The sequence below is a fragment of the Oryza brachyantha genome, chromosome 3 (genome assembly GCF_000231095.2).
Source record: "Oryza brachyantha chromosome 3, ObraRS2, whole genome shotgun sequence".
Lineage (NCBI taxonomy): Eukaryota > Viridiplantae > Streptophyta > Magnoliopsida > Poales > Poaceae > Oryza > Oryza brachyantha.
The window spans coordinates 17,008,115-17,079,539 of NC_023165.2; the positions used below are offsets into that span (position 1 = coordinate 17,008,115).

Here is a 71,425-nt window from a genome sequence, read left to right on the forward strand (position 1 = left end):
GCCCCTGCCAGACCGTCGCCCAGCTCCGCCGTTGTCACGCTGTCCTCGCGCCACCCGCGCCTTCCCGCATGGCCGCTTCCCGCGCCCGCCCGCCGTCGCCGTGCCGCTGTGCCGTCGTCGCCGTGCCGCTGTGCCGACGTCGCCGTGCGCCGCGCTCAGTCGCGCGCCACGCGCTGTCGTCGAACGCCGGTCATCGTCGTCGCGCCGTCGTCGTCGTCGCGCCGTCGTCGCCGTCGCCGCCCGCTTGTCGCCGCCCGACGCCGTCGCCGACGCCGTCGTTGCTGCTCCGCCGCCGCTCAGCCGCCCTCTCCCTCCTCCGCTCTGCTCCGGCGCCGCTCTGAGCCGTGCCACCCCGCCGCGGTCTCTGCCTCCTCCTCGCCGACGCCGTCGTCGCCCTTTGGTCGCCGGTCGATGTCGCCGACGTCGACGCCCTCGCGCCGCCGGTCATCGCCATCGCCACCTCCCCTTTCTCCTCGGCCCTCGCCGTCTCCGCCGCTCCCGCCGCCGCTGCTCGCACCGCCGATGTTCCCGCTTCCCGGCTGCCGTCGCCGTTTGCCGCTACCCGCCGGTCCGCGCCGCCGTCTGCCGGTCGCCGCCCGTCGCGCCGTCGCACCGCGAGCCGCGAGCCGCGTGCTCTGCTCCCTTCCTCTCTGTTCCTCTCTCGCTGACGAGCGGGACCCACTCGTCAGTCGCCACCCCGCCAGCCCCTTCCTCTCTCTCCTCCCCGGGCCCGCGTGTCAGTCTCTCCCTCTCCCTCTCTCTCACCGACAGGTGGTCCCCACCTGTCAGCCGTCAGTTTCCTCTCTCCTCGCTGACGTCAGCAGCCCCATTAATTGCGCAATAATTGATTTAGGACTTTTCTGTTTAGCTAAAAAACCCAGAAAACTTCTAAAATTCATAAGTAATTCATCTAGTCTCCGTTTAGGTCCAGTCAAGTTTCATTAAATCCAGAAAAATACCAAGAATCCATTAAAAATAGTTTCTTTCTCTGTTTCAGTAGTTTTTTTTAGCCTGTTTTGTTTGTTTTGCCTTGTTTGTCGTAGGTTTTGACCCCGTCGCAGCGCCGTTCGTTCTCGTAGTCGTCGCCGAAGTTCCTCGTGGGTCTAAGCAAGGCAAGTGGCACCCTTCTTTGATCATATTGAACCTATGATTATAAAATCCCCCGCTTTTACATTCAAACATGCATTGTTTTATGCAAATCTAATTATTGTATTTATCTATTGGGTATTTACCAATATATCCGTTGATCCCCATTTATTATTGTCACCCCAGGGTTAATTTGACTAGATTTAGGGTTAGTCGATGCTTAGCCATGCTTAGTTCAACTAGCTCAACAATTCTTATTTATTGATTAAACTTTAATAGACCTTTAATGGGTGTTATCATTATTCATTTCCCGATATGGATTAATACAACTAAAATATTGCTTATGGTGGGCTGTGGGTGCATGGTTTTGAGAGTCGTGCCCATGGCAATTAAGGACCGGTTCTCAGGAAACCCTGAAGGTCTTACACGTACTAACCACAAGCCAGAATGGGCAACGGTGAGACTCGTAATCTAGCTTGTCCCTATTCGACGTACCCAGGCAAGGGTAGGCGTGATGGAGTATGGACGGGCAATCGTGGTGTAACGAAAGCTTCTCCTGCTTCCGGATCTACCAAGGCACAAGAGGGGACTGCCCGACTTGGTGTAAAGGAGGGGGTGAAACCTGAAGTGTGGTGCGATTGTCTAGGGAGGGTTAGGCGAAAGGTCTTATCATGGTTTCCGTACTGAGGTATCGTGGTGATACGTTGGGGCATGGTAACATGCTTGGGAGCCATGTCTTGTGGGTAAAGTTGTACACCTCTGCAGAGTAAAACTATTCGAATAGCCGTGCCCGCGGTTATTGGGCGAACTGACAGACTCACTGGGATTAGATGAACCTCTTTAATAATTTTATTAATCTTGGAATTGGTTTGACCCTGCGCAATGTGGTGTAACGTTGGCAGTGGTTTGGGTCTGTCGCAACGTGGTTTAACGTTGGGCAGAGGGTTGACCCTGTCGCTACGTGGTGTAACGTTCGACAGCGGTTTGGGCCTGTTGCAACGTGGTGTAATGTTGGACAGTGGATGTTCATTTTAATTGTTACTTTACTTTTATTTCTGTTTATTTTATCTACTGTTTTGCTAAATTACTGCAGCTTTGTGCAATTTAACCTTAGCCTATCCTTGATACCCTGTTGCATTCATTATTCTCCCTCTCTTGGGTGTTTCTTGTTGAGTACGGTGGTTTGTACTCAGCCTTGCTTGCTTTTTCCCCCACCAGAGCAAGTGCCAGAGCCTGAGTCAGAAGGTTGTTCCGAAGGTTGAAGTGAGGTTCAGTCCGCCGTCGAGAGTGCCTGTGGTGTGGAGCCGTCTTCGCTAGCTGAAGCTGAAGATTAGATGGTTTAGTTTGTTTTCCTTTTCCGCTGCATTTCGATAGATAATTGTTTTTATTTGTTTTTAAGTCGTGGAACTGTGTATTAATTTGTCATAGTGTGTACTCGGGCTGATGCCTAGACCGAGATTTAATACATGCTATTGTTCAAAAATTTGGTGTAAATTTCTGGGCGTGACATTTTGTGTACCCTGGCTGGTCCTGGACAGAGATTTAATACACAATTAAGTTCAGAAATTCGTGTGACGAATTTCTGGGCGTGACAGGGCGGTAGCTCACGGCGGGAGCGGTGGTCGAGCGGCGTCGGTTGGCCCCCGACGAGAGGCAGCGCGGCGCGAAAGCCTCCTGGCACGTGGCGGCGAGGCGGCGATGGGTCGTGCGCGTGGTGCGAGCAGCAGCGGTGGCGTGTGGGGCAGTGGCGACGTGTGGTGTCACGCCCAGAAATTCCTCACACGAATTTCTGTACTTAATTGTGTATTAAAATCTCTGTCCAGGACCAGCCAGGGTACACAAAAAGACAATGTTGATTACATAACCATCGTTCTTAGAAACAACTGAAAATAACACTTATTCTAACGAAAATGCAGCGGAAAGAAAGGTAGACTAGCTCCACCGGGTGCGGCTCCAGTCCACAGGCAAAGCTTCGATGGTAGACCAGCTCACTCCTGAGAGTCTTCTCCACTAGACTCAACTTGTAGCTCTGAAGGGGGAAATTAAGTAAGGCTGAGTACAAACCACCGTACTCAACAAGTAACACGGAAAAGGGGCAATAAATGATGCATAGGGATTATCAAGGAAAGGCTAGGGCTAGTTGCAATAAAGCAGCGGTTAAACAAATAACAGAGATTAAAATGAATAAAGCTAATTGAATACAGCAAAGGATAAGTAAATAACAGTTGTAAAATACCACAACACTGTCCAACGTTACACCACGTTGCGACAGGCCCCAACCACTACTCAACGTTACACCACGTTGCAGTAGTCCCGAGTAAAAACCAGTTTACTCAAGTTATTAAAGGTTCACTAATCACAGTGAAGCTGGGAGTTCGCCCGTAACCGTGGGCACGGCTATTCGAATAGGTTATACTCTGATCAGAGGTGTACTACTGTACCCACAAGACACGACTACACTACACTTGAACGTGCGCCGACATACCACCATGGTATACCGGAAAGGAGACCGTGATAGGACCCGTCACATAACCCTCCCTATTCAATCGCACCGCACTTCAGGTTTCACCCCCTCCTTTACACCAAGTCGGGCAGTCCCCTCTTGTGCCTTGGTAGATTCGGAAGCAGCAGAGGCTTTTGTTACACCACGATTGCCCGTCCATACTCCATCACGCCTATCCTTGCCTTGGTACGTCAAATAGTTCGAAGCCATGCTTTAAATCCCACCTTACCCATTTCGGCATGTGGTTAGCACTTAATTACTTCCAGCGTTTCCCGTGAACCGGTCCTTAACTGCCATGGGTGTGACTCTCAAAACCATGCACCCACAGCCCACCATTATCAATATTTTAGTTGACATTAACCCGAACGGGTAATGAATCATTATTACAGCTATTCAGAACTAAGGTTAACTGTGATCCCATGAGCTACTTGTTCTAAGCACGGCTAAGCATTAACCTAGGCCTAACTCCAATCAAGTTACCCCTGGTCTAGTAATGGATAAAGTTGGACAATCAACGGCATAATAATAAGGTTTACCCGAAAAATAAATACAGTAAATACTTTAGTTAAAACAATACATATTTGAGTAAACAAAGCACGGAATTTGCAATAATGGGTTCAATATGATCAAAGATGAGTGCCACTTGCCTTGCTCTGGCCCCTGGGGAACTTCGGCGACGATCTCGAAGTAAACCGGCTCTTCGGCGGGGTCCGAATCTAAGCGACAAAGCACAAAAATAAATAAAACAGGCACAGACTCTACTGAAACAGCAAAAGAAAGTATTTTCAATGGATTCTTGACAATTTTATGAATTTAATGAAATTTGAATGGACCTAAACGAAGACTAGATGAATTACTTATGAATTTTAGAAGTTTTGTGGGTTTTTTAACAAAACAGAAAAGTCCTAAATCAATTATTGCACAATTAATGGGGCTGCTGACGTCAGCGAGGAGAGAGGAGGCGCTGACGGGTGGGGTCCAGCTGTTGGTGGGAGAGAGGGAAGAGGAGAGGTTGACAGGTCGGTCCCACGGGAGGAGAGAGGGAGGAGGGGCGCGGTGGCGGCTGACGACGCGGGCCCGCCTGGCAGTGAGAGGGGGAGAGGGGAAAGGAGGAGGAGGGGTGGCCGATAGGTGGGGCCCGTCAGTCAGAGGGAGAGAGAACAGGGGAGCGGGGAGATTAGCTCGGTCGACGGCGGCAGCTGGCGGGCGGCGACAGCGGCGGCGCACGGCGACGGCGCACGGCATGGCGGCGACGGCGCGACGGCGACGACCAGCGTCCGGCGACGGCGCGCGGCGCACGACCGAGACGGCGGCGCACGCGGCGTAGCCGGGCAAAGCGGCAACAACGGACTGACGCGGTGACGATGACCGGGCGACGAGCGCGGGTGCGCACGGGCGCAGGTGGTGGCGGCTGGACGACGGCGTCACGAAGGCGACGACGACGACGATGGGCGGCGACGATGACGAGCACCGCACACGTCCGGCGACGGCGTGCGGCTCGGTGGTGGTCGGCCGGGAAGGAAAAGAGAGAGGGGAGGAGGAAGGAGACGCTCACCGGCGGCGGCGACGGTGCGGGTGAGTCGGCGAGGTCGAGGCGGAGGTGATGACACGGGTAGGCGCGGTCGGTCGGCGATGACGGCGGAGATCGATCGGCGGCGGTGAGGAGGTTGGGCGCGGCGGCGACCGGGTGGCGAGAGGATGCGCGGCGCTGGAGATGCTCACCGGCGATGACAGGGGCAGCAATCAGTCGACAACGGCGAGGCGGAGGTGGTGACAGCGCTCCGCGCTGATGACCGGCGGCGAGACGCGAGATCGATCGGCGGCAGAGGACGGGGCAGCACGGCGGCTCAGGCAGAGAGGAAAAAGTGGGCGACGGCGCGGCGGCGGTGGGGATTTATAGCGCGGGGAGACCGGCTAGGGCGGGGCGGTGGTTGGAGACCGAGTCGGGCCAATTTGAGAAGGAAGGGAAAAAGAAAGGAAAAAGGAGGGAAAAAGAAAAACCCCACTTTTGCCGAGTTTTAAATTAATTTGTTTGGCCAAATTTTATACTTCTGCAATTTGAGTTTAAATCCAGTTAATTGATTTGCGAACCTCGATTTAATTAAATTAGGTTCTTTTAGAGGGATTTTTCCTGAGTTGATTAAGCCAATTGTTATTTACGGATTTCTTTTTACGATTTTAGGCTTAGCACAAAACTCCGGGTGTGACATGTGGGCAGCGATGACGGGACGCGACGGCGTCGGCGACAGGGCTAGCGCGGCGAGCGGTGGTGCGGTGGCGTGGTGAGCGGCGGCCGGGGTTGGTGCAGTGGCGTGCGGGAGCGGCGACGACGGGACATGATGAGCAGCTCGCGCGGTGCGGCCGACAGGGGGTGGGAGGCAACTGTGGCGGCGAGGCTGCGTGGTGGATTGGCCCTGCCCCTCGTCGGCGGCAGGAGAGAGAGGGAGAGAGAGAGTTAGGAGGTGAAAAGGAATTTGGAAATGGAAGTTTGAAATTGAATTTGAAAACTGGAGACTTGCAACTAAAATTCCAATTTTCGAAATTGAATTCCGAATTTAGGGATTTTTGGGTGAATGATTTCTGGGCAACCTAATTGGAATTTAATTAGGCTAAAAACGGAATGTTTCAAATCTACCCCCTTAACAGGAATCTCGTCCGCGAGATTTGAATCAAGGATGGGGTAGTAGGAGATAGGGATGAGTTGCGCCGTTGTTCCGGAATTTTGCGATGGATACGTTCGACTAGCTAGACCATGGTGGCAGGGCCTTCCTTTTGTAAACTGTCACGCCCGGAGTTTTATCCCAAGCCTAAATCGTAAAACGAAATTCGTAAATAACAATTGGCTTAATTAACTCAGGAGAAATCTCTTTAAAAGAACCTAATTCAATTAAATCGAGGCCTGCAAATCAATTAACTGGATTTAAATTCAAATTTCAGAAGTATAAAATTTGGCCAAACAAATTAATTTAAAACTTGGCAAAAGTAGGGTTTTCCTTTTTCCCTCCTTTTTCCTTTCTTTTTCCCTTCCTTCTCAAATTGGGCCGAAGTCCAATTTTCCTCCCTTTTCTTTTTTTTTCCTTTTTTCTTTTTCCTCTCCTCTTTCCCGGGCCGGCCCAGCCGAGCCGGCCTACCGCTTCCTCCTCGGCCGGCCCAGCCGAGCCAGCCCCCTCCGCCCGCCAGCGCGCGCCCCGCCTGGGCCGCCGCTCGGCCCATCTCCCGCGCTGCGCCCGCGCCCGCGAGTCTGCGCCGCCTCCCTCCTCTCTCTCGCGCCACTGATAGGTGGGGTCCACCTGTCAGTGACTGTTTCGCCGCCTCCGCGCCGCGCCGCGCCACGTCCGAGCCGGACTCCGCGCCGCCGCCGCAACCACCGCCGCCGAGACCGCGTCGTCCCCGACCCGGTCTCCAACCTCCGCCCCGCCCTAGCCGGCGCCGCCACCTATAAAATCCTCGCGCCGCCGCCCCTACCTCGCTGATCTCCCGCCGGCCTCCGTCGCTGCCGGTGTGCACCTGAGCGTCGTCGCCGCCCCCCTCGTCCCTCCCGCCGCCGTGCCCGTCGTCTCGACGCCGTCGGTCGATCTCGTCGCTAGCTGCCGGTCGCCGCCGCTTTGTTGCGTCACCACCTCCGTCCCGCTGTCGCCGACCGGCTGCCACCCTCGTCGTCGCCGGGGAGCGTCCCCGCGCTGCGCATTCCTCCGTCGTGCCGTCGCCGTCGCGCCCGGTCGCCTCACCACCGCCAATCGATCTCCGCCGCCGTTGCCGATCTCCCGCTCCAACCCGCGTCGCCACCTCCGCCTCGACCTCGCCGACCCGTCCGCGCTCTCGCCGCCGCCGGTGAGCATCCCCATCCTCCTCCCCTCTCTCTCCCCCTTTCCGGCCGACCGCCGCCGAGTCGCGCGCCGTCGCTGGACGAGTGCGAAGCTCGCCCCTCCCGCCGGCCGCTACGGTCGTCGTCGCCTTCGCGTCGCCGACGTCTAGCCGCCGTCGCTTGCGTCCGCGCGTGCCGCGCTCGCCGCTCGCCAGTCGCCGCCATGCCAGCCGTCGCCGTTGCTCTGCCGGGTTGCGCCCGTGCATCGCCGCCTCGGCCGTCGTCGCCGTCGTGCCGTCGCCGGACGCCGGTCGTCGTCGTCGCGCCGTCGCCGTCGCCGTGCGCCGCCGCCGCCGCGTCACCCGCACCTCCCGCCGGTTCGCGCCGCCGTCCGCCGGTCGCCGCCCGCCACGCCGTCGCGCCGCGAGCCGCGTGCTCTGCTCCCTCCTCTCTGTTCCCCTCTCGCTGACGAGTGGGTCCCACCCGTCAGTCGTCCCCGCGCCCGCCTCCTCTCTCTCCTCCCCGGGCCCGCGTGTCAGTCTCTCCCTTCCCCTCTCTCTCACCGACAGGTGGTCCCCACCTGTCAGCCGTCAGCTTCCTCTCTCCTCGCTGACGTCAGCAGCCCCATTAATTGCGCAATAATTGATTTAGGACTTTTCTGTTTAGTTAAAAAACCCAGAAAACTTCTAAAATTCATAAGTAATTCATCTAGTCTTCGTTTAGGTCCATTCAAGTTTCATTAAATCCAGAAAAATACCAAGAACCCATTAAAAATAGTTTCTTTCCCTGTTTCAGTAGTTTTATAGCCTGTTTTGTTGGTTTTGCCTTGTTTGTCGTAGGTTTTGACCCCGTCGCAGCGCCGTTCGTTCTCGAAGTCGTCGCCGAAGTTCCTCCTGGGTCTAAGCAAGGCAAGTGACACCCTTCTTTGATCATATTGAACCTATGTTTATAAAATCCCCCGCTTTTACATTCAAACATGCATTGTTTTATGCAAATCTATTTATTGTATTTATCTATTGGGAATTTACCAATATATCCGTTGATTCCCATTTATTATTGTCATCCCACGGTTAATTTGACTAGAATTAGGGTTAGTCAATGCTTAGCCATGCTTAGTTCAACTAGCTCACCAATTATTATTTAATTATCGTTGCACTTTGGTACACCTTCAATGGTTGTTATCATTTTTATTTTCCCGCTGTGGATTAATACAACTAAAATATTGCTTATGGTGGGCTGTGGGTGCATGGTTTTGAGAGTCGCACCCATGGCAATTAAGGACCGGTTCTCAGGAAACCCTGAAGGTCTTACACGTACTAACCACAGGCCAGAATGGGCAACGGTGAGACTCGTAATCTAGCTTGTCCCTATTCGACGTACCCAGACAAGGGTAGGCGTGATGGAGTATGGACGGACAATCGTGGTGTAACGAAAGCTTCTCCTGCTTCCGGATCTACCAAGGCACAAGAGGGGACTGCCCGACTTGGTGTAAAGGAGGGGGTGAAACCTGAAGTGTGGTGCGATTGTCTAGGGAGGGCTAGGTGAAAGGTCTTATCATGGTTTCCGTACTGAGGTATCGTGGTGATACGTTGGGGCATGGTAACATGCTTGGCAGCCATGTCTTGTGGGTAAAGTTGTACACCTCTGCAGAGTAAAACTATTCGAATAGCCGTGCCCGCGATTATTGGGCGAACTGACAGACTCACTGGGATTAGTTGAACCCCTTTAATAATTTTCTTAATCTTGGAATTGGTTTGACCCTGCGCAATGTGGTGTAACGTTGGCAGAGGTTTGGGTCTGTCGCAACGTGGTTTAACGTTGGGCAGAGGGTTGACCCTGTCTCTACGTGGTGTAACGTTCGACAGTGGTTTGGGCCTGTTGCAACGTGGTGTAACGTTGGACAGTGGATGATTATTTTAAATGTTACTTTACTTTTATTTCGGTTTTTTTTATCTACTGTTTTGCTAAATGACTGCAGCTTTGTGCAATTTAACCTTAGCCTATCCCTTGATACCCTATTGCATTCATTTTTCTTCCTCTCTTGGGTGTTACTTGTTGAGTACGGTGGTTTGTACTCAGCCTTGCTTATTTTTTTTCCCCCACCAGAGCAAGTGCCAGAGCCTGTGTCAGAAGAAGGTTGTTCCGAAGGTTGAAGTAAGGTTCAGTCCGCCGTCGAGAGTGCCTGTGGTGTGGAGCCGTCTTCGCCAGCTGAAGTTGAAGATTAGATGGTTTAGCTTGTTTTCCTTTTCCGCTGCATTTCGATAGATAATTGTTTTTATTTGTTTTTAAGTCGTGGAACTGTGTATTAATTTGTCATAGTGTGTACTCGGGCTGATGCCTGGACCGAGATTTAATACATGCTATTGTTCAGAAATTTGGTGTAAATTTCTGAGCGTGACATAAACCATGGTTTGGTGACAGTGGCAGGGCCGATTTAGGGAGGGTGTGGGTCAGTCTTCGTGTGGCTTTTGCTCTAGGGATCTTTCCGTCTCTCATGGAATCGGGGCTTCTGACTCTCTCCTTCATTGTTACCTTATTCTGGTGGTACTCCTTGCATTTCCGTTAACAGGTGGGGATGCTCCTGCTGCAGTTAATCCTCCCGTTCCCAGGTCGTCTCATCTGCGGTGTGATTTTGCCATTGCACCTTATGCATACGAATTGCCTTGGAGCGGGTTCTTCTTTCTGCCGTTTCCAATATTCTGGCAGGTTGCTCTGTGTAAGTCAGATCGCTTCTCAATTGAATCCCTTCAATGGGTGCCCGTTCCTCGGGTACCCTCAAATATTTCTTCAATTGGGATACGTGGAAGACAGGGTGCACATCCGAGAGGTGTTCGGGGAGTTCGAGTCAATAAGCCACCTCTCCACTTCTCGCGGTAATAGGGAAGGGTCCCACATACCTTGGGCTTAGCTTCCCTTTGACTTTAAAACGCCGAGTGCCACGGAGTGGTGACACCTTTAAATAGACAAAATCTCCCACGTTAAATTCCAAGTCACGCCGACAATTGTCTGCATAACTCTTTTGTCGTGATTGGGCTATTTTCAATCTGTCCCTGATCAGTCTTACTTTTTCTTCGGCATCATTGATAATATCTGGGCCAAAAATTGCCCGTTCACCCGTTTCAGCCCACATTAAAGGTGTACGGCAACGGCGTCTGTATAAGGCCTCGTTTGGTGACATTTTTAGACTAGCCTGATAGTTGTTGTTGTAAGAAAATTATGTGTATGGTAGGCATTTCTCCCAATTCATCGTGAAGTCTAAAGTGCATGCTCTCAGCATATCTTCGAGAATTTGATTGGTCCTTTCGGTCTGCCCCTTCTGTTTGTGGATGGTAAGCTGTGCTGAAGGCGAGATGAGTCCCTAAGGCCTCATGTACCTTGTTCTAAAAGTGTGATGTGAACTAGGTCCCTCGGTCTGAGATGATCCTCTTGGGAACTCCGTGCAAACATACGATTCTTGCCAGGTAGAGTTAGCCCCTCCATAAGTGGTTTTTACCGGAATAAACCGGGCGGTTTTCATTAGTCGGTCTACTATCACCTAGATGGAATCATATCCTGAGGTGGTTCGGGGTAGCCCTGTGATGAAATCCATTCCCACTTCATCCCACTTCCACTCGGGAATTTTCAGAGGGTGTAACAATCCAGCTAGTCGTTGATGCTCTACTTTTGCTCTCTGGCACAGGTCGCATAGAGCCACGTATTCCATGACATCTCTTTTCATGTTACTGCACCAATAATCCCTTTTTAAATCTTGGTACATTTTTGTACTTCCAGGGTGCAAGGAGTAGGCTGAATCATGAGCTTCTTTCAAAATTAACTGCCTTAGTTCATTGCGATATGGGATGAATATTCTTCGTTTGTACCATAATGTCCCGTTCTCATCAACTCGGAAGTCTGTTGCCTTTCCCGCCCTCATCTTTTCCTTAATTTGTATTACTTCAGAATCCGTTCCTTGGGCTAACTTGATCTGGTCACTCAACAACGGTTGAACCTCTAAGGTCTGCACCATTCCTTGAGCTACTACTGCTAAATTGAGATGACGTAAGTCAGTCTAGAGCTCCTGGGGTATCTTAGGTTGTCCGGTTCGCTTGCCTTGCATCTTCCTACTTAGTGCGTCTGCCACTATATTGGCCTTTCCGGGGTGGTAATGTATTCCCAGGTCATAATCCTTGATTAACTCCAGCCAACGGCGCTGTCGCAGGTTTAGGTCGGGTTGGGTGAAGATATACTTCAGACTTTTGTGATCAGTATATATGTCGCAGTGGTTTCCGATAAGGTAGTGCCTCCATATTTTTAGTGCATGAACCACAACAGCAAGCTCCAAATCATGGGTAGGGTAGTTCTCCTCGTGGGGTCGGAGCTGACGTGAGGCATAAGCTACTACCTTACCATCTTGTGTCAAAACGCCTCCCAAGCCATTGCGAGAAGCGTCGCAGTAGCTCACAAAATCCTTGTGGTTATCTGGCAGTACCAAAATTGGTGTGGTGGTAAGCTTGTCCTTCAACTTCTCGAAACTACGTTCGCATTGCTCTGTCCAGTCAAACTTCTTTTCTTTCTTTAGCAATTGCATCAGGGGCCGAGCTATCTTCGAGAATCCTTCTATGAATCTCCGGTAATAACCAGCCAAGCCAAGGAAACTCCTTACTTCTGTGACTGACTTCGGGGTCTCCCATGCCGTTATAGCGTCGATCTTTTCTGGGTCCACTGACACTCCTCCTTCTGAGATAATGTCCCGGAAACACGACTTCCTTAAGCCAGAATTCACACTTGCTGAACTTGGTGTAATGCTTTTCTCCCCGCAGTCTTTCCAGTACTAATTGGAGATGTTCCAGGTGTTCTTCGGGGGTTCGGGATTATATGAGGATATTATCGATGAAGACCACCACAAACTTGTCGAGGTACTCCATGAAGACTTTGTTCATCAAGTTCATAAAATAGGCAGGGGCATTTGTTAAGCCAAAAGACATAACAGTGAACTCGTACAACCCATATCGTGTGGAGAATGCTGTCTTTTGTATGTCCTCTTCTCGTATTTTCAATTGGTGATAGCCTGAGCGCAGGTCAATTTTAGAGAACACTGTTGCCCCCTCTAGCTGATCAAACAAATCATTGATCCGAGGCAAAGGGTAACGATTCTTGATTCTCACCTCGTTCAACGAGTGATAATCCACACACATCTGCATACTTCCATCCTTCTTCTTCACAAAAAGAACAGGGGCTCCCCAGGGGGATGAACTAGGCCTCACGAATCCTTTCTCTTGCAACTCGCGGATCTGATTCTTTAGTCCTTCCAACTCATTTGCAGGCATGCGGTAAGGCCTCTTTGATATAGGTGCTGTGCCTGGCATGAGCTCGACTATGAACTCGATATCCCTATCCGGATGCATTCCTGGCAGTTCTTCGGAAAATACATCAGGGTAATCCTGTACCACCGGCATTTCTTCCAGCGCAAGCATGGTGAACGCCTTCGCATGGGATCGCTCATGTAATCTTGGGTCCTGGTCCATGGGGACCTTTAGTTCACTTCCCTGCTGGTCTGTCACCGTTACTTCCCGTCGTGAGCAATCGATTATACCCTTGTGCTAATTTAGCCAATCCATGCCTAAGATGACGTCCAACGTTTGGGGTGGCAGTACTAAAAGATTTGAAAGGAACTTGCTCTGCTTAAGTCGGATGGGTACTCCGATATAGGCGGTCTGTACTAATATGTCACCTCTAGGGGAGCGTACGACCAAAGGCTTTCTTAATTCTCGGCTTGTCAGTTTGTGTCGCCTATTGGCTTTTAGAGAGATGAAAGAATGCGATGCACCGGAATCAAATAAAACAGTAGTGGGAAGGGTGTTAATAAAGAACATACCCATAAGTACGTCTGGAGCTTCTCGGGCCTCTTCTGCTTGCACATGGTTCACTTGTGCCCTCGGATATCCTGGAGTTGGCTTGGGGTTAAGGGGAGTCCTGAATAGACCATGACCTAGGTTTATGGTGCCGTTATCCTTGATGGTGACGGCATTAGCCCCAGTGTGCACAAGGGTGCTACACGCCTTTGGGCAACTGCTTGCGTAGTGGCCCAATTCCCCACAGTTGAAGCAGTTCAGGTTTCTCTTAACGCCCGGGGCGAAAGGAGTAGCTATAGGTGTCGAGGACTTGATAGGCGCTGCCTTGGGTGTAGCAGGGTGGTATGGTGCTATTGCTCCCGTGTTGTTCGGGAAAGGCTTCCATGCTGGTGCCGGGGTGAACTTGGGGCGTTGTACATTGGTCTGCACTGGGCGGCTCATGGCCATCCTTCGCTTACGGTTGTTCTCCACTGTCTTCTGGTCATTTTCTAAGCGGACAACCTTGTTAATCAGACTCTGGAAACTGACGTGGTCTTGTCCGATCATAGCTCCACGCAGCCTATCATTCATTCCTTCAACAAATTTCTCAATTTTCTCCTGTTCATCAGTGAGGTCCTTTGGGGCATACCTAGCCAACTGAGTAAACTTATTTAGGTATTCTTGTAAGCCCATGTTCCCTTGACGGAACCTCCTGAAGTCGTTCTTCTTCATTCTTATGACCGCAGCTGGCACAAAATTTTCACGAAATGCTGTCACAAACTCCTCCTAGTCTGGTTCGAATGTGTCATTGGTACGAGCTGCCTTGTTGGTGTCCCACCAGTCACTTGTGGTTCCTTCCAATTGGTTGGTGGCAAAGGTTACCTTGTCCCCATTATGAGCCCAGACCAAAGCGAGCTTCTTTTCAATGATTCGCAGCCAATCTTCCACGTCCATTGGTTCCTCAGATCCTGCGAAAGTTGGTGGCTTGGCCTGCATGAACTCACCATATGCTGAGTTGTTCCGTCCTCCTTGATTGTTGGCGAGCATCTGTAGTAACTGGGTTTGCTGTGACATGACTTCTCTTAAGGTGATCATTCCCGGAGGTGGGGGTGCGTCCTGGTTGCATTGTAATCCTTGACGCGGTGGGCCATCTGCTAGCAAAGATGATAAGCGCCAAGTACAGATCTGCTTTACAATGTCCCAATACTGACATGAAGACAGATACAAGACTGCAACATTCCATTAATTAAACAAGGAGAAGAGGTCACATAGGGATACAGGATTCCAACACAGGATAGGGTTACAACTGATAGATACTAGGGTAAGGCCTGGTACAGGGTACAACTGCTATAGTCTAACACTAAGGATGGAAAAGGCCTCCCTCTTTACCCTAAGATACAGAAGCCTACTCCTCAAGCCATCGTGCGGTACCGGGTGGGAGTAAGGCGATGAGCCTTGTAGGGAAGAACTCCAGCTATCCTGTCGAACTAGTGGGGGTAGCTGCCGGTAATCCACACAGGCAGATCGGTGCAGTCTCGCTACTCCCGGGCTAGGTGACGTCAATGTACATAGGCGCGGCCTCTGTAGAGCCTTCGACCTCCGTCTTTGGTAATAACAGAGGTGGGGCTGCCGTGGTGGGGTGAGGGTCGGAGCCTTGCGGTGCAGGAGTCGGTGGAGGGAGAAGGCGAGTCATCCTTAGCAGGGCTGTCACCTGGTCCTCCAGCTGCTGGATTCGGTGTTGATCCCGGCCTAATTGATCATCGCACGCCTTTAGTTGAACCTTGAGATCCGCAATCACAGTCTTCTGTGTATGGCGCTGACTTTCTAGCTCCTAGTAGCTGTGTGTGAGGTCGATAAGGTCAACCTCCTGTCTCCGGATGCGTCCCAAATGTTCCTTGATTTCTAGGAGAGCCTTCTCGTAGCGGTCGTCTTCCACTTCCGCCCAACACGCAAATCACTGTGCTATCGCATTGTAGCAACAGGGGGGGTGCCCTGGACGGTGCAGAAGGTATCCCTGGCGGGGCGGTACGGATGGTGGGTGAACTCCATACGGCTCACCTCCACATGGTGCAGGTCATGGAGTTGTAGGAAGGCTTCCCGGGCAACATCCTAAATGGCCGCTGACTCGTGGTCACGATGGTGGCGACTGGCGAACTGGTGGGTACCCTCGGGGCTGGTTCGAGGGGTGATGGTGATCCGAGCTTCCCACTCTTCACGGTCGTAGACCTTGAACACTCGTGTTTGGTACGTGGGAGAGTTGGGATAGCGCAGACACCTCATGAGCTTGCTTAGCAGCTCATCAAAGCCTCCTGAGTGGTCAACTTGAACGTCCTCCTAGCCTGCAGTCCATCCAAGTTCGGCCATCTACAAAAAGGGAGAACAAACTCTTAGAAGGTTCATTGGTTGGATGTTCTAAAGGAAGAAGGATCAGGTCTTTCCTATAGCTTTTCCTAACAGGTGAGAGGTAGCTTAGTGGTCGTTGCCTGCAATTGCATGGCTCTGATACCAACTCTTGTGGCACCCCGATCTCGAGTATCGGGATTACCTCATGCTTAATTATACCATTCCCTGGATCGAGTAGATGGTACACACGATATCGAGCCGTAGCATCAGTAGTTCATACAATAGTGCCTTACAGGGCTTATTACAACCAGGCACCTTGCCAGATAAAGAGTCTGAACTTTAAGGGACAGTACTAAACCAGGATAGTAAAGATAGCAGCGTCTAGGTGGTGGTACACACACAGGCAACAACTGGAGGGCAAGGCTCCACTAAGCGTCTTCTTCTGCAGGGAAGTCCTCGAAACACTCGTAGGGATCTGCAACTAGCTCGTCCTCGTACACTGATGTTGGTTGAAGCAAGGGTGAGTACAAAGTTACTCAACCAGTCACCACAGAAATATGCACATGCAAGGTTATAACAAGGAAGCCATAGGGTTCTTTTGCATAAAAGCAACATTCACAAATAGTTTTCACAAGACCTATTTTCTAGCAGCAATTTCTATACCATGAGTGTAATTAAATAGCCATGAAGGTTCTGTCAGCCATCTACTGATGGTTTCCCTTCCTGGCATCCATGCCATCTTCTAGATAATTCATCCCCTTGTCTCTCAAGGAGTGAATCATCTAGACACACATGCAACACTCTCATTCTCATCGTATACTCAGTGGTTGGGTTTTATGAGTCTAGCCAAGTGTATGCCATGTCCCGGTGCTCATATCCGAGAGCGCGGCTATTAGAATAGATTTAACACACTGTAGTGGTTGTATACTTTTCCCGTGCTCCACGACTACTCAACACATGAGCTTTGTCCCAACACATGAGACGGTCATGGCAAAGCCTTTCGATAACCTTACTATGGCAGTACCCGCTCCATGAACTTTAGTCCCCATTGTACTCTAGACGTCATTTACTAGCAGTGAGGGGAGTTCTGGCGTTCCCAAGGGATGAGTAAACCAACAAACACATACACAACACTTCACAACTCACTGGGACTTACCTACCCGGTCATCCCTTATGCAATAGGCTTTCTGCCTACTTGCATACTCATAAGAACCACCACGGCTTGGGCACCGCCTCCACTCGTCTATTTACTAAGCTAGGTCTATACCCATTCGAGAATTACAACAAATTTGGGCTTCTGTGACGATTACCTGATGACAGAACACATATATGTCATAAAGAGAGATTATTTATGACGACCGTGCACAGGATAGTAACTGTTTATGACCAAATTGTGTCTTTGTCATAACCATCGTCACAGTATACTCTGCACGGACTCTGTGGCGATAGCACGATGACAATAGTGATCGTCATAAAATATAGAACTATTATAATTTTTTAAAACAAAAAAAATCTTGTTATACTACATACTCTTCTTGTCTACATCAATTCTAATCTCTAATGTTATGATTGAAGTCATCTCTAGATTCATTTTATGATTGAATTTAAAAAATCAGAAATATGGCGTTTCATTTTATGATTGAATGAAAAAACTTTTTTAAAAAAACTAAAGCAGCTATAAGTTGGTTTGGACCTGCATTACATGGGCCTTACCTTTGACTGTGCTGCACCTGGATTATAAAGGAAAAAAAGGGAAAAAAACATCAAAATGATGCGAGCTCTGGATTCGAACCCACAACCTCCTTCCTAAGTCCTAGGATGACTCTGATAACCAGTTGAGACAAACAGTGTTATATCGTTTTATACTATTGTATGCATCCAGACAAAAACGAGATTGCAAATTGGCGTCGCCTCTGCCCGTGGCCGCACACCACACCATAGCCGCCAGCAGCAAAGCAGTGTCGAGGCGCTGGAGCGCCGCCCTTCGCCACCTTCCAGCCCATGGTCTCCGCCAGCTGCTAGCCCTCCGCTCACTGCTCGTTGGTCTGCGCTATGCTGCGGCCACGCTTCCGGCCGCCGCCCATAGGGCAGATCCAGGAGGGGGAACTGCGGTGACCACCGGAGCCAGAGGTTCGAGCCGCCGCCGAGGGTGCGGGCCGCGAGAGGCGCTTGGCTGTGGGCCTGAACGGCCAGCAGCGGCGAGGCCTGTGCGGGTGGGCGGCGGTGCGGCCTAGCGTGGTGCGGCCTAGCGTGGCGCGGGAGTCGGGAGGTGGGCGGGCTGCGGACTTGCGGCGCAGCGACGACCAACGGAGCAGGAGGTCCGAGCCGCCGACGGCATGGGCGGCGCATGGCTGCAGGGCCAGCCGGACTAGCCGTGGCAACTACTCGGCTGCGGGGCGGCGCGGCGGTTGCTGAGGGCGCCGGCGGAGAATAACCAGTGACCAGCCAGTTGCTGGGTTGCATTTGATTTCATTTTACTGTATTTGATTGCGTTTTCCAGCGTTGCAACTTGCAAAATTTATTGCATAGATAGTTTTTAGAATGTAGATGGAAAATGAGATGATGCTCTTTTACAATCATGATATGCCGTTGATTTCAACAATGTCTGCATCTTAAACTCTTAATTTTTTTATTTGTGTGATACAAGTATGAACTGTCGATTATGGAATTTTGTGCATGGTTAATGTCTTAATTTTTGATATAGGAGTATGATCCATCGTTATATTTTCAGATCTGAAAATAAAGAGGAAGAAAAGACATGTGGTTGATCTTAAGGGTTATATTTGAAAAGAGCTGGTTGAAAGAACACAACTTAAAATAATAATCAAGGTGAAACGCCAAGGTGAGGCTAATCTCACTAACAATCCTTTACATGTTTCATATGATCTTATGCTCAATTCTGTGTTTTATATATATATATATATATATATATATATATATATATATATATATGATCTTATGCTCAATTCTGTGTTTTATATATATATATATATATATATATATATATATATATATATATATATATATATATATATATATATATATATATATATCATAAAATCGCTAAAAGAGCTGGATGTTTTAGAAGTCAATTTTGTGTTATATATGATATATGAGTTAATATTGAGATTTGGGGTATAATTTTTTTTAGTCCTTTGCTATGTTTTGTAGCGAGTCATGGTCAGTGATAGAAAGTTAGAAGAAATAGCAGTCTGTTATGGTGTATGGTCATTTCTTGATTCCTTGATTATTGCCTTATTTCAGTGTGTCACTGATGAACAGAAGTTGGGTGAATACTAGGTTATTTAGCAAGGAACATCTAGATGGGGTCACTGAGTTCTTGAATTGTCATACCAAGATGAGGAGCAAGAAAATACTAGTTTTCAGGTTGCAGATCTTGAGAGAGCTTCAAACAACGAACAACCGAGCAACAATGAAGGTGGTATTTGTGTTCAGGCTTCCCTAGTTGATCAAACCCGGAGGGAAAGGGAATTGGAAGTTGAAGATAATGGCTTTGAAGATGATGCTGACGAAACTCTAAGACAATATGACAGCGAAAATGAAGGGCCAATCCATGATGATGGTGAATATAGTGATTTTGAGTAAATTATTTGTGTATGGCTATTCCTACCATGACCTGTTGTTATAATATGGCGTTCATGACAGGTAAATTTCATTCGCATCTGTATCAAGACTATCATATTGTTTCATTGGTGGCTCAATTTTTGTTCATGGTGTGTGTATCAAAATTGCCTATTACTCTACCTATTTCAATTTACTTGGTGGATTGTTTAAAACTGTTGTTACTATGAAATTAGACATTGTTTGGTTGTTACTAGAAAAGAGCCAACTGAAAACATGCACTTTTTGATGACAGGAATGACGTGGCTGAGCTTCGAATTTGATGGCTGGTGTTAGTGTAGTTGAACTTTGAGGCTTGAAGGTGTATGTGGCTGCTAGAACTTGGTGCTAGCTGCTGGTTGCTTGCAGTTTGGCGCTTTTGGTGGCTGGAGTTTTTTTTTTTTTTTTTTTTTTTTTTTTTTTTTTTTTGCGTTGGTTGCTGGGACCTAGGATTTTTTGGCACTAGTTGCTGGCAGGATGCATACCCCAAGTGCAGTGGTTGCTCGATGGAATTCTTTTTGTTAGGTGCTGGCAAGATGCACGCTGAAACTTAGTAGTGGTTGCTTGCTGAATTTTTTTGGTGCAGGAACTTGGCAGTACCTGTAAGAACTTTGTAGTCGGCTAGGACTCGTTGTAGTTGGATGGTGGATAGATCATTTTTAATTTTTATTCATGTTTTGTGGCATTGAATGGAAAGACGTTGGAAACTGTATTCTAGAACTTGCTTTTGTATGTGCTGGGAAATTAATTATGTATGGAATGTGATTATTCTATAATTATGCAAATGGTTTTTCGTTTATATTCTATGATTGCTTTTTAATAAAAATGAAGTATAATATAAATCTCATATTGTCACTATGGTTGTCGATGTGGCCTCCCGGCAAGCACACGGACACGGACGAACCGAAACATTCCAAAAAATTTGGCAAATTCAAATTCAAAATTTAGAGCGTATTTACAAATAAGTCAAATTTTTTTTGGAGTTATTTCCTTTTCCCTCGCTCTTTTTCCTTTCTCTTCTTTCTTTTTCTTTCTCTCTCTCTTCCGCCCGGCACGGGTGCTAGCCCGTTGCCAGCTCGTCGCTGGCGTAGCTGCAATTGTCGCGTCCCCCTCTTCCCGTGCTGTCGGTGATTTGTCGCATCGCCGGTCGTGCCGCACGCCACCCCGACCTGTCGCATCGCTGGTCGCGCCTCACGCCACCCAACACTTCGCCTATTGTTTCAAAGTAAATAAGCAAATTTAATTGATCCGGAATATATACTTGCTCTTTTTATTTATTCAAAAATATTTATTTATCTCTAAACATAAATGCTTCTCAGTACTTGTTCAAAAATATTTATCTCTAATTAAATACTTGTACTAATAACATGCTTGCCCTATATTTTAAATTGGGTACCTTCTCAAATAATTATATATCTATAGTTATACTACTTCTAAATAATTTGATGCATTTCTTTATTCTGAGCAATAATATAGTTTCTAAATATTGGTTACTAAAAATACTTGCTTAATAAAAATACGCAGTCGTTTATCAAAAAGAATCCTTTCTTTCTATTTAAATGTCTCCCGGATCCTGTTATCTCTTTTCAGATATGCGTGGACAAACTCTGGATGTCGGTGTGGCCGTTCGGCGTGGACGAGATCCCAGCGTTCCTCCCTTCACATACATATTTTATTCTATTGCTTTTAAAAAATAGACAATATGAATATACTTAATTATTCTATAATCTGTTTAGTTGTAATTTAGCCAAAGCACGAGATTATGTTTTAATATGTCCTGCAAGGTCTCCATCTTATATGTACTAACCTTATTTAAGTAGGTCGATCTATGTGATATTAAGTTAATGTACATGATATTAACTTGGCAATTCATAGGTAGGAAGGAGTGCAAACGGGGTGGATATTTCATGACTGCCTGCTTGACCCAAGGCTTACGGGAGAAATATGAGAGAGAAAATGGGATACTTGATATTATCCGTGTTCTAAACCCGAATTCGCAAAAAGTATGGATTAGGATATGAGAAGAGTTGTATCCACCATTATTTCTCATATTATACGGAATGAGTGATATGTTATACGACACTACCCATACTAGATTTTAAATTTAAAGGGAATTATGAGTTAGTATATGGGAATATTGTGACGCTGCTGTACTCGTCCTGTTTTCATCCCTAGTTGTAGTTAAGGATCTAGGCCGTGTTTTGTAGTACTACTACTAACCTAGATATCTCGATTTTTTTGTCTACTAAATGGTATGTTTTTTGTAAAAAAATTTTATAGGAAAGTTGTTTTAAAAGATCATATTAATCTTTTATATTTTTTATAACTAATAATTAATTAATCATGTAGTAATCTATCGCTATGTTTTTCGCATGATTATCTAACCGTGTGCCAAACGCAACCTTAGTCATATGCTCTATAGTCATAAGTGAGTGTGTAGCAGTAGTTAAAGATTTCGGATTAATAAGCGACTAAAACAAAAGTGGTAGATCTCAAAAATTTATGCAAAATTATATTCAACAATTTTACTAGCTGCAGCCACAGGGCTGCAACTGAAGAGGCCAAAATTTGACATCCCGCGTGTGCCTCCGTTACCGCGAAAACAAAATGCCTACCCCGCCACTCTTTTGAGGCTAAAAGTCATGTATGCCCATACCAGCTATTGAACTGGCATATCCCAAATGGGGTCAATTTAGCACTTTTACTCACTCGAGAATGACACATATAAGTGAAGCTAACCCTAGAATCATTCCCACTCCCTCCATTTGCACAGCCGCCAGGCAAGAAGAGCCTTCTTCCAGATCTTGCTCCAGCCACCCCTTTGCTCCCCTCCCAGGAGCAAGACGATGGCACCTGGGAGGAAGATGCTCGACGGCAAGAACAAGCCTGCCCGCCCTCCTTCTGTCCTTCCAGATCCTGCAGCAAGCCCTTGCCTCACTCCCAGGAGCAAGACGATGGCGCAAGGGCAGAAGGCGCTCGGCTGCAAGAACACACATTCCCACCCTCCTTCGGTCCTTCCAGATGACGCAGCTGCCATGGAGATGCCAGGTACTTCTCAGCTCATCATCCTTAGTGTTTTGAGGCTTGGATTGGGCGGCCCTAGATTGGGAGGTGGAGCAGAGGGGCTCCCAGGGCCAGGGTAGGGCTGGGCTATGAGTCTGTGCGTGGGGTGATTTTTGGTTTATCGATTTACAACTTACAGGTTTCCAAAGTGTTGATCTGGTGGTGTAGGGGACTATAAGTTTCTAATTAATTTCATACCCACTGAATATAATTGCAATGTATGTGCAGAAGAGGAAGACATGGACTTAAGCACGTTGAGGGCTCGGAATATCATGAGAAACAACCGATTTGCTAATCAGCTGGGTATCCGTAAACTAGCACAAATATTCCAGAGTTCAATTGCAAAGAAGAAAGCTGTTGGAAATATGATTGGCAAAAAGTCTAAGGTACCAACTCAAGTACTAAACTCTTCTACTAATTAATATCTCTAGTTGGCTGAGCTATGCTTGTTTAGTTGAGATTCAGTACATGTATGATGTAGTTTAGGTGTCACTTATATTCTGCATATGAATTCTTTGATCTACTTGGTTAAACATGCTAGTTCATAGCACTGAATTAATTCAAACTTAATGGTTGGTCATAGAGTACAAAAAATATGATTAATATAGGGAGAGAGTACCCTATCCCTTACGTATATAGTCGATACAAATATATTGTTAGTTGATCCCTGCCTTAGATGGACCCCATCATAGTTATGCAATTTTTTTTTGGAAAGATCAGGTCTTAGATTTGTTGAGTTTGCATTCTGAAATTTACTTTTGCATTGATGTTTTGCGTGACATATTTATTCCCAGTGGATATTTAAGGAAGTTTTTCTTGACTTTGTTTCTGCAACTTATTTTGACATGTCTTTGTTTGCTTTGGGAGGCTATGTTACTAGGGGAAGATGTGGCCAACACTGGTGATTGTGTCACAACTGGAACAGGAAGAACGTCTAAGAGAGTGCTAGCACCTGAAAATCTAGAAGAAACAATGAGATGCACTAGGCAAAGGGCTATGAAACAAGTGTCCACCACTAGCCTAATTGAAGCCACAGAGGTTGGACTTGAACCTGATTTGTCTACAAACCATAATCAGGGTGACACCAGCAATACTGAACAAGGCAAGTGGCCACCACTACTGTTTTTTGTTGTCAATATGTGTGGTATGTTGCACTCGTATTAAGTGCAGGGATCTTTTTTTTAACACATGTTAGAAAATGTATTTTGCTAGGCAACCTCACTTTAAGTACAGAACTGGAGCCAATGGGATTGAGCACTACTGAACAAGCCAAGTAACTTGGATTCCTGTTCTTATTGTCCTTATATGTGCTATGCTTCATTCATATCAAGTACATGATCTTTTTATTGACACTTGTAAATGTTTTATGTTAGGCACCCTAACTGGCAGTAGACAAGTAGAGCCAAGGGGCAACAGCATGGGCAAAGAGATTGATTCCATAAGCAGAGGTTTAGGGACCATGATACCAATCATTGTCAAGAAAGGGAAAAGAAGGCCAGAGGCTCCTATGCAAGCTGCAAAGTTGGCCTTAGAGAGTGGGATCATAATCAGGCAGCATATACCAATATATCCAAGTTGGACAGACTACAAGAAGGATAGTAGTCAACTTGATAACTTAAAGGGCAAACTCAAGGTAAGGCTCTGTTCCACTTATTGAATCAATGCTACTGTATGTGCTGCTAGCGTTATATAAGTAAAAATAGATGCACATTTAAATAAAAGTACATGCCATGGTGCAACTAGCTGCACCTTTAAGCAATAATACATTAGCCATATCGACCATTACATATAATTATTATACTTCCTTTCTACTTTCTACTTTTGTCAAAGCTTAATGTTATGCTATTTGATGAATAGGGAAAATTTTCCATTGATATCCACAACGACCCTGTAATAGCTGCAGTGGAAGACATCCTAAGGTGTGGAACACGCCAGATGAGGTATAGGTTCAAAAAGAAGTACTTCGATGGGGTACGTGCTAATCAAGTGAGGACTACATCGCCCTTGAAGTGTATGACCGATGAACAATGGACAAAATTGGTAGATATGTGGTCCAGCCCAGAGCACAAGGTAATGTTTAGCAGATTTCATTTTGTGTGAGCTCATTACTTGGATTTGAGCACAAATTCATGTTTGGCTGGGTATATACATATTGGATATGAGGTACATTTGAGATCTTTTGAATCTGTCAGTAGGAAGAACATGCCAGCAACATCTGAGAATTATAGATTTCTTATAGCAGTTTTCAGATTGACTATAAGATAATTCATGTAATCTTCCTGAGTTTTTTAACAACATAGCTTCCTAACATACATCAACAAAAATTTGATAGTCTCTCAGGTGGTAAGATAATTATTCCCTAGTCCAGTTTATAGCTCTGTTTGGATCAGCTCTATTTGCATTTTTAATGTAATAGTGACCTGTGAAAACAAATGAAAATAATGTTTCATGGAAATGATAGATGCATAGTAGTTCTATTACTTATTCTATGTAATTGTGTCATGTGCAGGGCAAATGCGCCAAAAACCAACTGAATCATGAAACAGTTCAGTTTCAGCAGCGTACCGGATCTCGGTCTTACATTGCACATGCCTATGTTGTGGTAAGAAAAAATGATGATGCATGTCATCTTGGTAGCGGTAGTTTTTGTGTTTTGTGATGGAGGTGTGCAGATTGATAGTGGCTTTGCATAATGCTATATGATTTAAAGCTTTAGTAGGCTCTCTCTTCATGTTAGATTACCTACAGCCCTCCCTACATGTTTTTATGCAGCACCAGGGGTTGGCCTCTATTCAGCTTTTGTTGCTCTTGTTTTCCATGGTAGAGGTATGGCAATATGCCATTCCTGTAGTGGCATACCTCTACAGTGCAAAACAATGATAGCAAGAGGTAACCAAAGCTCTAACCCCTGCTACAACAAAACATAGTGGGGGAGTAACAGATTATCTCACACTTCGAACATGTAAAAAATATGCTCATGTTTTATCAATAAATTTGTATCAGTTTGGTTTGATTGCTCGTCATGCTTATGCTTGTTTCGGGTGACATCAATTAAGTTTATACATAGAAACCACAGTTAATGTTTAACAAACATAATCAATGTCAACTAGAGTGCTTGTTCTGGAGGACATGTTTTTGTGTTATCTGTGTATTAACATAATCATTACTCATTCCATCATGTTACTCTCAACATTGCAGAAGCAAGAAAAATACAAAGACAGTGAGCCCACAGCAATTGATCTCTTTGAAGAGTTGCATTGCAGCAAAACTAAAGGTTTTAGTGAACCTGTGAAGAAAGCTATAGTAAGTACTAAACTATTACCTCTTCTTTCCTTCTTTTATTAAGTACCTTATGCAATGAATCGTTATTTATATAATAATGAAAAACTGAAATCTTGCTTTGATTGCTAGGATGATATGCATGCCCGGGAAGCCCTCACTTCACCATCAGTAGAAGATGGGCAGCAAGCTAAGACTTCTATTGACTTCTATCAACTACACTAAGACCATCCATCAAATTCCAAGCTCAGCCACCTCATTCCTGCCATCAAAAAGTGCATGTTTTCAGTTGCTAGTGAATAAAAAGTCCATTTTGTTCCTGATATGTTATGACGAATTTGTCTCATCATTCATCAATGATAGAACTATATTCATCAATGATAGAACTATCGTCGCTTTATCAATGACGATGTCCTCTAGTGGTCCTCTAGTGGTCACAGAACATGGGTAGTGACCCACTTTATGTGATGACAGCCATTTTGTCACTACAAGCAGACAATGACACGAAACAGCAGACAATGACACGAAACAGCAGACAATGACACGAAACAGACTGTTATCGTTATAATGTAATCGTCAACATGGTTGTACGGTGGTTGTTTCATATATAGCTGTATGGCTTGGTTCTTAACTGATCAGGGCGGCTAACCTTTCTTCACCCATATTCTCACCATTCCGTCCTGATAAAAACAATTTTTATTATAACAACTTATTCTCAACATGGCTGGATGGTGCTCATGTCTCCATCTACCGTCATGCATTTACTCCCACTGAGTAATGGTCCCACTGAGTAATGGTTCAACACTATCATAATCAACTCAAAAGTATAGTGTTGAATAAAATACACCTAATAGCAGGACTAAGCAATGTCATAAGTTGACTAGATTATAGTTGAGTAGATTATAGTTGAGTAATGAGGTTACAAGGTTTTAGAATAATTAAGCATTAAACATAGGCTCAACATAATCAAAAGTGTGGTGACGTCTCGGGGTGGTCAAGAAAGTAGCAGGAAGGTGCCGTCTAGCCGAAGTATTTCGTAAGTCCGGAATTAATGTGGCCGACGAACTGGCTTGGGTTCGGGAGGCGAGCCGGGGAAACAGAGCAGGAGAGGGGGGGCTTCGACCGTCGGCGGCGACGGCTCACGGTGCGGCCGGCCCAGCGGCGGTCGGTGGCTCCCGGAGTTCGGCGGCGGCGTGGCGGAGCGAGGCGGGAGGAGGGGCAGAGGTGGGAGGGTGCGGCGTCGGGAGGCTGATGTTCTCCCCCGCTTTATAGGCGCGCGCGCGGCTCGACGCCGGTTAGCCCCGCGACGCGACGGCGACCGGACGGCGGCTGCGGTGGCGTGGTTGCAGGGTGGTGGAGTGCGGGACGGTGGCGACACGCGTGCGTGAGGCGCGGATGTGGTTCTGCGCGTGGCGGCGTGGCGGCGAGTGGCAAGACGCGTGGCGGCGAGCGGCGCGACGCGTGGAGGTGCGCCCGGGGAAGCTGGTGGTGGCGTGCGGGGCGGTGGCATTTGGGTGGTGCGGCGACGAGACGCGACGGTGCCGGTGGGGCTAGCCCGACAGTCAGCGGCAGTGGCGGTGGCGTGCGGTGGTTGTGTGGCGTGCGGGGACGGGCGGCGTCGACGGGACGCGGCGAGCGGCGGGCCAGCGGTGCGACAGGATGCGACGGTCGGGGCGGTAGCTCGCGGCAGGGAGCGGCGGTCGAGCGGCGTCGGTTGGCCCCCGACGCGTGGCGGCGAGGCAGCGCGGCGCGACGGCCTCCTGACACGTGGCGGCGAGGCGGCGACGGGTCGCGCGCGTGGTGCGAGCAGCAGCGGTGGCGTGTGGGGCAATGGCGGCGTGTGGGCAGCGATGACAGGACGCGACGGCGTCGGCGACAGGGCTAGGGCGGCGGGCGGTGGTGCGGTGGCGTGGCGAGCGGCGGCCGGGGTTGGTGCGGTGGCGTGCGGGAGCGGCGACGATGGGACGCGACGAGCAGCTCGCGCGGTGCGGGCGACAGGGGATGGGAGGCAACGGCGGTGGCGAGGCTGGGTGGTGGATTGGCCCTGCCCCTCGCCGGCGGCAAGAGAGAGAGAGGGAGAGAGAGTTAGGAGATGAAAAAGAATTTGGAAATGGAATTTTGAAATTGAATTTGAAAATTGGAGACTTCCAAATAAAATTCCAATTTTCGAAATTGAATTCCGAATTTAGGGATTTTTGGGTGAATGATTTCTGGGCAACCTAATTGGAATTTAATTAGGCTACAAACGGAATGTTACAAGAAGCCAAACCATCGGCTGTTCGTTGGCGACGTCGTCGCCGACGCTACCCGCGGAGAGCATCACGCGGTCGAACACCTCAGCTGTCCACTCCTCCCGGATGACGGACGTCACCCACCGCGCCAGCTCGGCGCCGTCCGTAGTGGCCTTCCCGGTGAGCAGCTCCAGCAGCAGCACGCCGTACGCGCGCACGTCCGCGCAATGGGCAGCGGCGTCAGACGGCCCGGACGACTGCGACGGCGGCCGCGCCACAGACGACGCCCCTTCAGTCGCACAGGTCTGGCCCGCCGGCCGCCGACGCCCCGCGCGCACGCGTCGCCCTGCCGGCCGCCACTGCCTCTGCTCGCGTCCTGCACCTCCGGCCGCCGCCGCCTTCTCTTGGCCTCTGTGTATTTTCGCGTGAGCGAGAGTGAGAGAGATAGCAGCTACGGTTTTGGAGGGGGTATTTTGGTCTTTTAGCGTGTCTTTTCTTTTTCTTTTAATTTTTTTCACCACCAACCGACGGTATGCTAACTCTAGGGTTAAACGGCGTCTTCATTTTTAAAAAACGGGGTCAAATCTGTAAGTGGAAAAAATGAGATCAAATACGTAGTTGGCTCCTAAAATGGGGTCAGTTATGCAATAGCCTCAAATTTTAATGGGCTTAAACAGAGTTTGGATTCAAAAGTTATAAATTTTAGAAGTTACGTTGTTTACTTGCTTAACCTACAGAAAAACAGGTTAACGACTTTTTAACAACAACTTGGACGACTCGGGAAAGCGTGAACAAAATACACACTCGCAAAACAGAACTAAAATGTGCACGAATCAAAGATTCGCACGATGAATCAGACCCGAAACGCGAACATGTGAACTATGAGCAGACCAACGACAGGATTTAATGACTCGTTAAACTGAAATTTAACGACTCGCTAACAAGGGAACTTAATGACTTTAATGTAAAATCAATCTACACATACGAAATTGAATTCTGCACAATAAATCGATCTCACGATAGCTACTAGATTAGAAACCTAAACAATTAAACGGTAGATCAAAGTAAATTGATTCGCAAGCAGAAACACCATGCGACCTTAAATTTGGTGGAGAGATTGGTGACGAATTGCTGCTGATGCTTACTATTCGGCAAGGGCAGAACAGACGCACGGGCAGCAGGGGATGGGCAGCACGGGTGATCGGCCAGGCAGGGCATGGCAGAGGGGAACCTAGGCTCGGTGACGATCAGGACCGGTGGCGGCTCGCTGTGCAGCTGCTTGGGCAGTAGGGATGCACGGCTAGTGCTGCGACTAGGCAGGAACAGAGGCGGTGCGGCAAAGCGGCAAAGGCGACGAGCTTGGCCGCAGGAGACAAAAACTTGAGGGGAAAACGGGGCTATGGGTGGTAGTTATAGGGATAAAATCTAGAGATAAACTAGGATTTCATCCCCTATAAAAAAGAAATAGAAAAAGTTTCACAGGAATAAGAAAAAGAGTCCTAATAGATTAAGAATTTATTTTGCCTTGAGGGGAGAGAGTTGGGGGCGCACACGATCAAGGACAGGGGAGGGGGTGTGATCTGGAGAGACAAGGGAGTGCGGCAGGGGAGGGAGTCCGGGGGGGAGGGTTGGGCACACTGGGAGAGGAGGGGTGGGGAGGCAGTGCGAAGGGGATTGAGGGTGCAGGTAGAGGAGAGGAGGAGATGGGTCTGCGGCTTTCTGGGCCCAAAACACGAGCGGAAACTCTGATTTGGCCCAAACAAAAACCTACAGCTAAAGAGAGGAAAAACAACCGAACGAGCTGCCGTTAAAAGCTTTGTTTGATTTTTTTCATGAATTTTTAATGAAATTCTTCTGAAATTCAACTATAAGTCCCAGAGTTTGACCCAACGAAAAACGAAAAAACGTTTTCGTGGCCTTTAGGTGATTTGTTAAATAATTTCTTTTGGACTACTTTCTCCTAGTTAAACCAACACGTTTTCTTTCAATTCAATTTAGTGTTTTGACTTTTACGCTAGGAGAAAACTCAGGGCACGACAGGCACACCCTATGACAAATCAGTATAGTTCCATTGTCTAATAGAATAACAAGTTTTAAACCACATAACTGAAAAAGAAAAACGCTAATATAGCTAAGTAGTGGGTAACATTCGATAGGCAGCTCTTGAGTGCAGTAGCGACTCGTCTAATCTTCTGAAAGATCCTTGTCAGACCTAGCTCTGGCTTCTGAGGAAAAAGAGGAAAATTGCAAGGCTTAATATAACCACCGTACTCAACAAGCTACATCGGACAAATGCAATAAATAATGTATTAGGGTGTACAAAGGAATAAATGGCTCAAGAGATAACTTTTGCATGAATAGAATTTTGAAAAGAATTTAATTTACCAAAAGCAAAAATACCAATAAGTATTAATCAAAATTAAAACAAACACTGGCCAGTGTTAAGCCACACTAAACCAAGCTCAATTAACACTAATATTGTGCTAAATCACAAAATACCAATGTCACTAATACCGTGCTAAACAACACAGTATTAGCTTAGCATATCAATCTTAACAAATTATTAACCATGTTCATTTAATTATGAAAATAGTGAAACTAATATCATGCTCAGAAATTACACAAATTTTCAAACAATACCATGTATTAAATCTCGGTCCAGGATCAACCTAAGTACACACTATGACAATTTAGTACAGATCCATCGTCTTAATTAAACAAATAAAATAATATAGTCTTAACAATGTAGTGGAGAAAGAAAATCTAATTCAACTTTCTTAGAGAAGCGACAACATCGTCACAACCTCACAGGTAGCACTTGAGCATAGCTGCTCGCCTAATTTTCGAATAACTCCTCGTCGAACACAACTTCAACTTCTAGGGAAAGGGGGAAAAGCAAGTTGAGTGCAACCACCGTACTCAACAAGCCACCAACAAATACAATAGAATAGATGCATAAGGATATACAAAGGAAAAGGCTAAGGCTCACTTTGCACAAAACAACAGTTATAAAGCAATTAATTTAGCAAAAAGAGGTAAAATAATTGAGCAATTAAGTAACAGTATTAAGCAAACCACCGGTCAGTGCTAAACCACACCGCACGAGGCCCACCAACGCTAATACTGTGCAAAACCACATAATACCATTCCACTAATATCGTACTAAACCACGTAATGCCAACTCTACTAATAATCATGCTAAACCACACAACACGAGCTTTACCCATATATCTTGACAAAATTTTACCAAATTCATTAAATTATGAAAACAATGAAACTAATCACTCGAGTCTAAGGTAACTGGCGGGTGGAGCAGGAGCACCACGGCTGCCTGCAGCGCGCCTTCCGGTGAACCAAATTCCAAGCGTCGACGTTTTTCACCATGGCGCCGCCCGCCCGCTCGCACACTCGGGCGGGGCCTGCAGTTGGCTGTGTTGGGGGCAATGCCGTGGGCTACTGCACGACCCTCAGCTGCCGCGGAATCACGGGGTGGTGTTGGAGGAGATCTATAGGTACGAGTCCGGCAGTGCCGGTGAACTTGGGCTATGGCCGCCCTCGTTCGTCGGGTCATCCTCGTCCACCACATCCTCCACCAGAACGTCCTCCATCGCCTCGCGGGGAGACATCCGAGTACGCAGCACTGGCTCTTTCGCCATCACTAGCTGGCGAGGAAACCAAGATTTTCCCGAAGAGCGGGAAGCAGTGGCTTCAAACCTTAACAAGCGCACCCCCTACCTAGCGCGCCAGCTGTTGGAGCGTGAGCTCATCGAGTGGGGGACCGTGGGACCCCCTTTGTGTGTGCGGATTAGAGCCTGAAAGCCTATAAAAAGAACGGATGAAAAGGAGAGAGATTGGGGGTCAGGCTTCTGATGGACGCAAAAGAGTTATACATGTTCAAGAAGCTGTGAGGTGTAATACCCTACTCCTGTCGCTTAGCAACTATGAGAGCAAAGTTGCAAGCTTGTGCGAGAATGTTCTACTTGTCTTCTGTTGTTTCTTCCTGTTGGCCAGGGTCTCTTTTTATACTTCAAGGGAACACCACGAGGGTCATGGTTTTTCCCACCTGCTGCGTGCATGGGTTCATTCTCCTCGGGACTACCATAGAGGGTGCAATTAGTCAACATGCTTCCTCATGTCGCCATGCTGTCACCTCTCGGGCCTACCAACCAGTGGGTAGAGGAGGGGGCAACCTCTTGGACCTAGCAGTCTGAACGGGGGGCACTCCCTCTCACACCGTCTCCCTACGCATTTAATGCGACAAGGACCGTGACTAAGAAAGGCCATCCCTACGGTAAGAGTCGTCACCGCACAGTCAGCAAGGGCTTGTCATCCCCCTGCTTTTTCTGGAGAGGGGCATGGACAGGAGGCATGCGCTTGTAGCCACATTAAATGCAGCATGGTGTGTGCCAGACACCTTCTCATCGCCATAAATGTGGTGATTGGGCGCCAGGGACGCGCTGTGACCGCATGCGTGGTGGGACCCGCGTGCACTACCCTAGGACGCGGGGGTCGGGGGCGGCCCAACCCCTCCAGCGCTCAGCCGTCAGGTAGCCTTCCGGGTCCAATCCCCTAGGAGGCATGTGGATTCCTAGGACCTGACCCCTTTTTCAAGGGTTCGAACACATGGGTCGACGGAGCCATGCGCCACACAAGGGATACCCCCGGGCCCATATCTCCGACAGGGTCACATGCTTAATGGACTGAAATACACGAATTGGATGATGATCTAATACATGATCAGTTCGGATAGCGATCTGATTAGTACCCCAATGGGCCTTCGAGGCACAGTTTCAGCTTTTATATATACAATGAGGAGAAGGCTAGTTCGTTGCATGTGAAAAACCCTAGGCGTCCTCCTCCTGAGACAAAAACCCTAGCTATACTCATACGCTAGCACATTCCCGTATAGCATTCCTTCCCTAGACATGTGGATGCCAATAGAGGCACGGCTAGATTACATTGTTGATCGGTAAACTTGCATATTGAGCTATATGAGTGTGGAGGAGAAGGATGGTCTATAACGATCGACTACTTCCTCTACATCAACGCGCGCTAGATCTCCGATACTACTTCAGTTTTTAGCACCTTTTTCTACTGCACAGCACGTCGTGTGTAATAATTTATCATCTTCTACTTGCATGGTTCATGATTTAAATGGTAGAAAATTTTGTTTTTATGCTATTGTAGCCAACACGTATCCATACAGATGGATGCACGAACGGGTCCAAGAGGCAATGGAGCTACATGCCATCATAGCACCCTTTTGTGACTCGTGATTGAGCAATGAAACGAACTTGTGGAGGGGTGATAGAGAGACAGTTATGCGGATCAAAAGATGGCATCGATTAGCAACGATTAAGCATATGAGCAGAGAGACATGCACCTCTGCATGACATTTGTAGCCTTGTAGGTGAAATTAATCCTGACATTCCTACCACTTTGGTAATGGTACTGTTAGTTTATTCATAAGCTGCCTTAGAAGTCTTATTATAATTGAAATTTTATTGTGATATTTTTGTCCTTTAGTTATTCAAGGACATTCTGTTTTTATCTCTAATCAATAATTTATCTAGTAATATAAACGACGAAGGATAACGAAGCTTCCGACATTGGTGTCGAGTCGTTTCTTCAGTTCGGTGAAACACTCCACCTAGGCGGAAGACACGGGCTAGATGGATATATATTAGCGATACTATAGATTGTATAGAAAGTATAGCTGTTTGTATTTGTTTTTATGTTTATCTCCTCTAATTGAGGATCATGTAACCTCCTGTACACGGCTATATATATATCAATCCGCCCCCCTGTTCAGGTGTGAGGCGTTCGTATCTATTCCTTCTACATGGTATCAGGAGTCTAGGTTTTCTTCCGCTGCCTCCTGCGCCGCTTGTTCTCAGCCACGCACGTCTCGACGCTGCCGTTTCTCGACCGCGCTCGCCTCGTCTCCGCGCTGTTGGTTCTCGGCTGCGCTCGCCTCACCTCCCCGCACTGCCGGATCGCCCGCGCTTGCCTCCCCTCACCGCCCGCGCTCCCGCGTGCTCGTCGTGCCGGCTGCGCTCGTGCTCCAACGCGCTTGCCGCGTCGGCCGCGCCTTCCGTCGCGCGCCCTCCCTGCTCGGCGCCGCCATGTCAACCGCGTCCATGTTGTCGTCTACTTCCGCCGGCACCATGTCATCGACTTCATCTGCTACTTCCAGCGAGTCCGCCGGCATCTTCGTCAGCCCCTTTGCCACCATCTCTGTTCGGACTCACGTGCATGTCCCCCTCGAGTCGAAGAATTCCAACTACAACAAGTGGAAGGCTCTCTTCCTCTCCCTCTGCGGCAAATTCGGCCTCCTCGACCACATCAACGGCGCTGCGCCCGCGCACCCCGACGACCCTGCATGGCAACAGGCGGACTGCTGCATCATCAGCTGGATGTACGGCTCCGTCTCCGACGACATCCTCGATCTTGCCATGGAGCCGGATCAAACTGCACGTCAACTTTGGGTCGCCATCCAGGAGATGTTCTACGCCAACAAGGAACCACGCGCCATCTTCCTCAGCCATGCGTTCCACTCCCTCTCTCAAGGTGATTTGTCCATTGCCGATTATTGCCAACACATGAAAACAGCCGCCGACGCCCTGCGCGACGTTGGGCACCCTATCACGGAGTCGCAGCTCGTCTTCAACCTGCTGCGTGGTGTCAACCCCCGCTTCTCCGGCACGGCCGACAACATTGCCAGCGCCCCTGTCCTCCAGTCGTTCACCTCGGCGCGGAACACGTTGCTGTTGAAGGAGCTTCGTATCGCCAACGAAGTTAAGGTGCAGGCGCAGATGGCGCTCCTCGCGGCTTCCTCGGCTTCCTCCAGCTCCTGCACCTCATCGTCCTGCGCCGCCCTTTCTGCCTCAAGCATCCAGTCGCGTGGTAGCGGCTCCAACACCGGCAACAACGGTAACTCCAACAACAATAACAAGCGGCGCCGCGGCCGTAACGGTGGCAATGGCGGCGGTGGTGGTCGCCAGCAGTCCACCGGCGGCGGCAACCAGGCCTCCGGCTTCCAGCAAGTCGGCAGCTTCTTCCAACAGGCCAACCAGCGTCCCGCTGGGCCTTGGGTCTTCTGCTTCTCCCCGTGGGCCGTGCAGCCCCAGGGCTGGCGTTCCTCTGGTGCTCGCCTGCTTGGCCCGTACCCACAGGCGAACATAGCTTTCGCCGGCCCATATTACTCCGCGCCACCTGCTGCTGCATCACCCCCCATGGCGCAGCCCAATTGGGACCAGGTCGGTCTCGTTGCCGCACTGAACCAGCTCACAGTGCAAAGCCCCAACCCTTGGGTGCTGGACACAGGTGCTACCTCACATATGTTCTCCAGCGATGGTATCCTCCTCACTGACTCCCTAATTCTCATACATTTATTACAGTCAGCAATGGTCATACCATCCCTGTCGTGTGTCGTGGCACTTCTTTTCTTCCCATTGGAACCACTAAATTCTCACTTAAGAACATTCTTGTTGCTCCTTCTTTGGTTCATAACTTTATGTTCGCCAGTTTACTCGCGACAACCACTGCTCCATTGAATTTGATGAGTTTGGTTTTTCAATTAAGGACATGCGGACCCGGCGCGTGATTCTTCACTGCAATAGCCGTGGCGACCTCTACACCATACCCACTGCAGCTCCATCCGTCGCCGTCGACAACCTCCTCGCCGAGTCATCCACCTTGTGGCATCGCCGCCTTGGCCACCCTAGTCATGCTGCTGTCCACAATCTTCAGAAATTATTCGCCATTTCTTGTACTAAGTCAATTAGGGAAACATACTCATTTTCCTTTTACTCGCTCTTCTTCTAGTACCTCGTCACCTTTTGAGCTTATTCATTGTGACGTATGGACCTCGCCGGTTTTGATGATTTTAGTCACTTCTGTTGGACATTTCCACTCCGACGAAAGTCCCATGTCCACCAGCACCTTGTCGATTTTACCCAGTATGTTTCTACACAGTTTGGCTTTCCCCTCAAGTGCATTTAAGCCGACAATGGTTCCGAGTTTGTTAATCATGCCACCACTACCTTTCTCGCCAGTCGTGGCATCCTTTTGCGTCTCTCATATCCATACACCTCACCACAAAATGGGAAGGCCGAACGCATGCTTAGAACCATCAACAACTTCATCCGGACTTTACTCATCCAAGCATACATCCCTCCGTCCTATTGGGCCGATGGCCTGGCCACAGCCACATACCTACTTAACCGCCGACCGTCCTCTTCGGTACAACACTCCATTCCTTTTCAGCTCCTCCATGGAAAACCCCCCCTCGTACTCTCATCTTCGGGTATTTGGTTGTCTTTGCTATCCTAACATTAGTGCCACGACACCCCACAAACTGGCTCCTAGGTCCACTGCATGCGTCTTCCTTGGCTACCTGACCTCTCATAAGGGCTACCGCTGTTGGAGCTTTCTACTCGCCGCATTATTATCTCACGCCATGTCATCTTCGACGAGTCTCGCTTTCCCTTTGGCCACCCCACCTGCGATTGCCTCTTTTGATTTTCTCTTGCAGGGTGTCAGCACCGCGGTCGCTCCATCCTCCTTGGGTGTTGAGCAGCCGCATCCTCTTGTGCCCACTCCCTCTCCCAAGGTCGAGACATCGCGTTCGGTTGCTCCCTCTTACAAGGTTGAGCCGACTTACTTCCTCCACTCGACCGGCGCGTCTAGTCTTTTGACTCCCTCGGGTGGGTCGTCCCTGGGATTCGGCTCCTCGGGCGACTTGCCCGCCAGCCCGGCCGCCTCGCCCACCCGGGCGCCGCCTGAGTCTCCGATTAGGGCTGCCATGTCCTTGGTGTCGCCCTACCGGCTCACCTACGAGCGGCTCAACCGCCCAGCTCCCCCCACCATCGACCACACTATGGTGACCTGATCGCAGATTGGCTTTCTCAAGCCGGTTGAGCGGTTGACCCTCACGGCTTCTCACACGGCTGCTTCACCGATCCCAGCCAACTACCGCAGCGCCCTGGCCGATCCTAATTGGCGCGCTGCGATGGCTGATGAGTACAAGGCGTTGGTTGACAACAGAACCTGGCGTCTTGTCCCTTGTCCCCTTGGGGCGAACATTGTTACGGGCAAGTAGATCTTCAAGCATAAGTTCCACTCCGATGGTACCCTTGCCCGTCACAAGGCTCGTTGGGTTGTTCGTGGCTATTCGCAGCAACACGACATCGACTACGACGAGACGTTGAGCCCGGTGGTCAAGCCGGCCACGATTCGTATCGTTCTCAGCCTTGCCACTTCTCGCTCTTGGCCGATCCATCAACTTGATGTGAAGAAAGCCTTTCTTCACGGGAATCTAGAAGAAACTATCTATTGTCAGCAACCCTCTGGTTTTGTTGATCTAGGTGCTCCTGATGCTGTCTGTCTTCTGTAGAAGTCGCTCTATGGATTGAAGCAGGCCCCTCGTGCTTGGTATCAGCGTTTCACCACATACCCTCGCCAACTGGGATTTGTGGCCTCATCGTCCGAGACATCTCTCTTTGTTTACAAAGATGGAGATCGTATGGCCTATCTTCTACTCTACGTCGACGACATCATCCTCACGGCGTCCTCCTCGGCTCTCCTCCAGCACCTCACGGCTCGCCTTCACTCGGAGTTCGCCATGACAGACCTTGGAGACCTCCACTACTTCCTCGGCATCTCTGTCAAGCGCTCCTCTGATGGCTTGTTTCTCTCCCAGCGTCAGTATGCCGTTGATCTTCTTCAGCGCGCCGGTATGGCTGAGTGTCACTCTACATCGACTCCCGTCGACACTCGTGCCAAACTGTCTGCCACAGACGGTGCTCCAGTTGCTAACCCCTCAGAGTATCGAAGTCTTGCTGGTGCTCTCCAGTACCTTACACTTACCAGGCCAGACCTAGCATATGCTGTTCAGCAGGTGTGCCTCTTCATGCATGATCCACGCGAGCCTCACCTTGCCCTGATCAAGCGCATCCTGCGGTATGTGAAGGGTTCTCTCTCCGCCAGTCTTCACATTGGTACCGGTCCGGTCAGCTCTGTGACGGCCTACTCCGATGCAGATTGGGCTGGTTGCCCTGATTCGCGTCGCTCTACTTCGCGCTACTGTGTCTATCTTGGTGATAACTTGGTCTCTTGGTCTTCTAAGCGACAGACCACGGTCTCCTGCTCCAGTGCAGAGGCCGAGTATCGCGCCGTTGCCCATGCCGTTGCCGAGTGCTGCTGGCTGCGTCAACTGCTTCAGGAGCTCCATGTCACGTTTGCTTTGGCCACCGTCGTCTATTGCGATAACGTTAGCGCTGTCTGTATGACCGCTAATCCTCTCCATCATCGCCGCACGAAGCACATTGAGATCGATATCCACTTTGTTCATGAGAAGGTCGCCTTGGGCCAGGTTCGGGTTCTTCATGTTCCCTCTTCTCACCAGTTCGCTCATGATCAAAGGCCTACCTGTTCAGCTGTTCACTGAATTTACGTCCAGTCTTTGCGTCCGTCTACCTCCCGCTGTGACTGCGGGCGGGTATTAGCGATACTATAGATTGTATAGAAAGTATAGCTGTTTGTATTTGTTTCTATGTTTATCTCCTCTAATTGAGGATCATGTAACCTCCTATACACAGGTATATACGTATATCAATCCGCCCCCTGTTCAGGTGTGAGGCGTTCGTATCTATTCCTTCTACAATATAGCATCAACATTGCATTTTAACTTTCAAAAACATATATACACCAACCGATCGATATGTACTGAACATGATTTCATTTTATCTCGTGTGCTAATCAATTACTTATGTTACAGATCTTCGCCATTAACGGCGACAAGCGGCAGCTCGACCTCGTGTGCCCACTCGATGCACCTCGTCTCGAAGTGCCGGCTCCTCACCCCATTGGGCATGTAGCTCACCCAGGCCTTGAGCCCCACGCGCCACGGCACCGTCCTCCCCTCGGCTTCCATCCCCACCCTCCACGTCACCTCCTCCGGCAGATCGTCACCTGCCACCACCAGCCCCCACATCTTCGTGAAGGCCCTGCCCGGTCCGCCGTACCGCCGCCGCATGCCGTTGCGCGGGTCGGCTGCTCCCGCCGTGCCTCCATTGCTGTCGCGCCACGACGCGATCTCCGTTCCGGTAACCGGGTCGCACAGCACGCCCTCGAAGACGCCCGCGCTGCCCTCTGCCTCTTGCTCCCACCGCCAGCTCCGGTTGCATCTCCGGGCCGACGAGCGCATCTTGGCCTTGACCCTCGGAAGGACGACGCCGTTCGCTAGTTTGGTAGTGCCGGCGAAGGTGCCCCTGACGGTGCGCGTCATCTCGACGTGGCGCTCTGGGTTCCCCGTCGACCGGCCGAGGCTCGGGCCGGTGGCGTACGACGCGCCGAACCGAGGACCGACCCAGAGGCGGAGACGAGACGGGAAATGGCGCTCGCTGTCCATAGCGTCGTCGTCGACATCCTCGCCACCGGTGTCCGTCTCGTCCTTCCGTAACCCGAGCCGCGCGACGCGTACCCGGACGTTGTCAACGCGCACAGAAATGGTCATGAATCTCTTGTTACGCGCGCAAATGGCGTACTCCAGATGCGCGACGACCTCCAGCTGCTGGTGCGCCAGGCCGTACCGTAGCGCCGGCTCCTCCGGCGCCTCGTGAGGCAGCGCCGCAATGGGCGTCCATGCCGCGCTAGTGACGCGGTACATGGCGATCACCGGCGCGTAGCCTTTCAGAATCAATAGCCCGTGCACCTCGGTGGCATACGACAGGGAAAGGCACGCCGCGGGGAGCGCGGTCTGCCTGGCTGCCGACTCCGCTTGCATCTCCCGCAGCAAGCACAGCTTCGCGAACATGTAGCCGAGCGACCGCATGAACTGCTGCTCGACGTCTGGGCCGACGGAGCATAGGAGCTGGCCTAGCGCCGGCCGGCAGTTGCCAAGAGCGCGCTCGATGTCAGCCCCAAGAGCTTGGAAGAAGAGAAACCCGGTGTCGCCGGGTGCCTCGCAAGCGCATAACCAGAAGAGGCGCAGAAGCAGAGCCAGCGAGAAAAAGGAGGCAGCGGGCGCTGTTCCATCGGTCTCGGCCATGTCGAAGACGCCGGCGACGACCTCCTCGTCCAGCTTTGGTTCCGGTAACCCACCGTGGTTTCCGCTCATGCAAGGGATGAATGGTGACAGCATGATCACCTCGTCGAGGAGCCTCGCCAGCAGCTGACACCGCAATGCGACACTGGAGGCGGCCGCAAATCGCCCCGACGTCCACAGCACGCGCACCCCGCCGTTTGTGCCGTTCAAGGCGAGGGAGAAATCTACCAGCGTTTTCTCACCCTCGTCGCCTTCAACCGACGGGATGCAGTCGGCCTGCAGGGCAATGGAAGTGGTTCTGTCAGGGGAGGCAGCGAGGACTACTATGGTCTGCGACGACGGCTTGCCCGGTAGAGAAGGGAGGCTGATCAGCCATTGCCACACATCGTCCATGAGCTGCCGCTCGCTAGGTGGATTGGATACACTCGCGCGCGGTTGTGACGGTGTTCACGCTCTTGTATGATCGATGACTACGGCCGACCGTGTGGAGTGTGGTGGACTGGTGGGTGTAGTTTTGTGGCGCGGAATGGTGGCTTGGAGTGTGGAGCCGCGTCTACCACAGAGAGGTCATTAGTGGATATGATGATGTGAGCCTCTTGTGAGCCCTGCTGCGTCAGTCCTTTGAACAAGCCACTACTACAAAACAGGCTTATGGCAACGCAACCTAACATATTGAGAGACATGTTACAGAGAAACATTATAAAAACACATAGTATATGCTATAATGGTAGCTTGTAACCCAATTTTCTTAGGACGTGAAATATAGTTCCAGAAAAGTACCATAGGAGCACAAGATATGTGCTACAAAGGATATGTTGGCAAGGATGGTATTGTGCCTTTAATCACTGATTGGTGGCATAACCTATGATATTGTTTTTCTTTTTTACTTTACGTGTAGTTTGTGTTTAATAATCACATTTCAACAACAAAAGAAAAGGTAAAACCACAGGGACAATAAAAGTAAATAAACTACACCAAGTCACTGCCTACATATAAATGGCAATATTTAAGTTCCTCGTTTTTTCCATGTGACATCTGAATACTTAAGATGTGTTTCTTCTTCCGGGTGATAAACGCAGGTGAAGGACAAAAGTTACCATGAATCATCTTGATTGATCTCAATTGAAAACAGTTCTAAAATACATATAGGTTCCTCTTATCCAAGTTCATGTGTACACGCACAAAGAAAGAGTAAGTAATAAGTGCTCTTCACCAAAGATATATATGTCTGCAGTGAAGGTAAAACATACAGTCGTTCAATCAAAGTTGTCTGAAATGCGAAAAATAATTCTAAAAACATGCAGCAACTCAACCATGACCAGCATTATCTTTTTAAAACAAGCAAAACTTTGTTGGTGTTATGATAATTAGGATAGAAAATTATCTACATAATTCAACAAAGGTGGAGAAAAACTGAAAAAGACAACGTGAAAGATGGAGGCTCAAGCCGTCCATGACTTAAAGCAAAAATCTTACAATATCGTTAGCGCCACATATGCACCACGGTATCGAAAGCATGAAACTATGTAACGAGCAAAGCTTACAAATTATATCAAGAAAAACAAATCATAATTGCACAGCCTGTAACAGGAGAAAGTAATAGGCATTTCCATAACTTGCAGTTATTTTACAAAACTATAATGGTATCCTTGCAATTTCCCCCTCAAAAAAATAACTGTGTACCTATCTTCTACGTTCAGTACAAATTATGGTGTGGAATTCCGGATAATATGTATAGTTTCAATCTTTGTAGAAAACTAATTTCTTTCCAAATCTGATACTTCTGTTGTTCTTCTGGTATGATATTTAAGTATTTGGCACTCATACATGTGACATTAATCGATGTGTCTATGGCATATATGCCATGAGTGGCATATCTGTAAAGTGAGTTTCTTTGACAGTGGCCGAAAATTGAATGCACCTATTCTAGCCGGCTCAATCTGTTGTCAAAAACTGTCTGGTACAAGATCAAATATTTTGCCTAAACTATTTTTTTGCTCATTTTCCCCAAAACTATTCAAAACAACTTAGCTTACTCCCCAATGACATTCTATTTAGTACTTATATGAGTAGTTATTATAAGAGAAAATACATTCTGTACCACCGATTTTGGACCAATTCTACAATTTGCCACTGACTTTGTTCAGTCCTACAATATGCTACCGACTTTTGCTTAACTTCTACAATTTACCATCGTCGTTCAGTTACCATCCGCTTGTACTGTTTGTTTTTGTTATTACAACCGAAATACCCTTAAATCAAAAACTTTCAAAATTTGAAGAAAAATCTGAAATATCAACTTCTAACATTTTGGTCAAATTTTAGATGTTTTACAGTTTCATGTTTATAATATAAAATTTTAGAATATTTGGAAAAAGTTTGAAGTTTTTGTCCTAGAGGTATTTCGGTAATTAAAAAAAGTAATTAGTATTAATGGAGAGTAATTGGATGATGATGGTAAATTACAGAAATTAAGCAAAAGATGATGGCATATTATAAAACTGAACAAAGTCAGTGGCAAAACGTTGAACTGGAACAAAGTTAGGCTGCGTTCGGCAGCTGTATTGTTAACCGGTGCAGAAAACGCGGTAATAGATTAGTAAATGATTAATTAATTATTAACTATAAAAATAAGAAAATAGTTAATCTAAATTTTAAAGCAACTTTCGTATAGAATTCTTTTTGCAAAAAACACACCGTTTAACCATTCGGGATACGTGCACGCGAAAAACGAGGGAATCTGTCGTTAAGAAGGGGTAATGAATGGGGCCTTAGTTGTATACAGTAGATTATCTCTTATTAAAATCTAATAATTATTGTGCACATGCAAGTAGACCTTCATCATGATTCTGGTGAGATCAGGAACGTGATACTTATTTCCGCTCTTAAAGCATGTGTCAGGGGGGCATGTGAGAATGGTGTGTAAAATCATAGTCATAATTAATATTCTGTGATGAACAATTGGCTAGAATATTAATTTATTAATATAAATTGGTTTGGAAATATTTGTGGTATTGGCGTGGGTGCGTGGGACTAATGTGGGTCAGGTTGTAATATTTATGCCTGGAAAGGGTTGGTTAATTTGTCTCTATGTGTGCAGTTGAATTGAGGTCTACCGTAGTCAATGGTGAGGATCTGGACTGGGTTAAGAGAGGAATAGAGGTCTAGATGGTCGGGATGTCACGTGACATAGTTGGAGTAGAGTCAAGATCCTTAGAGATCAATATCAGTCAACTGTGGGATTAGGACTACGCTCTTGGAGTAGTCGAGGTCCAAACGGTCGAGGATGCCAGTGATGATATTGAATACGAGGTGACACATGGCAAATCCACCATTGTCGCTAGCAATATACTCGTGGTAACGCTACACCTAGATTTAATAATATAAATAAAATAATATAAATAATTTTCAATACAATTGTATATAAACCAAACATTTGAATTTATTTGTCTATTAGGGATTTTGTTAATTTGATTATTTGAACAAACTCTGACAAAATAGTAGCAAACCACTAGACATAGTGACTATTATAACTTTGTATACTTAATTATAGGTTGGACCACGTTGTAATAAATTAAGAGTTTTCAAGTTTGAAGGGTAATCTCGGAATTTGCAAGGCCTTGTTTATATGATAATTTTAGAAACATTGCAACAATAAATTGATACTCTAATTTCATAATCACTATAAAATATAAAATTAAGTTCACATATTACAAGGATAATTTTAATAAATAATTTATTCACATTATCTGATATTAACATAAAATTAAAACTCTATAAAGCTAAATTTAATGAAAACCACTTTATACAAGCATGAGTTGCATCAGATACAACTCTCTGTCTTCCTATAATAAATGAATTTTTTCTGATGTTGTATATATCAAAAGTACAAAATAACTATGCAATTCTCATGTCTAAATTTATTTTTTGTTTAAAAACAAATTTCTTGGTGTCTTCTTATATTATATGAAAAGATATTTAAATCAAATATTAAGTGATCATATAATTTATAGCAAATATTTATCACACGAGTTCATTTTAGTTTCAAAATATTAATGATATTTTCATTACTACCTCCATTTCATATACTACCTCCATTTCATATTGTAAGACTTTCTTGTCTTTCCTAAAGTCATTAACTGATGAATGTATATAATTTATATATATGTCTAGATTTATTAGTATCCATATTAATCTAGGCAAGTCTAGAAAGTCTTGCATTGTGAAACAGAGAGAAGTTATGTTTTTAGTTTTTATTATTAGAAGGTGTACATATCTTTCCATGATTTAAAATATATTCTATAGGGATGCGTCATTTGATAGATGAAGAAATTTACTTATTTCATATAAAAACATGGTGCTAACAAAATATGTCTGAAACACTAGATACTCATTCCTATTTTATCAGTGATTAATATCTGATAGTATTGTTAGTGATTTGACTATTTGGACGTCCAGTAATAGTGTCCTAGAGCATTGATTGATCCTCCTATTTTTAACACAACTGTGGTATAGCATTGATCACGAACTTTATTGTCTTGGTATCATTGTCGGTATTCCAACGGTGTAATTAAAATTATGATTGAACTTCGATTCTAAAGATATACATAGTATATTTGCATATATTTATGATTAAAAAATTATTTATCTTTATATAAAGTCTAATATATAGAAAGTCTTTCTAATTGGAAAGATATTTTGTAATTTCTAATTTAGAAAGTCACTGCTATATGGAAAGTCTATGTAAAGAGATGTGGAGTCCATCCTAGCTATCCGATCTTACGAAGATGATTTTAGCTTTCGAATTTAAAAAGAATGATGAATAAAATATGTAGAATGAGTAAAAGTAGTTCGTCTGCTAGGGTATGGTGTTTGTGGCAATGGCAACCAGGTAAAATGAGGTGTATCCAGCTGTTGGTTTTGTTATTCTTGCCGCCATCTTCCATGCCTTGTTTCTCTCCTTCAACATGCAAGCATGGATGCAAGCAAAGGAAAACTACTATATATGGGCAATACCAAGGATAATTAGCGGGACATTTTTTGTTGGTGCCTACGGCCTCTATTTACCACCAAACCTCTCCTAACCTCGGCGAGGGCAGTTTGTCGTCGAACAGCGTACGGGAGAGGCGCGGGAAACCCCCACACCGTGGCCCTCCGTCGCCGTCGCGGTCCACCCGTGGAAGGGGAATCGATACACATGCATGCAAGCTATATTGACTGGCATTACCCATAGTCGCAAAGGTTCTTTTCCCTCGTGTAACTTGGTCTCCCATCTCTTTCGCATAACATACATTTTGGGTATCTACATGATGGTTTGGCAATAAAATTGAGCAAGTCTGACAACTATCCTTAATCTTCTGCTTTAGTAATTGAATTAGGTGGTGGTTGATTCACGCTATTTGTATGTGTTCAATAAGGCTTGAGTTAGACATCGCACAGACGACAAAAGAACTATAGTCATTACATAAATGCTGTATTATGCATGTTTGAAATGTGAATTATAGGCAGTGTATTTTCATGGTGGGAAACGCCTTTGGGTATGCATTATATGAAGTGGGAAAAATTAAATTTTCGTAATTTCACACGATAGAATAGAATTTAAGCATTTATATCTTACAAGAAATTTAAGATAAGGAGAAAAAAGAGAATCGAGTGGCCATTTTAGTTTGGGAAAAGAAATTAAATCTAATGAATCAATTCTTTTCAGTGAGCCCACATCCTTGATCTTTTCGATCAGTGACATCTTTTGATTCAATTTACCCCTGAAAAAGACCTTCATTGAAAAGATGTCACAAGTCACCTCACAAAAAATCAAGGATGTATACTACATTCAATTTGCCCCAATAGGCTTAATAACTAATCAAATTGATTCTTACATAGCCATAGTATCCTCCTAATTTTTAGTTCGTCGACAAACAGATGGTAAAAAGACAAATGATGTTTCACAAATAGTTGTCGTAAATCATAGATGAAAATGCTCTCGGATATAATTGCAAGAATTCATTTCTTCAACTATCTCCACCTTTCAGTGTAGCATTAAGATAGAATTACTATTTTTTAATAAAATGTTAGAAAGATATCAAAATACAACGCCAACAATTATTGTCACATTGACACACGGAAAAACTAATCAATTTATTCTTTCCATTTTAGACTGTTGCAGATAAGCCTATATTTGCAAGTTCATTGACGAGCATTCTTTATATATGGTAATCTTAAAAGAACCAAATTCACCTTTTTGTTTTAGTCCTACTAATAAGTTGACCAAAGCACTCTTAATATAATATTTTTTTCCTACACTTTGATTACTTAACTCTCCATAAAAGATGGAATATCCGAATTGTTTCTATATATCCAACAAGATCAAATTCTGTAGTTTGTCCAATTCCGGACTTAGTTTTCCACAACAACATAAACTACTTCTATAATACATGAATTAGGGTGTGTAAATGTACTTCACATCCTGTTGAATACATGAGTGCGACCATGGCACCTGTTGAACAAATATAGGTTAGGTTAGCTTATTCATATAAAAATGCCCATGATTCCCTTAATAGTTTGCCCATTACTGTTTGTTCACCTAACGAACGATCCTTCCCAGCTCATTGCTGGTTGTCACACGAATGCTTCTCTGAGATTTGCTTCTCGACCCTGCAACTCCTTCAACATATGCAGCTATATGCTAATAACTGACCTAGCAAACATGGCAACCATATGTGCTGCAAAACATCCCCCTACCCATAGTACAAGACATACCTGATTAACCATATTTTTCTTCAACTTAGAGATTGTCTTAATCATACAAACCGGGCAAGAACCTTCTCTGAAGTTTGAAGGGGCCCCTAAGACTACAAAATACCACTCCATGTGAAAAGAATATATAATTTGATACTACATGGTAATGATCAAATAATGCAGAATTTCATCTTATCAACAAGCACATGCTCTCCAAACTTGTCCCTTAATCATAAACCCACGCCACTATATATCAGAACAATTGCTTTCTTCTCCATCACCTCCCCTCTCGTAGTTTCTTGGCTTTGTTTGGTTTTCTGGATGTATTTCGTGAGTTCCCGTCATTCTGTGTTGCAGTTTCTTGGTATATTCCCCACACTTTTCTTCTCTGTTTCTAGATACCCAATTGTTTGATGTTTGCTGAAAACATATGTATATGTTTTTTCTTTACAGATCAGGCCAAAAATTTGGGATTACTTCTATACTGTATCAATTGTTACTGAAGGCTAATTACCTTGACGTATCATACTTCCCAAAAGCTTGGTACATACACAAGTTGTCACCACATGGGTTCCTGTGCTTCCAAGTCTGTCATTGAGCAGAGACCACTGGCAAGGCACTATGCCAGGAAGGGAAGAAGAGCCCGTACTAGTTCCCGATCCATTATGCCCGAGGCACCCAAGTCAAGGTTGAATGATTCCAGAGGGCACATGACTGACTTCTCAATGAGTGAGGTTGTCCATTTTGAGACATCATCAAACCATGGAAAATCAGAGCATTCCAAAACATTCCACCTCACACAAATGCAGTGGCACCACAGCCAGAGGGATTCCAATGGTAAACTCTAACTGAAGCTGATCTTTAGGCGTCGATGAATCAACCTAATATGCTCGTAACTATGTAGGTTGCTGCAAAGAAGATGCGTGGTTTGATTCCGTTAGCATTCTCGAGGATGATTCTGATGATGAATTTAAGAGTGTCAATGGAGGTGAGAATTTCGTACTGTAGCATTTAAGAGTATTCATATGAAAACATACGGTCAAGGAAGCTTCAAGACTGAAGATTTAAGATATACGGCAGATTGGCCCGATGAAAATGAGAGCGAAAATGAGAATGAGAATGCATCCCGTTTTGCTGATGCACTCTCCCGCATTGGAGACTTGTGCCGTGGTGTGCCCATGACATTATCTGTAGAGCAGTATCTGAAAAGAAATGATGGTAAGAATAATTTCACCTAAAAGGAATATCATTGAAATACTTCCAAACACCTCTAAATTTTCTCTGGCATTCTCACATTGAAAGGTAATGATCCTGACCGAAGGAGCCAAAGCATGGCAATGTGCTCCAGCAGGTGCCTACCAAGTTCCTTTAGCTTTAAGGGCTTGAAGGAGAAAAATGATGTCGATGAGAAGAGCAAAGAGTGCACCACCCCATCTCGCATACGCAAGCTGTTGCACTCTTTCAGCTTCAATGACAAGATGCAGCAGTTGACCGGTGGAAGCCCAGCGAAGAAGAAGTCAACAGTTATCCGGCTATCATACAAGAGAACATCATGTGATGACTATGACGATGATAGCGAACTAAGTATGTCAATGTGACCCAGATATCATACAAGACAAGTAGATAACATGATGTGATGACTCTTTGCAACTATTTCCCCTTCACATCCAGCTAATGTTCTATGTTTCAATGTAGGTGAATCAAAGAAATATGTGGTCCGTCCGAAGGGAGGGACAACAATTATATATGGGGAAGAAAAGTCAACATCAGGATGTTGGACACAGATTGATCCATCCCTCTTCAAGCTGAGGAGCGAAACCTTCCTCAAGTATGATAGAAATCCAGAAATAATGTGTTAAACAATGAGAATAAACATGCGATTCATATCCTAACCTACTACTTCAATCTTTTCAGAGACAAGAAGAAATGTGCTGCTCCAAACTATGCTGCTTATTATCCTATAGGTGTGGACTTGTTTGCCTGCCCCAAGAAGGTTCAGCACATCGCTCAGCACATTGAGCTTCCACAAGTCAAACCACATGATAGGCTTCCGTCACTTTTAATTGTTAACATCCAGGTAAGTCATTGGGTAAAAAAAACTAGCTAAGTTTTACTAAATATATCATCTTCTGGTATTCTAAGGTCCCATTTTGTTTTGATCACAGATGCCCGCCTATCCTACTGCTATGTTCCTCGGAGACAGCAATGGAGAAGGATTGAGCCTTGTGCTATACTTCAAAATCTCGGAGTACTTCGACAAGGAGGTTTCAGAGCATTTCAAGGAGTCTATTATGGTTGGAGTTTTAGATTCAAAATCTTACTACTGTCTTTATTGAATTTGTTTCTATGAACTAATAAAATGTATCTTATGGCAGAGATTTATCGAGGATGAAAGTGAAAAGGTGAAAGGGTTTGCATCAGAATCAACGATTGCTTATAGAGACCGGTTAAAGATCATGGCTGGACTGGTTAACCCAGACGATCTTCAATTGAGTTCCACAGAGAGGAAGCTTGTTCAAGCATATAATGAGAAGCCAGTCCTCTCACGGCCCCAACACAATTTTTTTGAGGTGCCAAAGTTGGTTTATATTTATTTAATTATGATAAGTAATGCACGCAAAGCCAGTATAATTTTTTTGAAGTGGGCCATCTATTTTTATACCTTCACAAAAGGAAAACTGCACAGCAATAGTTGCTAGCATAATGTAGTGTACAGGATATAATGGATCCTGAAAACTTTTGATCATATCTTTCTTATTTCAGAACAAGGCAGAACATCATTTTTTTAAGAAATACTTAAATAGGAAAAGTGACATCCAAAAAACACTAGTATTCAAGAAGAATTTCATAACATTTAGCACAGAATAATTTAGAATACTGCACAAAGTTAATATTTTATCTCCTGCATAACCAGGGAGAGAACTACTTTGAGATAGACCTTGATATACACCGGTTCAGCTATATTGCAAGGAAGGGATTGGAATCATTCCGGGAGCGCCTGAAGACTGGAATCCTTGACCTTGGTTTGACCATCCAGGTAAATTTCCCTTTCAAGATTCCAACATAAATGTAGTTGGTTTCATACCTTTTTTCTGCTATCTATACACTAAGATTGATATACTTATCTGCGTTCAATATTATAAGCCTGAGGAAGGAACAAAATCCAATTTACTAAATACTGCACAAATACAGTAGCTATGAGGAAAAACTCTACTTCTGTTGAAAAACAGTCTTACATCCAGGGCTCCCTTCACCGTTTTTTTGACTGAAACCATGACCTGGTGGTAGGGGCGATAGTTACACGATTATCACGGAAACCGTGAAACCGTAGCGAAATCGAGTATCATATTTTGAATTTGAATCTACTGGTCTCTGTGGGTGGGGGCTTTAGATTCTTGTTTATACAGAGGAGTGATGGAGGATGATATTTATCGTATTTGGCTGACCACGGGCCTTCATGAACAGTTGTGTTTTGTTTTTTAATTATTTTTCCTACATCAAATCAGTTAGGGCCTAGAACTTCATGTTAAATATGAGATTTTAGCATATATCTTTCACCAAACAGCTCTACAAATCAATATCTATCATCAGGATTTTTGGTTAGAAAATTTTCAACTTTTTTGAATTTGTCCATACTTCATATGGTGATACCGCCGGCTACCGCTACCGTACCCTAGCGGTAGGGCCGGTTATCACGGTAACTCGGTAATGTAAACCCTAGATATAGCCCAAGATTTTTTGGAGTTAAATGATGTTGCAACATGATAATGGAAATGAACTAGAAATGTATAAACACTGATGAAGCTTACATAACATTCAAATGCTGTCATCAGCCACCAGTAATGTCGGTACAAACCGATACTATTTTCAGCACTTTTAGTACATTTAGACATCATTTTTCACCAAACTATTCCATAAAAAAACCATTCATAAAAATAAACCAACAGTCAACTGAGTGTGTTCATAAAATTCAGAGCTATGTAAATTGTTCAATTTGTTTTATCATATGATGCAGGCCCAGAAGCAAGATGAACTCCCTGAACAAGTCCTTTGCTGCGTTAGGCTAAACAAGATTGATTTTGTTAACCATGGGCAAGTTCCAACAATCATCACATTGGATGATAAGTGACACGTTCGATTGTAGCAATTGCAGCTGTTGGGAGGCTAGAGGCCTAGAGCATTTGAAAACATGAAAACACAGACACAGAAACATGAATCACTTATGTACCCAACATTATTCATTTATGCTAAAAATATTTGCTATATTACCTACTTCTGAGCAGGAAGATTTCCTATTGTTATAATAATGAATATACATAACAGAAATGATCCATTGGGGAGTATACATTTTCTATCTTAATCTGCCGTAGAAGTATTCATTATGTTCATACGATGTCCAATCATGTGTATACATCAATGGAGCTAACATTCTTAAGTGAAGATTAGATCTACATAAAACCCCATATGGATAGACCTAATAACATAGACATACTTAAAGTCTACTATGTTTTGAGGATCCATGTTGAATGATCTGGAACAAGCAAATCAGTTTGTAGGTACAAGTACAACTATTTGTACAAGAGCACTCAAGTTTTCACAATGAGCAAAATACAATAAGGAACATGAATCAACATAACAAGGGGAGTTATTTATGTAGTACATAATCACAACTTTCAATTGCACATATGGAGACACATAACTAAGAATTAAGAAAATTTGATGCAGAAACAGAGTGATCAAATAATCTCCTAATTAACTGGGTGGATGAACAATCAGAAACTCAAAACATATTCCAAAACAAGCAAACCTAAAAAAGGGTTTCCAACAGAACTAGGAGAGGGGTTTAGTTACTATTTTTGGCGACAGTGGGAAGCAGGACATTGCGGCTGCAAGTAGTGCTTCTTCTTGTGCGCCTAAGATTTAGAAATGCAAATGAATGTTAAACAAGTTGGGAGCACGCAATGTGACACGACACAAAATACCACAATAGTTTCAAAACCAAAGCATGGTATCTACATCTAGCATTTCCCCATGTTCACCCTGCAACAACAAATTTCTCAAAGCAGCAAAAAGTACTACAACAACAACCGCAGCTGGAGAGTTCACCTTTTGTAGGACAATGGAAACAACTGCACCAATGTCTCACCAAACACCGATCAGTCCCTTTGGGAGACCCACCGAGCACACGGTACACAGTAACAACGTCTGTACTCAACCCCCTTAGTGCTTTTCCACGTCTGGCCCTCTAGGTGAAGTTGAAGGAGATCATGAACTCTCAGCCAGAAAGATCTCGTACAGGAAGATAATGGCGCTAGACGAGGAAGTGAGATTGGAAAGAGCGCTCGATCGGCTAGAAAAGAAAGAAGCAACGATCATGCATCATCCCAATGGAAGACAAGGCCACGTGTGCCAAGAAATTGATGGAGCAACTTGTCTCGTGGTCCCAACTTCACCTCCACCCCGAAAACCCTCACATACATTGCCATAGCGGGCAACCTGGATGAGCAGTCAATCAACCTGCCAATGTGCTTGCTGCATCGCGCTAATGAGCACCAACCAGCGTCTGAGCTGAGTTGACTGATTTTTCTTCCACGAAGGCTTTTGTCCCACTCCTCAACGCTTAAGGATAGGTATGAGTCGATCCATAGGTAATTTAGGGTTAGCTTTAGTTTAACAAAATAAACTAAGTTTCACCGTAAAATAAAATTTAGGTCATTTATTTGAACTAGACTCAACCATAAAATACACGTGGGTCTTACATGTCCCATTAGACCTGGTTTACATTATCGTCCTCGTCGTCTTCCTTCTGATCTTGCCATATTGGTTCTATGTCGTCTATGTGTTGTTCTATGTCTATGTCATTTGTGATCTGTGCTATTCGTGTGTTTATATACATTTTTATCTTGTACCTACTATGTTACATGGCTTATCATAATTTCTCTATTGTATGCTGCAATGTGTGGCCTCGGCGATAATCACAGATGCAATGTGGTCCAGAGAACCCTTCTTCAAGCAAGTCCCACGTTTCTTATGCTTTAAGAAACCAAACTTTATTTTATTATGAGGGACAAGGCTCGTGACTTTTCCTAGCTAGGTTTGATCAGTCTGAATATATTGGAATATATGGTTCTTGTGGTTGTTAGAGATCATTTTGTTATTTTAGTTAACTCAAGTATGAGTTGCTGTCGTGTATGATATGGTCGCGTGGATCTGTGTAGATTCCAACTAGGTTGGACACATATAAGTATATGACTTAGAATCTATACGTGAGTTCACTACTATAACATGATTTTCACATGATTTTCATGTAAGGTCAAAATTGATTTTCACAACTGTTCTAGGGCCCACCTGGCACTAAAACTAAAAATTGGAATTTTTGCTGGTGGCCAGCTCACCCTCGTGTGAAAATGATTTTTTCAAGCGAAGTCATGTGCATGCAGAAAAAAATTCAAAAATAAGTATATGACTTAGAATCTATACGTGAGTTCACTACTATAACATGATTTTCACATGATTTTCATGTAAGGTCAAAATTGATTTTCACAACTGTTCTAGGGCCCACCTGGCACTAAAACTAAAAATTGGAATTTTTGCTGGTGGCCAGCTCACCCTCGTGTGAAAATGATTTTTTCAAGCGAAGTCATGTGCATGCAGAAAAAAATTCAAAAATAAGTATATGACTTAGAATCTATACGTGAGTTCACTACTATAACATGATTTTCACATGATTTTCATGTAAGGTCAAAATTGATTTTCACAACTGTTCTAGGGCCCACCTGGCACTAAAACTAAAAATTGGAATTTTCGCTGGTGGCCAGCTCACCCTCGTGTAAAAATGATTTTTTCAAGCGAAGTCATGTGCAACAGAAAAAAAATTCAAAAATAAAAAGAAAAGGTTACTATCTAGGTGATAGATGACCGAAATTTTTTGCAATTTCAACCGAATTTTGAGCTAAACGATGGATCTAGATGCCTCCCCTCTACTACGTACCGCGCGCACAGCATATGCTTGTTTTGTCATTCTATGACCCAATTTTTGTGCTTCTGCCATGTGGGCTTTGCTCATTTTGTTAACGGGCTTTGCGAGTGGGCTTTTTTGTGATTTCGCAAAATGGGCTATCTGGCTTTACGAATTTTTTGAATTTTGAATTTTATTCATTAAATAATTTACAAATTTAATTTTGCATTTTAAAAAATCGCAAAACTAACCTCCTGACGCCCATGGCATTTAACTATTTGCCACTCTTACGACTGGACTTAACTTTTTGCTACTCTCATGTGTCTATGACATGTGGGTCCGGACCCACATGTCATAGACACATGAGATTAACACCACTCGTAAGAGTGGCAAATGGTTAAATTTCCCCTGCCACCCTCCTAGAGGGCGGAAAGATGACGTGGCAAATGACCACTCGGTCACAAGGAACGGCCGAAAACGGCGACACGGTGAATTTTGCGGTTAGGCCCTTTCCGCCCTCTGTAAGGGCGGCAAGGACCTAAGTACAAAATTTACCGTGTCATCCGAAAATTTTATGATTTAACCGTGGTTGATACATATTATATTATATATAATGTATGTAAATATTTAATTAATAGTACTACTTAGCTCAGTGGCTATTGACCCCCTCTTCTATCTAGAGGGCTAGGGATCAAATCCTCACAAGAGCACACTTTATTCCTATTTTTGCCAGGTAGTCCAGGGTTCAATCAAAAAAATTCTGGGTCTAAGTGCAAAATTCGCCATGTTCCAGCCGTTGCTCGCGACTGACCAGAGGGCAGCAGGAAAAATACAAAATTAAATTTGTAAATTATTTAATAAATAAAATTCAAAATTCAAAAAATTCGGTTGTAACGCTGAATACTATAGAATGTAGACCTCATCTTTTGCCCCACGTTGAATCTGTAAAAGTTTGACAGAACATGCAAAAAGAGTGCACAAAATGTTCTCCACACTCACCATTTGTGCCCCACCCCCTGCCAACCCATCGCAAGACAAGGAAAACACAGAAATGATAACTTGGCAATCAAGAAAAGGAAAAGGAGAAAACGGGATCGAACGGCTGGAAATAACTAGTATAGCAATTGATGAATTTATCGCTTATCGGATCGGCTTTAGTACTGTCTTGGTTAAGTCCGATCTTCTAGGGTTACTTTCGATGATTGATTAATTGATTGATTATTATATAAGTAGTTTAGCCAATAAGGTACATTTATATTTGGTTATCATAAATTCCTTCAGAGCGGAGCGATGCTATTCATCAGCTAAGGTCTTAAAGGCGATATCAGTTATCTAGCCAATAGAGTGTTTAGGGTTAATGTGTTCCTTGTGTTTTTATATGTTGATAGTTATAGGGTCTTTATATGTTGTCAGCTATAAGGTTAAACTGACTATCACGCCTATTTTCTAGTTAGGATTCTAAGAATTTAGGTCCTACACTGAAGTGATCTAGGAGTCTTTCAAACCTACGTGTGTGACACGTCACAAATCAACTTTTGGCACACCCGGTGGGATAACTACTGAAACCACTCATCAATCATCGTCTGAGCTACAAAGATGTCATCACAAGCTAGAAGTCGATGCCAGGAACATACTACCGATAACCCTAGAAAATTTAACTGAAGAACAACAAGCCCAAGTCCAATAGTACATGGACAATTATCATAAGTTGTGCTTGGAATCTTTCAGCATGACTAGGAATGGACCGATCTAAAAAATCTCAGTTGCCGAGACCAAGGACAAACAAGTTCACCATCAAACGAAGTTCAGCCGATGCTACAAGAGATGGTCGACTCGGCTGTTCATCACACTTTGATCAACCAGTTGGGAGTTCTCGTAAATACCCTCCAAGGTTTGATCAAAAAGGTAGTTGATGGATCGGTGGCACATGACCCCCCTAGGGGATCGATGTACTTACCTGAAGGAGCTACACCAATGCAATATACGTGAGTTTCAGTAAAACAGAAAACCGCACAGGGTGAAAAGTTCAACAAAGCACGTGTGATCTCAAGGCACTTGTGGAAATCAATTTTTTTCTGTTTTCTTCACTGGGGGCACGATAATAGGCAGACCACAAAGTTACAGCACAAAGGGAGGTGATATGTGGCCAATGAAATTTTCTGCGGAAACTTGAAAGGACATGCAGAAACTTGGGAGCTCGATCAGACAATTTTGTAAGCCAAATTTTGGAAATCTGAGTTCTTCAAACTTATCAAAGGCGGGGAGAAATGTATGTAATTTTTTCTATTGTCCGAGAAGTTAAATTTTGGCTGATTCCGAGTCTGTATAAAAAAGTTATGGTCATTTGAAGTTGGGGCTTCCGACTAGGTTTTTCAGAAGGGATATAATCTAATCGGTTGAGCTATGGAGATGGAATATGCTAGCAGCGGACTATGTAAAGATGATTTGGTGTTGCGTGGTGATCTAGGTATGGTTTATTATGGCGGATATGATTTTTCAAAGATTGAACCCTAGCCACAAGCTAAGGATATGGATGGAAAATGCAGGACTAATCTATCTAAAACACACACTAAACCGACAACAAGAACCTAAACTAGGACTAAAACTCAACACCATAGACTCTAAAAAAGAATTATGGAAAGGCTACACACAATCTGGGATAAGGAGAAACTATTGACTATGGCTTTTATGTAGACTCTAGGATATCAGTGTAAGAGCAAACCTGACGGAGAACATAAAGCTCTGATACCACTTGATGTGGATAAGGATTCTTGATCTTTCGAAAGGTTCTAACAATCACTCGATTTGATAGAGTTGTGACACAACTCGATCCGATTTCTAAACGAACAGATCCTTGAGCCCGCAATCGCAACACCACTTCTCCTCTAGTTATCAACCGTGTCGAAACCCGGTTGACCTTGCCAAGAAGGCTAATCCCTGCTTGCGAATTGAATAACACACACAAGAACAAGATAGATTGCAACCAAATTGCAGATAAATGATTAAACTCCCAAGTTAGGGTCTCACAAACCGAACGAATGGTAAAACTATTACAGACAGATTAATCTAAGCAAAATCCAAATCCTAACTATGGCATCGGCTACTAATATATGGAGTTAAGGGTCATGCAACACCCCTTGACACAACCCTAATGGACTCCAATACGATACATGGCCCAAAGGCTAAAAACTCGGTCACGCGGCATGCGAACAAATTCTAGACGTCAACTTGTTCAGACGATTCCCATCGACTCGTAATGAATTTGGACATGGAAACAAAACAATTGGAAATGTTATCTTTTTAGTTCCATTTATATAAAGAATGCCATGGGCGCCCATTTTAGTGCCGACTAGTCCTGGACTCCGAATCGTACTCGAAGTCGACTTGGTTTGGGCTCCATCTTGATTTGGATGCCCTTGCAGACCCTCCACGCCTGTATGTCCCTCCCTAAGTGTCTCCCTGTCCTCTCCATTATTCCTAATCATAATATAATCATTAGGTAGCAATCTATTCTCAAAATAATATAAAGAAGAATTTAATACCGAGCTCACCTATAAATTCAATTATCACGGGCCATGAATGACCTAGGGAGGATTGTTATGTATATCTAAAGGAGTGAATGACCAATAGAAGATTGTTGTGTATATCAGAGGGGATCGTACTCTCCGTTGAGGAGCTCACTTGAGCGGGGTTTCCACAGGGTTACACAAATGCACTATCTTTCACTTGGGGTGTCTCTTCCCTTTCAGAGGTGAGACCCCTTCACAAACTTCTTGGTTCATCACAAACACCTTGGTGGCTCAAAGAATGACGCCTAGTTATCTAGCCGTCCTCAACCACGAATAGTAAAAAACTTCCAATGAACTTCTTGGGCATGAATCTAATGCTTAAAAAATTTCTCACGAAGTCAAGCACTCAAACCAACTCTAATGTAACCACATTGCTAGGCGTAATCTTGAACTGTCTCAGTTTGGTCCGATCTTCTATGATTATTCTTAGTAATCTAGGCTAGATAATTTATAGATCTTGGTCATTTGTGAGTCGTTTATAGCTGATGATCTTTGCCGATCTACATGCTTATCATATTTACATTAATAGAGTAGCCGATCGCCTTACTGCATTACTTTTATACCAATCGACTTGATATATTTAGATCGGTAATTACTTTGTATTGCATCGGCCTACGAGGATCACATGCTACTTGGTTTTAGCCGATCGTAGCAAATGATTTATTGCTCATTTAAGTACTTGAGTTTACATGTATCGGATTCTCAGCCGATCCAAGCTTTCAACAGTCGATCGATCAGCCTATCGGCTAAATACTATAACATCAACGTCCGATCGACTAGATTTTCTATTACCTATTGGCTCGATAGCCGATCGACATATTTTATTTTTTATCTTGTCAGTTGTAGGATCAAACTGACTGGCACACCCGCGCATTCTCAGAATTAAAGTCTTGCACTGGAGCGTTCTAACAAGTGACTCCCATGCCTTCGTATGTGTTAACACCAAAATTTGGTAAATTTCCGTATTGGATTCGGATAAGAAAAAGTGCAATCACCGATAGACATTTTATCCGGAAGAGTTCGAATTCAATAGGGAATCGTGAAGACCATGGCTTGGCAGTGTAAATTTATCTATTAATTAGAGTAAGTTAGGATTTTTATTTTATCTCTAAGAGAGTTAGAGTCCGATCAGGACTTGTTTGTTTTCTTTTATCTATTAGAATCCGTGTCGTATTCAATAGAAATTAGAGATAGAGTCCAAATAGAGTTTGTCATTTCTTTTTATCTATTAGGAGTCATGTATTGTGTCCGACATGGACTACTATCCACCCGAGGGTATAAATATTTATGCCCGGGGTCATTATAAATCATCTACATCATAATTAGATCAACTACTTTCGGCACATCGCCACCCTCCTAACTGAGGTTTCAATTTCAGCGGAACTTGGCACCTGACGCGTGGCTGCATTGCTTCAATCTCCGGTGGAGGGGTAAGTCCTACGTTCCGCCAGGCCAAGGTAATCGTATCGACTAGATTAGAACAGTCTTGGTTCAATCTAATCTTCTAATCTAGTTGTGCGATTGCTAGATACCGTATCAGTTTCAGTTGAATTACTTATGTATCTTGAGTTGATCTGGTCGACCACTTTTGGTGATCAACATTGGTTTGATATTTGCTATTTGACATATTCAATCTAGTACTGTCTCGGTTCGGTCCGATCTAGTAGATTGTTTGTATCAGACGGTTTATATTAGATTATTGTATTTTGCTAATTGTTTTATCGGAGTACCAGCCGATAAGTTATCAGTCATCAGCTTGTTGGCTTGACAGCAATCTAGATCTGTTTAGTATCTAGCCTGACATTGCTAGGCGCAATCTTGAACCGTCAGTTGGGTCCAATCTTCTATGATTATTCTTAGCAATCTGGGCTAGATATTTTGTAGATCTTGGTTGTTTGTCAGTCATTTATAGCCGGTGATATCTGCCGATCTACATGTTCATCATATTTATATCAACAAAGTAGCTGATTGCCTTACTGCATTAGTTTTACACCAATCGACTTGATTTAGCTAATCGTAACACATGATTCATTGTTTATTCCAAGTAATTCGTCGGTTTATTTATTAGCCTTATAGATCTTCATGTTTCCTATAATTATATTGTGCTCGACTGCATACTGTCTTGGTTAAGTCCGATCTATGTATGTTTGGTTCGATCTGGTTATAGGGGCTCGTTTGATCGACTAAGATTAATAAGTAACTTGGCGTATTACGTTGGTCTAATATTTAGTTCAAGTCTATTTCTATCAAGTTTCTAGCCGATCCAAGCTTTTTATAGCCGATCTTTCATCCTATCGATTAATCATTGCGGCATCAGCATCCGATCTGCTGGATTTTTTGTTACCTATCGGCTCGATAGCCGATCAGCTTGTTTTACCGTTCATCTTGTCAGTTGCAGGATCAAACTGACTGGCACGCCCGCGCACTTCAAGAATTTAGGTTCTGCACTGGAGCTGTCTAAGATTGACTCCCATGCCTTCGTGTGTGGAGAAAATTTATGATATGCCACTCCATACATGTGCCCTCCATAAAATACCACCCTTTACATGTTCCCCATTAAAATGCCATCCTCACTGTAACATTCTCTGTAAAATGCCACTCTTGAATAGTTTTAGATGTTTTTAACTTTTTGTTATCCAACAGTGTTGACGTCAAAATGTGAACGTTGACACGTCACACACGAAGGCCTGGGAATCAATCTTAGACCACTCTAGTGCAGGACCTAATTCTTAGAAATACTGGGCGTGCCAGTCAGTTTGATCCTGTAACTGACAAGATACAGCATAGAAAACAGTTAACCCTGAAATCGCTATCGGTCGGATAACCGATATCGTCCCAGGAACATAGACGATCGACTTTACATGAATTTCATGATAGTAAGCATAAATATGCCCAATCGGCTAGGTCAGAAGCAGGATAAACACTAAATAGACCAACCAACTAATTAATCTTAAAAGATCGGACCCAACCAAGACAGTCTTAAGATTAATCAGCCGATCGGACTACTTCAGTACTTATCGCACACTCAATCGACAGCCGATACGAGGCTAAGTGTGGAATTAAACATAAACTGGGATGCTATACTAGTTCATTGGCATAAAATAGAAATACATGACAGCATTCATTATCATATCAGACCTAGAAGATCGAACCTAATCGAGATAGTATAGATCTAGATACAATTATGCGTGGAATCGACTGATTATTGGAGCACACGATCAATAAGATAGCAAACCAGCGTAATCTGTCAATCAACTCATTGAACATGGCCGATCGAACAGATCGCTATCAGCATATCTTACCAAATATACATAGCTCAGACCTAACCGAGACAGTACGCAATCTAGCATGATATAATCATAGAAATATGAAGACCGATGAGCTTAATGAACCAATCAATAGATTACTCAAGATAATGTTGGCTAGAACCCCAACAATAAGCCCTCGCGAGCCCCTGATCTAATCTGATTACACAAACCCGGCAAACCAGATTGATCGGACCGAACCAAGACAGAATCAAGTTAACCGAAACTATGCTAATAGATCGAATAGAAGAACCCACAAGGACTTGATCGAGAGCTACTACTACTTCAAGAAAAAAAAATTAACGCAATAATAGAACTCAGCCTGCCGATCAACTAGGCAGGAGATCAAACTTAACCGAGACCGTCCTTTTCTAGTTGATCGACGGGTTTTGACGAGGAGGAACTTACATTGCGAAACTGACAAACGCTGCGCCGAAAGCTCAAGCAAGTCGAAGGTTTTGAGGCGATGCGCCAAATTGGATTGATCTCAAGATCCTCTACAAGGACCCCAGGCACTTATATTTATAGCCCCGGGTATTAACTAATCTAACCAGATAATAATCCGTTACGAACTCACTTGCCGGGTTCGGACTCTAACTAAATATAAGAATCCTAACCAAACTCTAAGATAAAGCCTAATTAATTTACACGGACTCACAACTAACACCGAATCTATCTCTAACCTTGGGCCCAATCGGACTCCAATTCCCATCCGATTCAGACTCTATCGGCTGCAACCACTCTGTATCCAATCTCCTGACTCCAGCTGATTCCCCCCGACTCGGTCTTTAGCTATGTTTCAATCCATAACAATGATTTGCCAAAATCTGCATTAACACATGCCCCCCAATTTCGGAATAATTCATTGTTCCGAAATTTCCTCTCTTGTAACCGATTTCCGCCATCGGCTCTCACTTTCGCAACGGTACATTCTAACGACTCCCCTGTTTTGGCTTACTGTGCTAACGGTCACTTCCCGGTCGCTTGCGTTATAAGCTTCCACCCTTTCTAGACTTAGCCATTTCTCACTATTGCGTTCCTCTCGTTCCTCGAGCTCTTGCAATCCATACCCTTGCCTTTGCTACATCCATTCCATTCCCCGAGCTCATACTTCCCGCTCGAGGTCGCCAGATACATCGTTGTCGTGCCGTGGAGAAGCGTTGATCACACCCGTTGCATCAAGCTTCCACCAGCAGAAATGACATCCGCAAATTCATCGCCGGACTCCCCATACGAGATCCCCGAGGTAAGTTTTTGCCCTGACCTCATTTTCGCCTTCCACCATTGAATACTCTGTTTTTTGAATCTAGGGTTTACTTTTAGAAAATTTTCTCTGTATCATGCCACTAATCGGCCTGCCAGCTCAATTCCTTCCCCCGCATTGTTTTCCTTTCAGCAACTTAAACCTAGATCATGATTCCAGTCCAAACCCTAGATCTTACTTCCTTGGACCCATGGGGAACCCTGATCCCACTGAAATCATCTGCTTAGAGGCCAATAGGATACCATTCAAAAATGCCAGATGGGACACATCCGATTGGACCCAATCTTTCAGATCTTTCCCCACCTCTCTAACCGGTTGGAGAGACTGGTACAATCGGATGTACAAAACTTATGGTACCCAATGGGAAGAACTGGACATCGGCCACTGCATAGGACTAAGCCTATCAGGAATGGAAAGAGACGAACCCCTCCTTGCGGCCACTTCCTACTTCTAGTCCGATGTCCTGAATGCATTTATATTTGGCCACGGGATACTCACCCCTACACTCATGAACATAGTAATGCTGACCGGACTGAACATCATGGCCCTAGTCAACCCTCTAGGTTTGAGAAGAAATTTTCAGCATCGGCTGCAGACCAAAAATGTGGGAGGTTGGTCAGGGTATATCGCTTCACAATGCAAAGACTCTGGGACAGCCAATCACAGAGAGCACAGCACTTTCCTCAACCTCAGGTTGGAGAGATTTGTTTCTGCGGACAAACTTTAGGCCCCACAACCAACTTCGAGAACATAGCAGAACGCTTAGCCGATGGAAATCCTGTGCCTCTAGGCCAGTATCTGCTTGGAGCGGTCTACCACATGCTGCACCAAGTATCTTCACGGCTCTCTGTCAGCCAACCAGTTGGTCATATAGCCGGACCATGGTGGTTCCTCCAGCTGTTGTTGTGACTATACCTCTCCAAGGTCCTAGAGCTATCAACCTTCGACTACATAGCTTCCCTTCCTTGTCATACCTGGAGTCGGAGCCAGCCGTAACCCGGAGGTGCATGTCATACGGAGAGGTGGTGTCATCCTTCCCGGGTCATCGGATGCCAGCTGTCCGATTAGCACACATCTTCAAACTCTACTACTTAGGACCTGAGCCCAACGCACAGACTTGATTTGCTTACCTAGATTCTCGAGAGTATGAAGCCCCAAGTACACTCAAGCTGGAAGAAGTATTGACAGATAAGTGCTCGTCGGAGAACCTTGCTTTTGCACTCACCCCATGTCTGCTGCCAGTGAGTTTTCACGCCAGACGATTAGCTCGACCTTCATATGAGTTCCATCATCCAGCTCTCACAACACGTCAGCTCGGATGTGGCCAACTACCAGCCAACCTCTTCTTAATTGGCCGGATTGAAATGAGGGGCCAGGTAACTTCGGCCTTGGAATTTGATAGGATTAACAAAATGGCCGAAGTTATCCCGTTTGGGTCTACAACCTCTTTTTCCTTTGGAAATGCTGTGCTGGATGTCTACACCGCCTGGTGGAATGAGCTGCATCAACACTTGTTCTCGACATCAATAGGCTTCTTCTTCAATCGGATCGACTCCGATTATGAGTACTCTGACTCCGAGGTGACTATTAAACCTACCAATTTACTCTTTGGGCATCTCTAGTTATCATGTGACATTAACCCTTTTGCTTTGTAGCCCACTCTCGTAGTTCCCGCTGTTAGCCGGAGCGGCAAGCCGATCGAATACTCAACATCAATGCTGCCAGCTCTGGGCCATGGTGCTCCTTCCCTGAGCGAGTTTGTCAAGAAATTCTCGGGACCATCGAGCCCATTGAGAAGTCCCAAGCTCAGAAAGAAGGTCGAACGAGCACCGAAGAAGTTGAGGATAACCACGGAAGCCACCCCCATGGAAGCTACATCGACTGACATGGACGCCGCTATCAACGCCGCAGCTGAAGAGGCTTTTGACACTGAAATACGACAAAAGGTGATCACCCATATGTTCCCTTCTCAATAGGTAATTGCGTCTTGAGACTTATGACTCCATTAGCCGATTGTTTTTTTCGACTGTTTTCCCCGCAGTCCCATGTCAAGCCATCGGCCGATGCTGCCTTGGTGCTGACTCATGCCGCCAATCCGGATCTTGCTGTCGATGTAGTACTGACACCGGCGGATCCAACTCCTGTGCCCTCATCGGCTGGCCCAGTCCTAAGGTCTGGAAGAAAACAGAAAATGACGGTCCATCGTCCTTCTCGGCGAGCGACGTCTTCAGCACAGGTAACTTCTCGCCGACTCCTCTGGTACTCGGACTTGCTATCATAGCTAACACTTATCTTTCTGTGCCAGTTCCCTAATACTCCCAGTTCACCGATCCCACCAGCCGATGCAGGTCCAGTGCCAGCGTCTGTCACAACGGAAGCTTCTTTTCCTGCTAGCACACCTACCCGATCAGCCGATGCCTCCCCCATGGCTCAGGTAGTTCTAGCTACCCCAGTTTGTCTTCTTGCTTTCGTCGTGTTTTACCTCATCCGTCATCTTTGTTCCAGGAATTGAGCGACTTCTTCTCCTTTGACATTGGCCAATACATTGATATGCCTGAAGCTGATGCCGATGCCCCTATCTCGTTACCCGCCGATATCAAGGAACTGCTTTCTGACATCCTGGCGAGGTTAGATTTTCCCATTGACATGCTCGTCAATGACGCTGGGCCAATCAGAGCCAGAATTGAAGAAATCCAAGATCTGCTGCCCGATGACTTGCTAGATGCAATAGCCCTTGCAGGCTAAATCGAGTCTCATCAGTTTCCTGTGTTTCGAGCGTGCCAGAGGATTGCCGATCATTGAGAAGGCCAGGCTGGACGAACTCCAGTCAGCTGCGCCAGCCATATCAACGAATATTGCCGATCTGCAGACAAAGAAGGCCGACTTGGAAGCGCAGCTAACCCAGGTCATAGAGGATCTCACAGCCGAGGAAGAGAAATTGGTGAACCTCCCGTCGGCGGTTACCGCCCAGGAGCAGACTTTGAAATCGACTGTCCAGACTGCTATGTCCAGCCACCGATCTCTGAAAGCAATTCCCGGCACTGATGCTGACGACTTGAAGGTCATTCAGGATGCCTACGGTGTTCGCCTGCGCGTGATAGCAGCCCTCAAGAGATATCTGGGCTTGTAATTCTTTAACTCTATTCCTGCCATTGGTTTGTAACACACTCCGTACTTTGTCGGCTGACGACAACTTTTGGCCTCGTTAATGGTATAGCTTCCACCTTCTGTTATAACTGTGATTGTTTCCGTCTTGTTTTGTAATGAAGTTTTGGTCTAAGGGCGATGTATCAACATCGGCCATCTTGAGGCGATACTTGTCCGTATTGGCTTCTGTGTTAATCGGCCTTAGCCAATCACGAGTCGATCCATACGCTCGGGTAGTATTTCTTTAAGTATTTTCCATTCAACGCTCTTCCGAACACTTCTCCATCCAGTCCCTCCAGCATGTATATGCTCCTAGGCGCACATTTGTGAATCCAAAAGGGTCCTTCCCAATTAGCTGACCACTTGCCGAAAATGTTGTCTCTGGACCCAATCGACAAAACTAGCTTCCGTACCAACTCACCTTCTTCAAATGTCTTTGACTTAACTTTCTTGTTGTAGTGCCTTGATACTTGAGCTTTGTTTTCCTTTATTTTTTCCAGCGCCCTTAACCGGGATTGGGCGACCTCTTCTGATTCGTCCATCATGAGATTATAGTATTCATCGGCTATTAACTGATCTTGCAAAGTGAACCTCCTGGAGCCGATGTTATTCTCCCATGGGAGCATTGCCTCATGCCCATATACCAGCTGATAAGGTGAAACTTGGATGGACCCGTGACTGTTAACGCCAGATTTTGGCAAATAGTCGCTATTGATTGAGACACGGTTGAAGACCGAATTGGATAGGAAGGCTCGAATCGGCTGGAGACAGGAAAGCTGGGTGCAATGTGGTGGTTGCCGATAGAGTCCAGCTCGAACAAGGATGGGAGTCCGATTGGACCCAAAGCTTGGAGATAGGTTCGGTATTTAACTGTGAGTCCGTGTAGATTAATTAGGATTTATCTCGAAGTTTGTTTAGGATTCTGTTATTAAATTAGACGGGCAATGTAAAGCTAGGTAGTAGCGGATTTTTATCCGGTTAGTTATTTCCCGGGGCTATAAATATAGGTGCCCGGGGTCCTAGTAAACTATCAGCAGTTCAATCTAACTTGGCACATCGCCTCAAATCTTCGACTTGTTTGGGCTTTCGGCGCGGGGTTTGTCAGCTTCGCAACATAAGTTCTAGTTCGTCAAAACCCGTCGATCAACTAAGACAGAACTGTCTCGGTTAAGTCCGATCTTCTGCTTGGTTGATCGGCGGGTTGAGTTCTATTACTGCTTTGATCTACTTTAAGTTTGAAGAAGTATTAGTGCTCGTTCAAGTCTCTGCGAATTCTTCTTTTCAATCTGGTAACGTTGTTCCAGTCGGCCCGATTCTGTCTCGGTTCGGTCTGATCAATCTGGTTTGCTGCGTCTGCGTTGTCGGATTGGGTTGAGGGTGCGTAGAGGCTTATCGCTGGAGTTTTAGCCAGCATTATCTTAAGTAATCCACTGATTAGTTGGTTAAATTCACCGATCTTCATGTTTCTATGGCTATATCATGCGAAACTATGTACTGTCTCGGTTAGGTCTGATCTATGTATGTTTGGTATGATATGTCCATAGAAGTTTGTCCGATCGGCTGAGTTTGATGGTTTAATTGATGGATTACGTTGGTTTTCTATCTTGTTATTTGCATGATATAATATTCTACCGATGCCATGTATGATTGTGCCTAGATCTGTACTATCTCGATTAGATTCGATCTTCTAGGTCTGGTATAAGTATGCATGTTATTAGTCGTTATTGTTTCATGTTAATAATTGGTATAGCATCCTAGTTTGTATCTGATGCCACATCTAGTCCTGTATCGGCTGTCGATCTCTTGTAAGATAAGCTCTGCGATGGTCCGATCGATCAATTAATCTTAAGATTGTCTCGGTTCGGTCCGATCTTTTGAGATTAGTTGATTGATTGGGTTGTTCTGTGTTTATCCTACTTCTGACTTAGCCGATTGGGCATGTTTATAATTGTTATAACAAAATTCCTGAGAAGCCGATCGTCTAATCTATCGGCTAGGGTCCTGGAACGGTATCGGCTATCCGGCCGATAGCGATTTTAGGGTTGACTATTTTTCCATGTTATATCTTGTCAGTTACAGGATCAAACTGACTGGCACGCCTAGTATTTCTAAGAATTAGGTCCTGCACTAGAATGGTCTAAGATTGATTCCTAGGCCTACGTGTGTGACCATTGATTGTCATTTCCTAGAATGCCCGTGGGACAGTGTCAAGAACCCAATTCAGCCACGAGCCAGTCAAGCGTCTGTCAAGTCAAGACAACGGCAATGGCAGCGAAGGAAGTCATCACTGAGAACATCCTCCCTGCACTAGATAAATTCCAGAAGCTGTGCCTCGGGTCCTTTAGCATGACTTGGGGAGGCCCAGTGCAGAAGTCTTGACTTCCGACACCTAAGTCAGAGCCACAGAAGAACAAGGAACCACCCCTTGAGAACCAGTCGAATCTAAAGGAGATGGTAGATTCGACAGTACACCATGCACTCATCAACCAATCGGGGGTGCTGGTGAATACCCTGTTGGGATTGATTCGGCAGGTGGTCGATGGAGCTCCTGATGGGGAATCACACCAGAGGGGGCCTAGGTACTTCCCGGACAAGGAAAGACCCAGGTATCGGCAGTACAAGGATGAAAGAGATCTGAGAGAAGAGGAGCCGATACCGCCACATCCCGGCGTGCACATGGAAGAGATCTCAGAGAAGCCCAGGTAACCCTACCAGGAAAGGACTCCGTCAAGGGACGCGCGACACACCGACCCGTACTATCGGGATAACCAGCAGTACCAACAACCTCTAGCATGGCCACATCGGCCAGAGCCGATGTATGAGAACCAATTCCATCAGCCCAACCCAGTGCCTAGGGGGCAATTCAGGGATGAGGATTGGGTCATGCAAGAGCGCTTCGGCCTAACACCGAGGGAACAAATAACCATGTATCGGCGCCCATACCCAGAGTGGTTTGAGAGGGTGCTGTTACCACACCGGTACAGGGTACCGGATTTCTCCAAGTTCTCGGGGCAAGGCGACACATCAACTATTGAGCATGTTAGCCAATTCCTAGCCCAGTGTGGTGAAGCATCGGCTGAAGATGCGCTGAAAGTGCGTTTTTTTCGCACTCTCATTATCTGGATCGGCCTTCACTTGGTTCTCATCCCTGCCTCCAAATTCGGTTAGGAGCTGGGCTGATCTTGAAAAGCAGTCCCACAAGTACTTCGCGGGAGTACAAGAAATAACGCTGACCGATCTCACCACAGTCAGACAAAAAATAGATAAATCGATCCATGACTATGTCCAGAGGTTCCGCAAGGTGAGAAGCCGATGCTATCGGCTAAACTTAAGCGATCAACAGCTCACCGAGCTAGCATTCCATGGCTTGCTCGACCAAATCAGGGAGAAATTCTCGGCCCAAGAATTCGAGAGTTTGGCTCATCTCGTGCAAAAAGTGTCGGCCCATGAGTTCTGATACCAAGAGGCCAGGAAGGATAAGTTCCAGGGCCGCGTCGCCTATCTAGCTGAAGATTCATCGGACTCCTACATCGAGGAATCTGACATAGGATTGGCAGAATGGACCAGAAATAAAAAGACGGTGAATTGTCCCTGGGTCAAGGGGGCAAAGGAGACAGAGAAGTTTGACTTCGATGTCAACAAGGCTGACAAGATCTTTGACCTCTTGCTGCAAGAGAAGCACATCCAGCTGCCAGTAGGGCATGTCATACCATCGGCCGAAGAACTAAAGAAGAAGAAGTATTGCAAGTGGCATAATTCTGTCTCTCACCACACGAACGACTACCATATCTTCTGGCGTCAAATTCAAGTGGCGGTCGAGCAAGGCTGCATCAAGTTTGAAGAGATCAAGAAGCCGATGAAGATTGACGGACATCCGTTCCCCGTCAACATGGTCCAACCTAACATCGGCTATGGGTCGAGCAGCAGTTCGAGGAGACGTCAGGGTACAAACAACATCACCTCCACTTCAATGATGAACAGGTACCACCGGCACTTTGTAAGGAGCCAGAGGCACGACGGACCATCCCGATACGATGATCATTGGGACTGCCCGTTCTTTCAATATTACTGGGAGGAAAGGATACGACTACCGTCCAAAAGAGACTGCTCGGAATGCAACCCGGAGGAGCAAGGTTACACAAGCCGGCAGGCACGCCCCAGGAGGTCAAGAACGCCACCACAACGCCACGTGCCAGTACATGACAGGCTGGGTCCTCGAGAGCAGAACTACGAAGATTATGACGAAGAGGAGATTGGCCAGTACTGCGATGATCAAGAGCAGCCGCCGCCAATGTGGCCTAACCAATGGTGTCCTAGCGGCTTATTCACAAAAAATCAGAAAAGACGGCTGCAACGACTCCGCCAACGCGACCTTCAGCAGCAGCAAGATGAAGAGCAGCCGTCGACACCCAAAAAGACACGTAAAGAATGGCGCATCAAGTCGGAAGTCCATAAACCATCGGCCAACGTAAACATGGTAGTTATTCTACCAACAGAATTCAAGGCCAATTGGTCTAACGATGAAGTATAAGAGGCAACAGCCCAGCTCGTACTGCCCTCACAACCAGCCATCTTCGAGAAGCCGACAGAGAAGGACCATCGACATCTACGACCGCTCTATATCTAGGGGCATGTCGATGGAAAGCCGATGGCGAAGATGCTAGTCGATGGCGGCAGATGGCGGCACAACAGTGAACCTAATGTCGTACTCTACCTACAGAAAGTTGGGCAAGACCCCTGAAGATCTTATCAAAACTAACATGATGCTCAAGGACTTCGGGGGCAACTCTTTAGAAGCCAAGGGGTGCCTTAACGTTGAACTTACAGTCAGAAGCAAAACGCTGCTGACTACGTTCTTCGTTATCGACGGAAAAGGATCCTACAGTCTGCTGCTCGGGCAGGATTGGATCCATGCCAACTATTGCATTCCCTCCACCATGCACCAAAGTCTGATACAATGGCATGGGGATCAAGTGGAAGTGGTCGTAGCCGACCGATCGGTGAACATAGCCACAACGGACCTTCCTACGTGGGAAGTGGAAGGCTATGAATGCATCTCCGGGAAACCCTGGTCGAGGGAATTCCTGAGCATATCGAACACTGGGATCCAGCAGATACGCGATCAGGAGTCCCAGTGAATACCCTAACCGAAGAAGCTAGGTCAAGGATTCATGTCGGCCGATAAGTTAGAAGAGAAATATATAGGACCTAGAGACAGGCCAAGGCCGACATACATAAGTGCAAACTTGACCCCGGAATTCCGGGAAGAATTAATAAAATTATTGAAAGAGTACGTGGATTGTTTTGCATGGGAATATCACGAGATGCCAGGTCTAAGCCGATCGATCGTCGAACATCGGCTGCCGATTAAACCAGGTTATCGGCCCTTCAAACTACCACCGAGAAGGTTTAAACCCGACATGTATGAATCGATCAAGGCATAAATCACTAGGCTATACGATGCCAAATTCATCCGGCCTTGTCGGTATGTAGAATGGGTATCCAACATCGTCCCGGTACTCAAGGAAAACGACAAACTACGGGTCAGCGTGGATTTCAGAGATATGAACAAAGCATCCCGGTACTCAATTGGTGGACGCAGCCTCAGGGCATAAGATAAAAAGCTTTATGGATGGCAACGCTGGCTATAACCAGATATTCATGGTGGAAGAAGACATCCACAAGACAGCCTTCAGATGCCCGAGGGCAATTGGCTTATTCGAATGGGTCGTAATGACATTCGGACTTGAGAGCACCGGGGCAACCTACCAAAGGGCCATGAACTACATCTTCCATAATCTGATCGGCTCCCTGGTGGAAATCTACATAGACGATGTGGTTGTCAAATCTGGGACATTAGAAGAACACCTAGGCAACCTTCGGCGCGTACTAGAAAGAACAAGGCAATACGGACTGAAGATGAACCCAACCAAATGTGCCTTTGCTGTGTCGACTGGAGAATTCTTGTGGTTCATGGTGCACGAGAAAGGAATTGAGATAACCCAAGGATGTCTCCAAGGGATAAACGACACTCAACCCCCGGAAGACAAAACAAAATTACAATCCTTGATCGGCAAGATTAATTTCATCCGGAGATTCATATCAAATTTGTCCCGAAGAATCAAACTCTTCTCTCCTTTGCTGAAATTAAAAGCCGATCAAGAATTCTCGTGTGGGGAGAGTCACCAGAAGGCGTTCGACAAGATCAAAGAATACTTGAAGAACCCTCCAGTTATCATGCCACCCAAAAAAGGGGTACCATTCAAGCTTTATCTATCGGCCGATCAGAAAACTATCGGCTCGGTACTGATCCAGGAGGTAGAAGGCAAAGAAAGAGCGGTGTACTAGTTGAGCAGAAAATTGTTGGATGCAGAAACCAGATACCCAGAAGTCGAGAGGTTATGCCTGTGCTTATATTTTTCATGCACCAAGTTAAGACATTACTTGCTAGCAGCCGAGTGCACAGTAGTATGCAGAGCCGACGTGGTAAAGTACATGCTATGGGCCCCAGTTCTGAAAGGAATGATGGATAAATGGATTTGGCATTGACAGAATATGATTTGAAATATGAGTCAGCCAAAGCGGTAAAAGGACAAGTGATGGCTGACTTTATAGTCGAACACCACAAGGAGGCCAATTACGTCGAAGTCGTGCCTT

The 71,425-nt window shown here is 45.8% G+C and overlaps 4 protein-coding genes and 1 long non-coding RNA gene across 5 annotated transcripts; 3 read left to right on the forward strand and 2 right to left on the reverse strand.

Annotated features, from left to right (window-relative positions):
- Nucleotides 1-12,244: 12,244 nt before the first annotated feature.
- On the reverse strand, nt 12,245-14,299 carry LOC121053815. Its single transcript, XM_040521768.1, has 3 exons — nt 14,050-14,299; nt 13,249-13,950; nt 12,245-12,927 (listed from the first exon to the last, which is right to left on the reverse strand). Exons 1-3 carry the CDS (start codon nt 14,297-14,299, stop codon nt 12,245-12,247), a joined length of 1,635 nt encoding a protein of 544 aa, XP_040377702.1.
- A 3,135-nt stretch (nt 14,300-17,434) lies between these two features.
- Nucleotides 17,435-19,942, forward strand: LOC102707644. The gene is made up of 3 exons (XR_424028.3): nt 17,435-18,389; nt 18,812-19,213; nt 19,425-19,942. It is a non-coding gene; the product is annotated as an uncharacterized LOC102707644 (long non-coding RNA).
- Nucleotides 19,943-21,928: 1,986 nt separating this feature from the next.
- Nucleotides 21,929-25,914, forward strand: LOC102707831. The gene is made up of 9 exons (XM_006664822.2): nt 21,929-22,216; nt 22,460-22,617; nt 23,099-23,333; nt 23,444-23,498; nt 23,603-23,864; nt 24,089-24,301; nt 24,741-24,833; nt 25,430-25,534; nt 25,643-25,914. Exons 1-9 carry the CDS (start codon nt 22,015-22,017, stop codon nt 25,733-25,735), a joined length of 1,416 nt encoding a protein of 471 aa, XP_006664885.1. The 5' UTR covers nt 21,929-22,014; the 3' UTR covers nt 25,736-25,914.
- Nucleotides 25,915-38,459: 12,545 nt separating this feature from the next.
- Nucleotides 38,460-40,183, reverse strand: LOC102708677. Its single transcript, XM_006664823.2, has one exon. The coding sequence runs from the start codon at nt 40,181-40,183 to the stop codon at nt 38,516-38,518; it is 1,668 nt and encodes a 555-aa protein (XP_006664886.1). The 3' UTR covers nt 38,460-38,515.
- A 4,675-nt stretch (nt 40,184-44,858) lies between these two features.
- Nucleotides 44,859-50,884, forward strand: LOC102708955. The gene is made up of 11 exons (XM_006664824.2): nt 44,859-45,031; nt 46,979-47,362; nt 47,430-47,513; nt 47,606-47,743; nt 47,828-48,109; nt 48,221-48,353; nt 48,440-48,602; nt 48,691-48,819; nt 48,901-49,095; nt 49,440-49,562; nt 50,541-50,884. Exons 2-11 carry the CDS (start codon nt 47,092-47,094, stop codon nt 50,652-50,654), a joined length of 1,632 nt encoding a protein of 543 aa, XP_006664887.2. The 5' UTR covers nt 44,859-45,031; nt 46,979-47,091; the 3' UTR covers nt 50,655-50,884.
- The last annotated feature ends 20,541 nt before the right edge of the window (nt 50,885-71,425 follow it).

Excerpts from the sequence above, each read along its gene's own strand:
- LOC121053815 (XM_040521768.1), bottom strand. The coding sequence starts at position 14,299 with ATGATCACCTTAAGAGAAGTCATGTCACAGCAAACCCAGTTACTACAG. Across the intron at positions 13,951-14,049 it reads CCAATTGGAAGGAACCACAA|CTGCGGTCATAAGAATGAAG; the intron begins GTGACTGGTGGG and ends ATTTTGTGCCAG. Across the intron at positions 12,928-13,248 it reads AGCTCCAGACGTACTTATGG|ACCAGCAGGGAAGTGAACTA; the intron begins GTATGTTCTTTA and ends TAACGGTGACAG.
- LOC102707831 (XM_006664822.2), top strand. The coding sequence starts at position 22,015 with ATGGCACCTGGGAGGAAGATGCTCGACGGCAAGAACAAGCCTGCCCGC. Across the intron at positions 22,618-23,098 it reads TGATTGGCAAAAAGTCTAAG|GCTATGTTACTAGGGGAAGA; the intron begins GTACCAACTCAA and ends TTGCTTTGGGAG. Across the intron at positions 23,334-23,443 it reads CACCAGCAATACTGAACAAG|GCAACCTCACTTTAAGTACA; the intron begins GCAAGTGGCCAC and ends GTATTTTGCTAG.
- LOC102708677 (XM_006664823.2), bottom strand. The coding sequence starts at position 40,183 with ATGGACGATGTGTGGCAATGGCTGATCAGCCTCCCTTCTCTACCGGGC.
- LOC102708955 (XM_006664824.2), top strand. The coding sequence starts at position 47,092 with ATGGGTTCCTGTGCTTCCAAGTCTGTCATTGAGCAGAGACCACTGGCA. Across the intron at positions 47,514-47,605 it reads ATTTAAGAGTGTCAATGGAG|ATTGGCCCGATGAAAATGAG; the intron begins GTGAGAATTTCG and ends GATATACGGCAG. Across the intron at positions 48,354-48,439 it reads AGGAGCGAAACCTTCCTCAA|AGACAAGAAGAAATGTGCTG; the intron begins GTATGATAGAAA and ends CAATCTTTTCAG.